The sequence below is a fragment of the Mytilus edulis genome, chromosome 10, assembly GCF_963676685.1.
Source record: "Mytilus edulis chromosome 10, xbMytEdul2.2, whole genome shotgun sequence".
NCBI classification, from domain to species: Eukaryota; Metazoa; Mollusca; class Bivalvia; order Mytilida; family Mytilidae; genus Mytilus; species Mytilus edulis.
The window spans coordinates 36899215-36971303 of NC_092353.1; the positions used below are offsets into that span (position 1 = coordinate 36899215).

The 72089-nt window shown below is 33.4% G+C and overlaps 1 protein-coding gene across 1 annotated transcript; it reads left to right on the plus strand.

Annotated features, from left to right (window-relative positions):
- Nucleotides 1-11425: 11425 nt before the first annotated feature.
- Nucleotides 11426-14494, plus strand: LOC139492745 (uncharacterized). The gene is made up of 2 exons (XM_071280898.1): nucleotides 11426-11479; nucleotides 13403-14494. Exons 1-2 carry the CDS (start codon nucleotides 11477-11479, stop codon nucleotides 14492-14494), a joined length of 1095 nt encoding a protein of 364 aa, XP_071136999.1. The 5' UTR covers nucleotides 11426-11476.
- The last annotated feature ends 57595 nt before the right edge of the window (nucleotides 14495-72089 follow it).

Here is a 72089-nt window from a genome sequence, read left to right on the forward strand (position 1 = left end):
ATGTCTATTTTGAAAATTCCAACAACAGCTCAAACATTGACTAATACCATTGCATGTTATATATTCATAAAGTTCCATTGATCTCAATTGTAAATTTGTATAGAAAATGCAACATTTATGTGTTTTCCCTGACGATTAATGTTAAACTTTCGCCCTGTTTCAATGAAAATGATAGCCATTGTGGTACTTCTAAATACTGTCAGCACATCAAGACATACCAGGTAACATTATCATTAGATTGGGTCTTAGAATGAAGGCTTTAGAAATTATTTTTTTTTCACATTTTTTTACTTTCCATGGTAACTGTGGCCATCTTGCACATTCTAAAGTCAGGTGCACAACTTCACATACTGGTCTACATTATAGCATAGTTCCATCAACATTGGTCCATTCAATTCCGAGAACTTGCTTGGACAAAATGTGTGTTAGAAGATTAAAAATAAGGAAAAAAAGAAACGTAGAATAACAATACGTCAATCCGTTGAGGGTGCCATAATAAATTGAACATTAACATATTTTTTTTTATTACAATGAAATGTCAGTCTTTGAAATATTATTTAGAACAATACAAAAATATAAACCCCCACACAAAGGCAGACAATATCATCACGTGCTTAAATTGCTGTAACCTAATATAGGTAAATACAAATTGTACTGACAATGTTTTTTTTTCTCTCCAAATTTACATAGTGTTGACATTCCTCGTATCATTGGATGTCCTTCAAATGACGTAATGACATTATATGTGTTACAATCACATTGACACTTTTAAATTTTCATACAAAGGATTTTAGGTTTTGTATTTTATCTTATAAAGATATAGATAATATCATATCGTCGCTGGGCTTCTGAAATGTCGTCTATGACTTTTTTGGCTAAAAATACTTTTTGACACCAATGGTCTGGGCGGGAGGAAATCTTTGGTATTACAAAATAGCATACACTTAGACCAATCAAAATGTGTGAAATAAGACATATTACAAAGTTGCAAATGTCAGTTGTTTGTAAAGTTTGCTTCCAAAATGTTGTATGAAAACTTGAAAATCGTTGTAGAATAGCTTTGGGAAAAAAATTTAAGTTCTTGGATAATCCAGAAATGTCAACTTTTTTATTTCACTGCTATTTACAAAAATGTTCAAGTTCACATACGATATTTTGGAAGCATGCATTTTGCCAAAATTTTCAAAGCCTGTTTATCAGATATTTTTTTCTTGAAAAAATTTGTAATTTACAACATTTTAGAAGCCCAGCGACGATATGGCTTTCTCAAAATCAATATTGAGGATAGCATAGGTTGGTTCACTACGTTAATATATCCAGTATTCCTTCGGAATATACAAATATTGTCAAGAATTTCAAAAACAGCCGGTACCAGTCTAATGATAGAATGAACGTAAAGTGTTACTATATGTGCCGCTGTCACTATGGTAATAGCGTGTGGAATATTTTAACTATGATATGTTGATGTTTGAATTGAGTATTGTACCGTTTAGAATTATTTTCTTTAGAACAAATATAACTTCATTACAACGTGAGCTACACAACTCAAAACATAGCAAAAATGCCGTGACTGATAGAGAAAATGAACATTAGCCGACTGAAATCGTTAAGAGTAAGGGGCATAGCATCAGTGACAAATATGTTGAACAAACTAGCGGACGCAATTAGCGTAGAGATTTTCCAAACGGAAGAAACATTGCTGGAAACAGATTAAAAGACTAAGAACACGGTAGCCAATATTTATAAACAGGTACTAAACACAGTGGATTAAAAAGGAACAACGGATTAGATTCAGATGAGTATCATAAACAACCAGAGGCAAAGTTTGAAAAATTCAAAAACATTCTTTAAACTCCTCGACACCGCTACACCTTCAATACTACTAGGTGTAATGCCACCAAATTATAGAACGTCACACCCGGTTGCGTACGGAAGAGTGTGGGAAAAAAATAGTCCCTTGAATTTAACTGCAGTAGGAAATAAATCCTACATTTTGCAGTCAAAAATTGCTGGGTCATAATATATACTTTGGCTGTTTCTGAGCACCATTATTTCTGTATTTGGTGTGTCTATAGAATATTTTGGAAATCTGAGATTACTCGTTACCTTCCAGTGATGGTTAGTATTTTCTTATGTGCAATGAAGTGTAATATGAAATATTTCTATAGTACTGGACAGAATAAAAACTTTACCCATTCCAAGTATTTCTTAATTTGAAACAATTTAAGATAAATTTTGCACAATTTTTTGAAAAGTGCAAATTTAGCAAAGACAAATAGGGGGAAATCAATGGTGGTATTACACCTACTATAGATAGCAACGCCCCAGAGTTAATACCGCATTCAAATCCATTTACAAATTGCTGTCGGGATTTATCTGCTCAATTTCACGGAGACGATTCATTTGGAGACCAAAAAGATAGTTAAATACCACATGTAGAGCAGGATCTGCTTACCCTTCCGGGGCACCTGAAATCACCACCGGTTTTGGGTGGGGCTCGTGTTGCTTAGTCTGTAGTTTTCTATGTTGTGTATTGTGGTCTATTATTTGTCGGGTTTATTTTTATTTTTTTATCATGGCGTTGTCAGTTTGTTTTCGATCATTGAGGTTGACTTGTCCCTCTTGTATCTTTCGTCCCTCTATTTTAAATCCATCTATGGTCAAACTTGCATTAGAAACACAAATTTCTTACTTATCGACGGAAAAGGAGATGGCCCTAACTCATGATATGTTCTTCGTAAGAATATCCATCGGTTTCAGGTAAAGACGATTTTGACTGATTGCGTCAATGTGATGCATGTGTGACATCATAAATGTGAGTTTCGTTAAATCATTATTTTTTGCATAATTTGGCAAATGTATGACGCCTCGCATCGCCTTCGCATATTTTTTTCTTCATATATAATATTCTTTATTTTTCAACCAAAATTCCAATGAAGGTAGGCGCTTCATATGAAATTTTGAAAATAAGTCGAAAAAAGTGATACATTTCCAGGAAAAATGAACTAAAATGATTTCAAAAATATTGAACGCTTATATGTTTATACAGGAGTAGACCCAGTAAGACCCCTTTTTGGACCCAAAATATAGCATTTTCACGTTAAATATATATTTTTTAGCTATTTATTGGAAAGAAGATTATCCTTTTGTTTGATAAATATTGACTGATTCTAACAATTATACAATGCACATTCATCAAGAAATAGCATCATACATTCATGCAATACTAATGAAATTTTCACAATGTTACCAACTGTAAGGTGTTTTTTGTCGAAAATGGAAGTGGTCGCAATTATTTTTAAAAATATAATAAGAATAATTGTAAAGCTGCATCAAAGGAGTAGGTCCGGTAAGGGCTAGTTTTGGCCTAATAATCGAAGTACATGTAATAATAGGTGTTTGACATTTTATAAACTCTACCTCTATTTCAGTCGATTCAATTGGTGTATATAACTACAGATTGGAACTGATTTGGTCAATAAAGACGCTTAAAATGGAAAAAGAATATATCAATAATGTCACAAAACGTCACTTTTAAGCATCTGCTTACCCTTTCGGAGCATCAGATATCACCCCCACCCCCTTCCCCAAGTTTTTGGTGGGGTTCGTGTTGCTTAGTCTTTAGTTTTCTATGTTTTGTCCAATCTAATTAAAAACCGATCTCTCATCGCTCCTGTTTCTGATATGTCGCGTGGGAGATCTAACGAAACCCGCTTTGAGGTCACATGCGAGTGACCTCGTAGGTGTGTCTTTTTCGACCAATGAAATTGAGTCTTCCACGATCTTGGAAGTTTAACGTAAGGCAAAGGGATGTAACTCATTTTATTTACGACGAAATCGTCAGTCATAATAATTCATAAACTTTTTTGATTGGCTTATTAATAGGTCGTCAACTCATTTGCATATCTTTATAAATTCATGACTTTTAGTTCACTCACATGTGACCTCAAAGCGGGTTTCGTTAGATCTCCCACGCGACATATCAGAAACAGGAGCGATGAGAGATCGGTTTTTAATTAGATTGTGTTTTGTCTTGTGTACTATTATTTGTCTGTTTGTCTTTTTCTCTTTTAGCAATGGTGTTGTCAGTTTTTTCGTTTTTTTTTTTTATCTATGAGCTTGACTGTCTATTTGATATCTGTCGCCCCTCTTTCAGATGTTTTTTGCTGCAGCTTTACAATTATTCTTATTATATTTTAAAAAATAATATACATTTAACAACATAAACGCTTAAGAATTATTCAAGCAATAGAAGAACATCTTTACAGGGTCGTTAGTGGGTCTATTGGCTCTGTTCTTTAAATAAATAATTACATTAGATGTATGTTTCGTTGTAATACTTTATTCTGATTGGCTTACTGCACATTACGTGTTATTCCGTAAGCAGTTGCATTGCTCAATACAACTTTTCATTCATGATAACACGTGGTCCAACAATAAAGTGCACAGGTGAACTAAATAAAAAAATATGTAAAATTCGTGTTTTCATGATCATAGCTAAAAAATGTAATTATAAGTATTGAATGCTTCTTTTTGTAACTTTATAGGGTTGTAAAAGCGTTGACCGTGCGCACATTTTTAGAATGAAGCGCTTCCGCGCTTCATACAAAATGTACTTCGGTCAACGCTTTTACACCCCAATAAAGTTACAAAAAGAAGCATTCAATTCTTAAATAAAAAAATCTCAGAGCCAAAGATGCAACAAATGCATCAAATATTCCTGACGTGGAATATCACTCTTTCTCAATGTATATGCTAAGTTTTAGTCTTCTATTTCCTACGGAAACATGCTTTCAAGAGATGGAATCGTAGTATAGCACTGCAGTTACATAAAGAAATTCATTTAAAATTACAGAAATTCATTTTAAAAAGTAATCGCTGATTTTAAACTGCAATTTTCGTGGAAATATTTTTTTTTTAAATCGTTTTTTCTGCAATGTACGAAAAAATTTAAACATTCATTTGCAATGTTTATTATTATATGAAAACATTTTTTATTTACATATGAAAACATTTTTTATTTACATATGAAAGCAGTTTATAATAACCTATAAAAACATTATTAATTATCATATTAACTTTATGAAATCAATTTTTATTATTATTTCATTATTCATTTTAAGTATTTCATCATTTTATATATTTTTATTTTGGAAAAGTATAGTGTCTTATATGTCTTATTGGCAGGTATCTTGAATGATTTTTTTATAATTTTATATAGTTTATTTCAGTGTAATTTAGATACTTTCAAACAGAAGAACGTGTCAGGGTAGGGTGATAGGGTGACATATATTTGTTGGGATTAATATCTTATAAACTAGCACGTTAAAAATCCGGCTCATTGTATCCGGAAAAGTTAAAAACAAGGTTTATACTAATATGTTGTCATTTTCATATGGGTTTGTCATACTTGCCACTGGACGTTAAACATAACTATATCGTCGTCAACTTATTATAGAACAAGCTAACTTCAAATTCAGAATTCCAAAACATTTGTGCTCTGCTTCATAAGAAACCTTATTACTTTCCTTTTTTGTTTATACTTCAACCCAGTGGTAAAACCGATGTCAATATGTATTTATAAAAAGAAAAACACTGTAAATGGTCAATTTATTGTTAATTTTTGCAGTCTTCATTCACAATCTACAAGACGAAGATACGCTAGGAACCAAAGGGAGCAATTAAATTAGATTAGAACATTTTTGTTTGATATGATGCGAGGAAGTGTAGTTTAAAGAGTTGAAAAGTAAGAATTGCTAGCCGATATAAAATGACATTCCAAAGCCCTAAAATTATCTAAAGCATAAAAAAAATCTGTACACTCCGAAAAAGTTGTTTCCACTGTTTTTTTTATGTTTTATTACAAAAGTTAAATCAATGATAAGTTATTGCTGTACATTATGATAGTATCTGCATGCCTGCATTGTAGACTACTACCCTTTGCAATTGTCAAAACACTAGAATTACCTGCATACAAGATTTCAATACTGCCCTTAATGTAGTCCCTAGTGTGGACAGTGTGTTACTTGCCAATTTTTTGTATACCCCTTCCAAATGTATTTCTCCATGTTTTATGCCTCAAATAGCAAGTCAAGGGATGAAATGACACTGTCAAATAATTTGGTTCATGAATTTTAAAGTAAAGTAGTGATTTTGGTCCAGTTGAAAAAGGTTAAAAATTAGCATTCGGAAGCTGTCAAAATATTTCAAGACCCCCTTAACATGAAACTGTCCATATTTTGAGTTAGAGCCGATGACATTTTCTATAATTTTGATATAATTTGTCCCAAAAGTAGTACAACACACTGTAAAAATTTTATTGAGAAAGCGCAGATGGGATTGTTTTAATTTGAATTTATTGTCCTAAAGAAATGCACTACGAAATAATTGTGGTCTCGGACCAGTATCTAATTGATACTGGCCATTGACTATAAAGTGAACATTAAGAAACAAATTTTAAGGCTACTAGAAACAGTTTACCCGAAAGGGTGAATCCTTAGCCTCTAATTGTTTACAATACTCTTATGTAAACTGCCTTCTGTACATTTTTGTTTGTTTGTTAAAATCGTATTGCTTTTACCTGATATTAAAATATTACTAACTGTATATATTGACTTATGATTTGTCTAGACTATGTAATATTTGTATATTTTTTCGAGTAATATCTGCGTGCCCACCTTTCTTTATCTCTGTTTGATAGTTGCTCATTGCCAATCTGCTATCTCCCTAGTTACATGATATATGTTGGATGTGGGTATACATGTAATATGTTAATATATACATTTCTATTTATAAAGAAATCTGTAGAGCTTGCATTTATCTGTTGTGTTATTCGACTCATTACAGAACTGCGAACCTTTAACGACATGACACGACGATCTACACCGTACGATTAACCTTGAACCACACAACACGTAGGTTTACACCGAACAATGATCCTTGAAACACACTACACGTAGTTCTACACCGAACAATGATCCTTGAACACACAACACGTAGGTCTACACCGAACAATGATCCTTGAACCACACAACACGTAGGTCTACACCGAACAATGATCCTTGAACAACAGCACGTAGGTCTACACCGAATAATGATCTTTGAACCACACAACACGTAGGTCTACACCGAACAATGTTCCTTGAAACACACAACACGTAGGTCTAAACCGAACAATGAAACTTGAACACACAGCACGTAGGTCTACAACAACGTACAATGAAACTTGAACACACAGCACGTAGGTCTACAACAACGTACAATGAAACTTGAACACACAGCACGTAGGTCTACAACAACGTACAATGAAACTTGAACACACAGCACGTAGGTCTACAACGTACAATGAAACTTGAACACACAGCACGTAGGTCTACAACGTACAATGAAACTTGAACAACACAACACGTAGGTCTACACTGTATAGTGATCCTTGAACCGCACGACATATAGTCTACACCGTATCTAATACCCTATTACAGGGTTTGTACTAACATGAGCAACACGACGGATGCCACACATAGAGTTGGGTCTCCTAAACTTTCCGGACCACTTGAGTTCACCCCCAGTTTTTGATGATGTTCGTGTTACTCAATCTTTAGTTTTCTGTGTTGTGTTTTGTGTACTATTGTTTATCTGTTTGTCCTATTTTTAAGCCATGGCGTTGGGAGTTTATTTTCGACTTAATGTCGTTTTTGTATCTTTTGTCTCTCTTTTATCATCATAACCTGAAAATATACATCGTCTATATATAGAACATAAATAAATCTTTTAGGAAAAGTACATTTTGTAGACTCTTGAAACAAAACAAAAAAAGAAATTCGACATGTTTTAACATAAAATCCTAAGTACAAATGTATAGTACACTGTAGGTACATGATGTTGAAAACAAACACACCTTTTTAATAATTTTGATAAACACTTTTAATTATTCCTATGTTAGTAGGGAGTTTACATTTTAATTTGTCTCCTGTGAGCTCAGAGACCGACCAATGAAAGCTATCGTAACAACTGATTACTTTTTTGTACCAATTTAAACAAAAAATATTTTTATCAAACTGTTTATTAATTCAAATAATAATAAAAGTGTATTTTTAACCTGCATATGAAATCCCATATATTCATATTGCATATCATTTATTAGTGTTATCAACATGCAGGACAGATCGATTTTTGATCAGTTATGTTACTTCCGGGTTAGAGGATAATGAATCCGGAGTTAAAACACTTGAAATAGGTAGTTTGACATCCGAATTCAACCATTAAATATTAGACTTGAGCCTAGATTTAATTTAATACATTTGATGACGCAAATGCGTATTCTTATCCAGAGTATCAGTGTGTATGTTTTCTATTTACTTTTTCTTTGGAAAGAAACCCAGTGCATATGTAAATATCATTTCACTCGCGAATGTGAATTTTCGTATTTTTTTTTTATCTAAATTCAGGACACGACAGTAAGAGCTTGACATGTGACTTTTAAGCATGGTCATCATGATTTAAAGTATACTTACCTTTATATCTGTTTCTGTATTCTTTTCTTTTTTTTTAATGATTGTCTATTTTTTTTAATGATTGTCTATTTTTTTAATGATTGTCTATTTTAACTTGACATTTTCGAAATGCAAGAACTTTCTATCCGAGTAATAGATTACCTTAAATATATTCGACAAAACCTCTTTTAGAGATTTTGGGTACTCAATGCTTTTCAACTTCGTACTTTTTTTTTATTATTATTTTTATTCAAGCGTTACTGATGAGGCGTCTGAAGATAAATTCATGTATGGTTTAAGTTTTAATCCGGGTATCTTTATATATCTACATATTTTTTTACATAAATTTGTTGCTTTTGAGAGAATGTGCTTGTATTCATAAAACTTCTGAAAATAAGATATTCTTCAAAACCAAAGGTTCTTGTAGAATATTTGGATAGATTCAAGTTACTTCAGAAAGCTTAAACTTTGAGATGTTTTATGAGACCACAGTACAAGAGGTTCCAATGAAGCTGGTGTGTTACTCTCACGAAAATTATACGAAACCTTCTTATAAGAATTTATCTATACAACATCTACCATGAGTAAAGACTGCTTCAATAACTGGTATAATAATAACTGATGGCATCCAGGGATACCGTAGATAAAAAAAAAGCCTGATAAAATTTGAACTTAACAATAGAAAAGCAAAGTTCTGTGGAAGTACCCGTTAAAAATCAAATCAAAACAAAAAAACAAACAAACAATCAAAAAAACTTCAACAACAACAAAAAACAAAAAAAAACCACTGACATGAAAGAATATCTGTACATTAAAATCAGGCGGAGGGAATAGGTTACCGCATAGTAAACGGTTCTCGGGATTAAACTAAAATGGATTAAAAACAAGCTTAATTATCAGCTAAAAACTATTTCCACATTTTGAAATCGTTTCCATATCTATTTAATTTATAAACTGCTATATCCGTATGAACATCTTTGAACTGCGGTTCGTGGGACATGTAGATAGGAATGAAACAAGTGATATCCTAGCTGATAGCAAACTAACTACATCCTCAAAATCCTGATTAGAAGTAATATCATGCATAATATAGATTTGACCGTTGTTTTTCCTGTTTGAATGGTTCTACACTAGTCATTTTTGGGGCCCTTTATAGCTTGCTGTTCGGTGTGAACCAAGGCTCCGTGTTGAAGACCTTACTTTGATCTATAATGTCTATAATGGTTTACTTTTACAAATTGTTACTTGGATGGAGAGTTGTCTTATTGGCACTCATATCACATCTTATAATTATAATTTAATTTGCAACGACTAAAAAATCAAACTTAATGTTGTGTCAAATCAGCTCATTCTAAAGGAGCATTTCTAGATATAATAGAAACTGTGTATAATCGTCACCGAAAATCGGGTACTTACATTAATTGAAACCATTTACATGCACCTTTTTGATGAAGTTACCGCTCATGAAACGATTTTCTGATATATAATGCTTTAACTCTTTATGCTGACAAGTAGCAAACAAAGACACGATTTTGTGTTATACTTCAACAATGTGCACTTGGTACCAAAAATTACGAAGTGGATCGACCTCCGACGTTGCGGTGTCCAGATATTGAACTGTTTTTATTCTTTTTCCAAACGAAGTTTTAAATAAAACAAATATATATTTTCTAAAATACGCTACTAAAATCATGTTTTCTCAAGTCTATTGCTAAACACTAATCAAGCTGTGGGTACGACAACTTGCCCTTGTTAACAGTACGGCAAATTGTGTTTTTTTTTCAACAGTATGGCAACTTGCTATTTTTTTTTTATATTGATGCTGTCCTTTTCAAGAAATAGTGCAAAAATGTTAATAAAATCAACAATGTATTTGACACAGTAGTAGGCTGTGATTTTAGATTTAAACACAATATATTTGTAGTAGGTTACAATATATGTACATAGTCCTATAAGCAGCATACAAAAAAATACATGTTTTCCAGATGTATTTATTTTGTCAACATTTACACTTTTCATAAGGTGTCCCTCAATAGAACCATTTGAACTATTTCAAGTTAAAATTGATAGTTAACTTAAAAATTTCTATAGTATTCGATTTATATAGCAACTGATTATCTATCTAATAAATTTATTGTTTGTACTGATCTTTATATTCTTTCGCTCAGGTCGACAACTGTATAGCTGACTATGCGGTATGGGCTTTGCTCATTGTTGAAGGCCGTACGGTGACCTATAGTTGTTAATGTCTGTGTCATTTTGGTCTCTTGTGGACAGTTATCTCATTGGCAATCATACCACATCTTCTTTTTCATAACATCAGGACTTCTAATTCTGTATTTTTTTCTTTTTAAAAAGAACATTTTGTCATTTGTTATAATTTAGTTTACATCAGATTTGGATGCAATTGTAATGTAGTCAATTTACATTGAACAAATGAAAATTCAGTTTATTGGTTGAATAAGCCGTATAAGAACCAGATTTTGTTGTGTATTGAAAACCCGGCTCGGTTTTTTTTTCTTAAATGGTTTTCAAATATTTCAGATCCTTTTAACAACCAAAGCATCATGTATTTTCAAAATCTTACTGACACACTCCTAGCTGACACATGTACACTTATAGGTATCAGGTTAGCGACACTGGCAAAACATTTTATTTTTGATTGGATATAAGACTTAGGTTTTTAACTCAGTTTTTGGTCCAGCATGTTTAAAAAAAAAATTGAGCACCACTACCCCTCCCCCTCCCCTTTTCGTAATCCTCTTTTATTAATTGTCTCTTTTTCCGTGTATATGGATGTTTATTTATGTACTTATATATATGACAATCAAGAAGTCCGGTTTATAAATTCGAAGTTTTTCTAATCCCTCGTAAAGCTTACAAATTATCCATAACGGACATATAAACATCATATATCTAGTCGTCTCATTGTATTCATCTGTATATCCGTCAGGAGCATTTTACACTCCAAACACAGTGAAAAAATGGTAGGCGATATTGTTTTCTTTCATTTTTGTTTTTTTCTATCTTGTTTTTTTTCTCTCTCTTTTTTTTTCTCTCCTTTAAAATACGATCTTAGATAGTCGGTTTACGAAATGAGTAAATTAGTCCAAAGACTATAATATTTGTTTATTCAGGCCAAAATACTACAAATGTAATATTTGAGATATTACTATTAGATTGACCAGGGTTATAAATTTAATTGTAAAACTACCATTTTTTTTTTTAGAGTTTAAACTATGCTGCTAACCTAAGCTTAATAAAAAAAATGTGAGTTAATGAGCTTTTTCAAGCTTCAGGTTGTGCAAAATCATCAGATTTTGTATAGATATCCTTTTTTTTTTTGATAAAAAAAGAAAACTAAACGATAAAATATGAGATAGTACATGTATATGAGAAGAAAATTCTGTCCATTTTTTTCCTTAATTTATGACAGTATTTTTAAATAAAATTTACTTTAACCGCCATTCCTGATAAAAAAAGATTAAGGGTCTAAGGATTCAATATCATTTTTGGAACATTATGGTGGCAGCACAATTTTTTTTATTGTAGGTTATCGCCAATGCTTAAGCTTTTGTGAATAAAAAGTGCACAAAATTATCGTACTTTGATAATATCTACAAAATGTGTTGATTTTGGATCATATTATGTACAATTATGAAAATCTGCTTACTCAGCATTTTTTTATAATTGATCCATTAAAGAATCCATTTGTGGCCTTTTTGATATTTTATGATAATATTCTTATTTAGGGTCATGTGGGCCAAAAGTGAACCTTGTCGAAATTAGCCCTAACTTTTCTAGACTCCAGGGACAATTATCATATCTAGACGGTTGTATGTCGTTGAAGACCGCATACATTGATATAACATATATATATAGGTGTTTTGTTTGTTTCTAGTCGTTGGATTTTTTTCTCTATGATGAATACCTGAAATATCCCTTTTTCACAATTGAATCCTAATTGTATTAAGGATTCCAAATGGAAAAGCTGAAGTCACCCTCCAGCTTTTCACTAGGACATAGTGTAACATGATGAGCATGACGCCATGTATCATGGCCAATGTTCAAGTTTATTTTCATATTAAAAAGACCTTAATAATGTATACAATGTATAGATTACTAATTTTTTTCTCACCAAACTTGGTACATAAGCTTATGATTATTATTTGTTATCAAAGTCTAAGGGTCAAGATAACTTTAAAGCATTGAACATTGTGACAATATAAAAAAAAAGACGTGGTATAATTGCAAAGGAGACAACTCTACACAAGAGACAAAATGACACAGAAATTAACAACTATAGGTCACCATACGACCTTCAACAATGAGCAAAGCCCATACCGTATAGTCAGCTATAAAAGGCCCGAAATGACAAATGTAAAAATATTGAAACGAGAAAACTAATGGCCTTATTCATGTACAAAAAAATGAACGAATTATAAATATGTAACACATCAACAAACGACAACCACTGAATTACAGGCTCCTTACTTGGGACTTGCACATACATACATAATGTGGCGGGGTTAAACGTGATAGCGGAACCCCCTAACCTGGGACAGTAGTGTAACAGTAAAACATAAGAACGAACTATGATTTTCATAAAAAAAAAACTCAATTGAAGTCGGCATTGTCATATGAGGCGGGTGGGTTTGTTTTTAGTTTTTGCTATTATATGTTCTGATATTATTTCTTATATTTGTATTTTGAAGTAAGGCTTGATAACAAAATATTTTGTGTACAATACATATTCTGTATTCTTTACTGACAGAAAACAATCTGTGTTGATTAAAGATTGCTAAGTAGATGAATTATTTAAAGAATTTAATTTCGGCTATATTTTGATATTTATTTTATAACTTGAAATTTCCAAGTGATCTGTACTTTCACACATTCTTTATTTTTAGGTACTTTTAAAGGAAGACTGTGGTGACGATTTCATTAATAAATTCGATATGTCTCGACGGACATTTAAACGAATTCAAATATTTGCAATAATCATCATATGCTTGATTGCGTGGACATATTTCAACAATTCCAGCGATGTTGTGTCTGAGAAGAATTATTTCTTCGACAGAAAAAGCAGAGATTTAGTTGAAACTTCATTTGGACTTTTTAATATTACACCGCTAGAAAAGATACGTCGCGATTGCGGCGAACTTTGCGATACTAGTCGACTTGGGACACCCGGTCCATTTTTCGACCATATCACGGCCAAAATAAAATGTCAAGCTTTATTTAAAAATTCATTAATTGATCGAGAACATGGACAGGTGGAAGCACCTAACGAAATACCAAAAGTCCTTTGGAATGAGTATACGATGAACGGCAGAGTTGAAATCTTTAACTATTATTTCGACGAACATTCATTGGGAAAAAGAAAACATATAGCTATTCCAGTATGGACACAGTCTGGAATCGATGAGTTAATACAACTTGCAAGTCAAGGAAAACTCTCTGGAAATTATGGAATTAATAATACAAATGCTCTTCGTGATGCACTTAAACATTCACCAGGCGTTAAAGATGGAAGAGTTCTAGTCATTGGATCTGTCAAACCTTGGGCAGAAGCATGTGTGCTTGAAGCAGGAGCAAGAGAAATTGTTACTCTTGAATATGGTAAAATTGTTTCCGAGATCCCCAATGTGAAAACTATGGTTCCATATGAATTTCGAATGGCATATTTGAATAACACCTTGGGAGAATTTGATGCTGTTGTGACATACAGTTCTATTGAACACTCTGGACTTGGCCGATACGGGGATGCTTTAAATCCCTGGGGTGATATAATAGCAATTGCAAGGGGATGGTGCGTTACTAAAGATGGTGGTTCTCTTACAATAGGAGTAGAATATAACAACAATCTGGATTATATCCGATTCAATGCCGACCGTTGTTATGGTAAAATCAGATACCCCTACCTAACTACTAACTGGAAACAATTTTATAGGGGCTTTTCTGGGAAAGGAATTCAACGGGTACACGTATTCACAAAATAAAAATCATTATATATTCTTTACAGGGGACTGGCAATTGCAACCAGTTCTGAAATAGAAGAATAAACTAAAAACATTATCGTTTTGGTATCTTTTCCTTCATGAATATGCACACTTTCCAATCGCCTTGTAATAACAGTGGTATCACCAGCCCAGTAGACAACACTTCGGTGTTGACATAAATATCAATAATGTGGTCATTTTAATAAATTTCCTGTTACAAAACTTTGAATTTTACGAAAATCAAGGATTTTCTTATCCCAGGCATAGATTACCTTAGCCGTATTTGGCACAACTTTTTGGAATTTAGGATCCTCAATGCTCTTCAACTTTGTACTTGTTTGGCTTTATAAATATTTTGATATGAGCGTCACTGATGAGTCTTATGTAGACGAAACGCGCGTCTGGCGTACTAAACTATAATCCTTGTACCTTTGATAACTACTTATACATCAACTGCTAGTAATTGTTCATATTTTCTATGGTTCCCAGGTTTTGGTTTTTTATTTGGGAGCTGTTCAGTAATTTCTGAAAAAAATAAATTGATAAAATGGTTTATTCCTAGCAACTAATATAGATACCGGACGATTTATAACTTGATATGGTATAAATGAAACAAGTTGAGAGGTATATGTCAATGAGTCAGCAAAACAACGAACGAAACAACCGAAAGACATTTATTATGGTGAACAGCATACAGTAGACAGGTCTATAAAATTGTTCAAGCTTTAATTCTCGCCGACTCTTTAGAAGTTGTGAAGAATGTTACAAAGAAAAAAAAGAATTGGCCAACAACATTTACACTAAATTCGTCAACTTACAGAAAACATTATACAGACACAAACGTACATATCTTGAAAAAGGCATCAATTTAAACATGAAGAACTCAAGACAACTATCAACCAGTTAACAAAGGACGATGGTCTTAAAAAATCTATTGGGCAGAGTGTAACCTTTAAACTGACAAGTGTTTTATTCATTTAACTAGTTTAATTTTTAAGATCTTGATCCTTACCCTTCAAATGTCGAAAATAAGACTAACAAAAAGGACATACAAATACATAACATAAAAATCATTACAGTAAATTTTCTACCGCAAAATATCGTCCTAATAATAGGTGACAAACCCAAACAAACAAAATTGTCTTTCATTGCAAACCGTATAAAAGAGGGACGAAAGATACCAAAGGGACAGTCAAACTCATAAATCTAAAACAAACTGACAACGCCATGGCTAAAAATAAAAAAGACAAACAGAAAAACAATAGTACACACGACACAACATAGAAAACTGAAGAATAAACAACACGAACCCCACCAAAAACTAGGGGTGATCTCAGGTGCTCCGGAAGGGTAAGCAGATCCTGCTCCACATGTGGCACCCGTCGTGTTGCTTAAGTGATTACAAATCCGGTAAATAGTCTAATTCGGTAGGTCATATTCATGAAAGGGAAGGGGATTGTAGTTACGACGTAAGGAACATATCCGATATCATTTGTGAAACGGTTATTCCATAACGGTCAACCAACTCGTGATGGCGTCCGTAAAATTTACGAAGGGATGATTTCAACTTCACCATTTGGAACTCTTGGTTTAATAGCTTCCTTGTGAGCAGCAAACCTCTATCAAGAAAATCATGATAGGAAATGCAAGCACGGGAATATCGTATCAATTGGGAGATATATACCCCGTATGCAGGTGCTGCTGGAATGTTGCTACTTAGAAATGGAAAGTTCACAATTGGAAAGCTGAAATCATCTCTTTTGTCGTAAAGTTTTGTTTTCAACCGACCCTCATTGTCAATTTCTAGATGTAAGTCAAGATATGAAGCCGACTTAACTGTATCTGTAGTATCCTTTATCTCTAGTTCGATTGGATAGATGCGTTCCACATAGTCACCAAATTTTGAATTGTTTAGTGAAAGAACATTATCTATATAGCGGAAAGTAGAGTTAAAGGATATTGCTAACTTCTTATCTTATGCTTTACATGTCTTCAAGACTTACATGGTATAACATCTTCTATATGTATGTGTGCCTAAATGTTGCTGTCATTGGATATAGTCTCGTTTGAATTTACACATCAAAGTTTTATGAACATCGTTTGAAAGGTTAGTTATGGCGTATATAAAGACATGGAAAAATAATACATCAAAGTAGGTATTATTGTTCCTGATCTTGATTGTTGCTGCTTGGTCACCTCTCTTTCAAATTGCATGCCTTCCATCTCTATAGACCCAGTGAGTAGAGCGTAAACATATTATATTAGATTTATAAGTATTTCGTTCTTGTCTAATTATCCATTTAATAACACATCAATAGATAAATCGTTCATGGTGACTTATAAAATAACTAAGGATGTACTACCCCAAGAATAGATTACCTTAGCTGTATTTGACAAAACATTTTGAAACTTTTATTTTGACCTGTTAAGGGGGTACCAAACACCTTGACTAAAATTAATTTGGCTCTTTTAATTTTCATAAAATTTGAAAAAAATATTTACTTTGAAACTTTGACAAAAATATATATATATTTTTTTTTAAACTTGAACTTTTTGGGGAAATAGAGAAATTATATTAGCCAAACACTAATTAACAATAGACCTGATTTTACGGAGTTATCTCCCTGTAATGTTTATTTTGTATACACCTTATACAGCATATCTTATTTCAGAAACGTGTGGATTACTATAGCTATGAATTAACACAATCTAAAAAAAACATCTCGATACCTAATTATCGTTTGACAGGGGCGAAGTTGTATTGTTATCACACTTTGAATAATTATTTGTACTGATATACGTTCACGGTCGAGACCAAAATATGGTGTATATGTTACAGGGAATTTGTAAAACCAGGGATTTTGTAAAATCACTGGACTATTCAGTGATTTTGTAAACTCACTAACAGTTTCAGTGATTTTGTAAAATCCCTGGAATTGTTAGGGATTTTACAAAATCACTGAAAATAAGGCTAGGGATTTTGTAAAATCCCTGATTACAAGTAAATATAACTTGCTTTTAGAAATGTGTTTTTCTTAATATAAAAATAGACTAATGATCACTAATGATTTTGAAATATATTTGTTTAATAATGACTGTGAGCTAGAACTAGTGTATAATGATAATGACTAAAAGGCATATAAGCAGATATTTAGACCACTGTTAATTTAATTATTAATGCATGGCAAGTTTGGATGACATCTACTGTTACATCATTGCCCTGCTTTTTTATGCATGTCTGTATCAAATCAACCTGTCCTTCGGAAAATTGAACTCTTTGCTTATTATAGACTTAACGACAATAACTTTACTGTAGCAGCTCTACATTTTTTTTTAGTTGATATTCCTCTTAAAATTTTGAAAAGTTCTAAAGCTTTGTTTGAAACATTTGCACACTTTCTATTTGCGTACTTTTAATAACATTTTGTCCCTACCACCATGACCTATTGATTTGTGAATTTTCTGAACTATGCTTTACATGTCTTCAAGACTTACATGATATTTTTAAGACATCTTTCTGTAATGAATTGTACAGTTTTTAACGATTTTTCAAATTTCCACATTGAAGAACTTCATACCTACATAAGCCAAATTATCTACTTTCATTTGGATAAAAAGAGTTGAGAAAGTTTAGAAACTTATTAACAGATATTTCACTTTGTGGTAGAATACATGTAACTGATATATGACCAAAGTAAATAAAACTTTTTTTCATTTTTACTTGGTTAGAACCTATTCATAAACTTGCAAGTACAAAACAAAAAGTATTCTTACCTATATTTTCTATTGTCTTTTTCTATTAATATTTTGTGAATGTATTTGTTATTTTGTAGACAGCAAAGTTTAATAAAACAACACTTATTTGCTTTTCATATATCAATTTTCATGCAACAACAAGATGCTCTTGCTCTGATATGTATGTTTTTTACAGAAATTCTTATAAAAGTGAATGAATTTATTTTACAAATTCCCTGAATTAAATCAGTGAATCTGTAAAAAAGATCTTAATTATTTCAGGGATTTTGTAAAATCACTAGTCCAAATCAGGGATTTTATAAAATCACTAATCAGTTCATTGATTTTACAAATTCCCTGAAATTCCAGTGATTTTACAAAATCCCTGATTTCACAAATTCCCTGTAACATATATATGTCGTGTACAAGTTGCAATTTTGTACAGGTTATAACATGGAAGCTGAATACCATTCTCATTTCTGATGGTTAATCATCCATTTAAAGATTGTGACGTTCCCTTGTCACCACATTATAAGGTTTATATATCTCAACTTGCTTGATTCGCTCGTGTATGTAACAACGTATTAGATTTTCGCGAAAGAAATCTATGTATTATTGAAAAATTATTACAACAGGGTTTTCGATATCACAAACTTTTCAAAACACTTACTAAATGTTATCATCGGTACAAGAACACCATTCGTAAATACAAACCAACATTGAGACAGCTTATACGTTCCGGTAGTTCACATCCAAACTTTTATGGTAATATTCTTTAGAAAGCACTAAAATGTCGGCAATCACCTCAAAAGCTGACAAACAATTAAACAGACTTGCATAGTTCTTAAATTACAATTATTGATGACAAACCATCAAATGTAGAACTTTTTACATTACATTACAAGTTTTGTTTCACTGAATCATTTATGAACTATTCGTATTGGAAAATCAAAATTTACCTCTCGTTCCGACAAATCAACATGTTGATGGTTTAAGCAAACCGTACACATACGAAAGTTTCAAATGACATGTTTCGTACACAGACACAAAAGACGATTCGAATAGACATGCTGTCGTACACATACATGAAATAAAGCACAGATGTACATGTTACCGTACACACAAAAGAAAGAAGGTTCATGATCAGATGAACATATTGTCGTACAAATACACGAAAGAAGGTTCATAGTAACATGATGTCGAACACATATATAGGAAAGAAAGTTGAGATGTACATGTTTGCAAACACATACATGAAACAAGGCTCTGATAGATATGGTGTCATACACATCAGATTATTCAGATGAACGTGTAAGAATACACATTCATGGAATAAGCCTCAGATTGACATATTATCATACATGTACACAAAAGGAGATTAAAATACACTTGTGTCGTACACACTCATGATATAGGGATCAGATAGACATGTTGCTGTATACATACATGAACTAACGCCTTTCGTTTTTTTTTCTGCAGATCTTAAAAAGAACATTATGTTTCTAAATGTATTGTTATATAAAATTTATATAACAATACAAGTATGGACACAGACGCAAATTGTCAGTGGGGTTAAAGGTCGTTACAAATGTATTGGAAGCTAGACTGGAAATGTGTATTAACAAATTGAGTTGATGTGTACATGTCTTCATTCAAATGCATTGACTGATAAAAAAAAGGGGGGCTTCAACTTCCACCCCTCTCTGTGAATTAGTTGTTTGAGTGTTTGAATATGGAGTTTGTTAATAAATAGCTGCACTGTAAGCGCATGATATGTCTTGATTCCTTTTAAGCTTGCTTAAAGGTTGAACTATTTTGTTTTGTACAATTATTAGTCTATTTGTTTTCTCATTTCAGTTGTTTTATATTTGTCATTTTAAGGTCTTTTATAACTGACTGTGCTGTATGAGCTTTTGTCATTGTTGAAGGCTATTTGGGGACCTGTAGTTGTTAATCTTGTTTTAAATTTTGGAATGTAGCTGAAGTCAACAGACATAGACAATTCACCCAAGTTTTATAAAATGATGTGGAAGTGTTTATGTGAATAATTGAGATGGGAAATGAGGAAAGTGTCAAAGTGACAACAACCCAACCATAGAGTAGACAACAGCTGAAGGCCTCCAATGGGTTTTCAATGTAGCCAGAAACTCCTGCACTTAAAGGTGTCCAAAAACTATAAAATCCCTTCTTTTTTTTAGCATATATAAAAATTCATAACACAGAAATGTATAATCTGAAATTTATTACAATCAAAAGGGACCTTAGGTCAATGGTGTAAACAATTCACCAAAGTTTAATTAAAGGTGATGGATGCATTTTTGTGTTATTGTTCAAAATTGGAAAATTCTCTCTTTTTTAAGGATAAAATCTCTCTTCATAACATGATAATGAAAATTCTAAAATTTATAAAATCGATGTGGAGCTTATGTCAATAGATATAAACATTTCAACAAATTTTCTTGAAAGTAGGGGGAAGTGTTTTCTAGTTATTGTCTGAAGTGTGGATGATGGACTAATAGACAACAGTATACTATATTATGTTGTGTGTGAGACATTGGTATAATAAAATGGTTTCGAATGAATAATGATTAGAAACTGTTTAATGCAGTTATTGAGGGAACGACAGTGAAGAAATTCCTGAGATCAATGCGTTTGAATCCTAAGAATTCAATTTTTGTTGAAATGAAACAAAGTTCAATTTTTGACCCTTTGGATCTTAATGTAAACCAATTTGAAAAAGGGACAATCCTGTGCAATTGAATATTTCTTGCTATTGTGCAATACTGTGCAATTAAAAATTTCTTGCTATTGCACAATACTGTGCAATTGGAGATTTCTTGCTATTGTGCAATACTGTGCAATTGAAAATTTCTTGGTATTGAACAATACTGTGCAATTGAAGATTTCTTGCTATTGCAGAATACTGCGCAATTGAAAATTTCTTGCTATTGCACAATACTCAGTTAGTATAATAATTTTTGACCCCGATTTGGACCAACATGAAAACTGGGCCCATAATCAAAAATCTAAGTACATGTTAAGACTCACCATATCAAAGAACCCCAAGAATTCAATTTTTATTAAAATCAAGCTTATTTTAATTTTGGACCCTTTGGACTTTAATGTAGACCAATTAGAAAACAGGACCTAAAATTAAGAATTTGGACATGGTTAGATTTGGCATATCAAAGAAGCACAATACCGTATTTCATTTTTTTGATGAAATCAAACAAAGTTTAATTTTGGCCCCTTATTCCTTGGAACCAAAATTAATCCAAACCTACCTTTTGTGGTCATAAACCTTTATAGATTTCAATTAACTTATACTAAAGTTATTGTTCAAAAACCAAGAAAAATGCTTATTTGGGGCCTGTTTTTTGGCCCCTAAATCCTACACTGTTGGAACTAAAATTACCAAAATCTATCCCAACCCTCCTTATGTGGCCATAGACCTTATGTTAAAATATCATAGATTTCTGTTAACCAACTTAAGTTATAGAGCAAAAACCAAGAACAATGCTAATTTGGCCCCTTATTCCTAAACTGTTGAGACCAAAATACCCCAAATCAATCCCACCCTTCCTTTCATGGTCATAAATCTTGTGTCTAAATTTCATATATTTCCATTTTACTTTTACTGAAGTTAGAGTGCGAAAACCGAATGTCTTTGGATGAAGACGATGATGCCAACGTGATACCAATGTACAACCAAAAAGTTTTCAATTTTTGCGGTTGTATAAAAATGATGTCAAATCAAATTTTTAATGGAGTTTTTAACAGTAATTATTCAACTACTCATTTTAATACATCATAAAGTATTAAAGTGTAAATGTCATACAGTCATGGTGATGATGCCTCCGCTAGCATATAACGTTATAAAGGTACATAAATCAAGAACTGTAAAAGTGAAGCTGCTAAAAATTGAACTTAAACCAAGTTTAGAGGTACCGGTAATAAGCATTTGTATACACATTTCACTAAATTTAGTTGAGACAAACTTGAGAAATTTTTCCATTTGTGAAAGGGGATAACCCTAGAATGATAATCAAAGTGCTTGTAATCACTGAATGGCTATTAAAGACTGCTTAAATTTATCAGTTGGTAGTAAAGTGAATTTTGCATTGTATATTGTATACATAGCATTATTTTAAGTCTATTCAACTACTTTTCTGGACAGAGACAGATAACTCCAATTTTCAAAGAAGATTTCATAAAGCAATGGTTTTAGGTAATATTAATTCAACAACCATTCTGGACAAAGAAAGATAACTCCAATTTATTGCCTTGAATCTACAAAAATGTTTGTTTTTGGCCCTCAATTCCTCTACTGTTTGCCCCATAACCGACAAAATAGACCCCAAACTTCTACTTATGGTATTAAATATTATGGTACAGTTTCAAAACAATTGAAATACTTATACACAACTTTTTGTACTGACACAAGATTAATGCTTGTTTTGGGCACCTTTGGAACCCTTATTCATAAACCTTAGGGACTATATATATATAACCGCCCCAAAACAATCCCAAGCTTCCTTTTATGATTATAAATATTATGTTATAATTTAATGGCTTCCTTTTTACTTATACTGAAGTTATTATCTGGAAACCATCCGTCTTGGGAAGACGACGACAGGATACCTACATGTATTTCAACTGCAAAAATGTCTGTGGTTGTATAAAAATTTCAAATATGTACAATGAAATATAGTTTCAAAATTGATAAGCCTAGATAGGCCTTATAATTTTTTCCCCACATAGTTGAAGGACCATTTACACTCAGGACTGAGTCATAAGTAGGCAGTAAAGTCTACAGATGTATTAAAACAACCTAGCATCATATTGCTAGTAGTGGGAGTAGCATTCTTGGGTAAATTTGTTCTTTTTTAATATAATATGTTTGGTTCAAATCAAAATAGAATGCTTTTATCTCCCTAATACTTACATTGTAAATAGAGGTGGTACTACTTTGACAAATCCTTGTACATGAGAGTCTTCTGTCAAATCTTTATTTCACAAAGAATGAATTGCATAACAATGAACTGAGCTCAAAGCAAAGTACTTTAATAATACACTTAGACAAAGAGCTAAATCCAGTGATATACTTTGTACTACTGGTCCTTCATTAACATCCATTGACCAAAACCACATCTCAACGACATTCCATACTACATGGTTGGATTCGGAAGTCCTGAAAAAGACATGATTTTTTTTAACATATTTTAAGTATATATATACACAGGTTAAAACTTTCTTGTTGTATAATCATTCCGTATCTAGCAACTATCAATTTGCTTAATGCACATATTGATATATGTTGAGTGTACCTCTGTTGGAAATAAGAACACACAAACCTCCACCTAGTTTTAGTCAATGGACAAAACATTCAAAACTATAAAATATTATAGATCTAAGACTTGTCAGTGTCTATTTACCATTGCCACTGAATCAGTGATATATGTATTGTACACATAATTATATACATGCAAGACTAAAATTATAAAGTACATACATGTTTGTATATAAGACTAAAACTGACATTCAGTCTTTACAACATCTTCATTCCCAAAGTCATTTTCAAATCTGACTTCATGGTAAAATAAGATTCCATATCTACAACCAATTAAAAGGAAAAATCCCTCTGATAGACTAGCATTTAAATCCGATTTCTAAAATGGAAGCTAGGTCACCTTGGAACTTAGAACTAAAAAAAATCAAACAATATATCTGATATATTTCAAATGCATGTACATGAAATAATATAAATCTCTAAAATTCACCATATTGTTCCCTTTTTCATCTTCTGTTAGATACTGTATATCCAGTGGCGGATCCAGAAATTTTTTTAAGTGGGGGCCCACTGACTGACCTAAGAGGGGGCTCGCTCAAGTCATGATTCAGTGATTCCCTATATAAGCAACCAAATTTTGTCTCAAAAAGCAGGCCCCCCCCCTAAATCTGCCTCTGATATCAACCTCTAGATGTCTTTCAATTACATTCAGTTTAGTGTGGGTTGATCTTTGATTGTTGTACATGTTACAACCAGATTCCCGGCAGGGGGCAACTTTGTAAGACCGCAGAGGTTCAAGCTTAGATTTTGAAATAAGGGGGAAAATGTAACCTTTTCAATTTATAAAACAGGTTCAACATCATTTCTGTACATATATAAACATATTCTAAATTGTGGACACACCTTCATTAAATATTCTACTTCAATTAGTGGAGGAGATCAAATTAAAAAGTTGCAATGGTTAAATACTCCAATCACAGTCTTTCCTGCTAAAATCTCATGTGTAGAATGTGATAAACGGTTTTTGGGTCTATATATTGTCCTTGATATTGAGGTTATCTTGACACAGCAAAATATAAAGAAAATGTAAACTATGATCTGGAAATTGACTTCGTTTTCCCAAAATAAGCCCACTTAAACTGAACTTTAAATGCAAAAGACCTCTAAATGGCTAACAGATATTGCTATATAAAAGAATAGTCCATGATTATACATGTATAATGATATTAAAGAATTCATGAAATTTACACTGATTCTGTCAGTTGAATGGACTAGAATGAGATAAGTTATATACATGATACAATGTAGACATAAAGGTTTTTTTCCAACAGTTGTGGTGTAAATTAATTCAGTTGTATTTTATGGTTGATATATTTATGTATATACATGTATGTAAATCATTGGCTCTTCAACCAATGATATTTTACAATATCAATTATTTGTTTATTTTTCTAATGTTGGTATTTTTCAGCATACTAAAAATGTTTTAGCACAACACGAGCACAAGCTTTATAGGGTGTCCTCACACAGGGTTTCCGCTGGCCGTCGCCATTTTTCCCAATTTGCGAAAAAATAATACTTGTGGCGATGAAAATTCGTCATTTGCTTAAGAATTTGGCGAAAGAAATATATAGAAAGATTTATTTTCCTCCTTCTTGTTTATTTACTTTTTTCGAGTTTCTCAGACTTTAACTTATCAGACAATACTCGGAATTCACCTTGACCTCATTAAGATTTTGACAGAAATCAATTATCAGCTGATTGCAATTTACAGCTATCGACAACAAAGGACTAATTAATAAAGGTGTTGATTGAATTGTTTGTCAAAATGATATGGTTGAATGACTTCCACTAAATGTCACATACAGGAGTTATTTACCACTTTTCGACTCATGTGTTTGAAGAACTCTTTTGACGTCTCCTCTCCATGTAAAGATAGTTTAGAAAAGAAAGTTGTTGTTGTGACAATAAATGTTAAAGGGCAAGAAAAATCTCCGATTTAAAATTTGAATTATCCTTTGACTTTGTTGTAAGTAATTGATCAGGGAGACTACTTTAAAGTCGTTTGAGTGACACACGTGTTTCAAGCATAGTTTACCGTCTAAACTTTTTCATTTAAGATGGTCAAGATGGTGGTTATGAAGAAGGGGGGGGGGGAATGCATTCTGGCATCACAATTTCAAATGACAGAGGATAACATATGATCTGTCCATATACATGTATGGGGGTATCTTATTGAAGTATTCTTGCCAAATGAAGATTAAACAGTAATTCTTAGACATGACAATAAAAGAGGGGGGATAGGACCTTTATCGGGACTCCGGGATCGGGTGTTTTTAAGCTCGGGATTATCCCCCCTCATAAAATGTACACTTTTTTCAAGACGATTAAAAAATCAGCTGAATTTGACAAATCACACTATTTGTTTTCCAAAAATAACTGTAATTGGATGGGGGTACTGTGTATTCACATTATTTTAACAACTCTCCTTGGGCCGAGAAACAAAAATCTGTGTTTCAGGTAACCTGACCGACCCTGTTTTTTAGCCCCGACCCTAACTTTTTTATTGGATCTTTCAAAAAAAAAAAAACAATAATAATTATCAACCGACCCTGTTTTTGACACAGGCTTCTGATAAATGACATAATATTTTTTCTCTCTTGCTTCCTCTTGCATAGAAAGCCAGTAAAACATTTTATTAATGTCAAAAGGTATTCCAAATAGATTAAAATCCAAGAAATTTGCACAGCAGGTGCTTCAAAAACATTGCAAATGGCCCAAGACCACAATTAATGACCCCGCTTTTCGTTGTTCACGAATGTAGTTCCTTTTAATTAGAGTGTATTTTTCCTTAATTTTTTTTCTTTCCCTTCCCCACTCATTTCTTAGATTTTATTGGGTGGAAATGAAAGATGAGAGGTAAAATAATTTTTTGGATGTTGTATTTAAACTCATTTTGATATGGAATGAGTGATTAGGCCAAGTGCAAAAAGGTCATATTTACAGTTTTCAGAACATCTCTTGACTTGTCCATAGGGGTATGGATGTATATTGGCTAAATTTGTAAAAGTGATTGCTTCAATCTTTCTGAATTTTGGATATATTTTTGGACTAGTGCTATACATAAGACACACAAAAAATTTGACAAAAGTGCATGGTGCAATTTTTTTAATGATACAAAATGTTCTAAAGAAATGATAGAGAAATTAATTGTGGTCTGTGGCCAAATGGCACACTTCCGGTTTTTGAAACTAATTATGGATCCGGACTTGGAAAAAACATGATAAATACTTAATAACTCAAATATGAAATTTTGAATCATCACCAAAAAGTATACAGATATTTAGATTAATGTAACTAAGAAGTGTTTAAAGTTTTAAGCCATGATCAAGAATTGTTTTTGAGATACGGTGTGACATGTGAAAAAAACACCCCCCTGTTTAAGTTACAATGTGCCGTAACTCAAAAAGTTTTAATCTTATTTTCACCAAAAAGTATACAGATCATGTGACCATCATAAGAAACAACTATATCAAGTTTCATGAAATTTGGATAAGTCGTTCTCAAGTTACGGTGCCACATGTTTACGCTGGACAGACAGACGGACACCTGACATTTGTATACCATAATAGGTCCCGTCTTTGACGGACGTATAAAAAGCAGTACTAAGCGTGCATGTTACGCTAGAAACATATTCAAAGAATACAGTTTTATAACTTCTTAATGTCATATCCAATATTTATCAAAACCTAAAGGGGAGTTACATGTATCTTACTTCCTATATTTTTTCGTGGATGTCAATACACCTAATCGCTATTTATTCCATACCGGATGAATTCTAAAATTACACAACTTTTTCATCCAGTTGAAGCTATCTGGGGGCCGTTGAAACAATTCACCATGCACAATACTTTTTAATGAGACCCGTTTTAACTTATTGTAAATACTTAAAACAAAATAATTTTTTACTTCAATTTTCAATTTCGAAAAATAGTGGATTATTAACTATTAAAGTTTCTTGATGATCGCTTTCTAAAGTTTTTCCTCCCTCAGCTCTCTAGTAAAAAACCTTTATTTTCAGTCGCATGACCCAAACAGAAAGTTGTACATACAGTGTATTACTGTTTTTCCCAGATTGGACTAAATAGCGATAATTAAATAAAGTGTAATTTCTGGGATTGTTGAAAACTTGCATATTCATCACTATCTGATTTTGTGGTTTTAACAATCCAGACAGACAAATAGCAATAAGGTGTTTAGAAAAAGATGACCTAAAACCTCCTTCAAAAAAACATGGGAACTCAAACTGAATGGTCAAATGTGTTCAATATGAAAATTTGGTAAAATCACAAATCAGCCGTTAATGTAAATGGACTATAAGTATGACTTTTGAGCAAATTTAAAGGGAAATGACGGGGAAGGGGCAAATTAGCTTTCAAGGGGAGCAAATGCTGTTTAAATTGGTAAGCGGGTTTTAAATATAGAGGGAAAGTGGAGTCATCTTTTTAGACTTTAGTTACATGTAAATATAACTTATGTAGACGGGGAAGGGGCAAATTAGCTTTCAAGGGGAGCAAATGCTGTTTAAATTGGTAAGCGGGTTTTAAATATAGAGGGAAAGTGGAGTCATCTTTTTAGACTTTAGTTACATGTAAATATAACTTATGTAGACTTACCTTCTAATTCTATAGACTATTAAAAAAACAAAAACACACACACAACTCGGAACTATTTCTAATTCACTTGGACTACTGATATGCAAACCTAAAAACAAAAAGAAAAATATCATAAAATAGTGATTGAAAGATTCATAACACTTTAAAAGGATAATTCAGACACGTGTTACACGGGGAGCATGTTTGTTTACATATAATAATGTCACGTGATCGCGCACTGACCTCGCATGCTGCATCGCCCTTACAATTCACTAATACATGTACATAACCATTTTCATGCAAACATGCAACGTGAATGTGATTGGTTATCAAATAATACAAAAATAATGCATGAACCGTTGAAGAAGAAATTATTTCATCAAATAGAGTGGATTTTCACTTTCGACACGAATAGGTCGAGTTGACATTCCTGTCATCGGAGATAGTATTGAGATAAAAGGGATAAAACGGACCGTCAAAAAGGTCTAGAGAATCACATCAGTAGAACCTTAACATAAATAAGTAATACTTGCCAACATTTCTCTAATTGATAACCTATAGAACTGAAATTTCACAAAAATACCGGTAAATAATTTTGTTGTGATGCTGGTTAAATTGGCGCTAAATAAATATTCTTACTCCTATTGCTTCATGTAAAAAAAAATGTATAGAATTGAATTCGACTACAGTTCAGAATAAAAAATAGTGAATATGCAAAAGCCAGGTAATATGTTAATGATAAAGTGTGTATAAATTTTCGTAAACAAAGTTACCCGTATACTTCCCCAAGAATTACATTTGAGCGCAAAGTTCTGTAATTGTGTGATATGGTTTTGGGTTTATGTAACATAATTTAGACTGGGATCCTGGCTAATCTTGACCTTACGACGCGCAGCTAGATTGGGCCGGATCCCAGTCTAATCGTAGAACCCAGGGTAACGGATTTTTTTGCGTTGCTATTAGATCATTGAGGCCATCTATTTTTATTGCGGGTTCCACATATTTAAATCGGAATTATAGAAAAAATGGAATGTTGTGAGCAGAATCAAAACAGAAATGATGAACACTGCAACATTTCCAGAAAAATATAAATAGGATGGAGGATCTGTGTATTCACATTATTTGTAAAACTCTCCTCATTCATGTGAAGCGTGTGCTTTACATCGAGGCTTATTCTTTACATCGAGGCTTATTATGCTAATCATTGACGCCACAGTACTTCAACCAATCAGACAATGTTTATTTGGGGCATTCGATCGATTTTAACTCAGATTTTGGAATATTTCAATCGAAATTATAGAAAAATGGAATGTTGCTGGTACATATAAAATAGAAAATGATGAATACTTTTAGCTAAAGATAATTTGGATGGGGGTTCTGTGTATTCACATTATTTGCACAACTCAGGACTTACTGATGCCATATTTTGGAATTTCCGTGACCTAAATGGTTCGCGAAAATTAATATTTTTATATATAGTATAGTAACAATAAAACGATTCTATTTCATTATTTTTCATTGCAGATATGTTTGTAAGACATGTATGCTGCAGCGGTCTTAGTGTGCTGACAAAGGGATTTGAGGACAGTTGTATTGATTAGACTGCCCTCTAAAATATAATTTTATATTGGGAATGGTAGTGTACAGGATTGAATAATCAAAAGTTTTGTCAGAACTAATTTCAGAAAAAGGCCCAAGACCACAATTAATTACCCCACTTTACGTTGTTCAGGAAGATAGTTCCCTTTAAAATCATAAAATAAGTCTTTAACATTGGGTTTTCCTACAAATAAACACAAATTTTGCAATATTTCCGTTTATCATACCCTTTTAAGATCTTTTAATCAAATAGTTATTAAATGTAGTCCTGGTATCTATGATGAATTTATTTACAACCACTGAGTCGATGCTACTGCTGGTGGAGATTTATTTCCCCGAGGGTATCACAAGCCCAGTAGTCAGCACCTTTTGTGCTGACATGAATTGTCATTGATATGGTTATAGTTATAAATTTACTGTTTACAAAATATTGAATTTTTTGAAATACTAAGGCTTTTCTACCTCGGGCATAGATTACCTTAGCTGTATTTGGCAAAACTTTTAGGAATTTGGTCCTCAAAGCTCTTCAACTTCGTATTCTATTTGGCCTTTTTAACTTTTTTGGATTCGAACGTCACTGATGAGTCTTTTGTAGACGAAACGCGCGTCTGGCGTATATATTAAATTTAGTCCTGGTTTTTAACAAATAAATTTGCAAAACAGTAATAGTCATCTAACCGCAGTCTAGTTCATTGTAAAATGACAGTCTAGGTCTGTTTGTGATGTAGCCCATAGGCACTATGTATAACAGGTGCAGTTTATGGGCCGACAGTATTTCTCTACCCTCCTTCTCTATTTTTGTTACGCTGTATAGTAAAAGGGGGTGGTTTTGTTTAAATTTTAGTCAACTTACGCTTAACCCAGTAACATGTCATGTTCCTGAACGTGAGTGTGTTCCGCAGTAGTGAGGAACGACAGCCGTTAGTTTTTGTATGTTATATCGTAATGCCCCCAACCCCATCACCCTTTTCTCTTTTAGAGAATCGCGTGTTAATAGCAGGTTTTAAATGGTTTCTGTTAATTTAATATATATCTATCTTTCATGAAATCGAGACAATTGAGAGCGAGACATGTTTTGTATGTGTGGTCATCTGTCTGTCAAAGGATGTATGTATGTATGCATCAAGATGTTAATTTGTTTTCTATCATTGGGCTACAACTGTGCCTGATTCTCTTTCTATTTCTCAATTTATTTTCCACGCATACTGCTGGCTGTTTAAATAATACAAATATTTTTCAATCAGTTTAATTGAAGTCTGGTGCTGGCATGTTAGTTAACTGCTAGTAGACTGACGTTATTTATATATTATTGTCATTTTGTTTATTTTCTTTTGTTACATCTTCTGACATCAGACTCGGACTTCTCTTGAACTGAATTGTTATGTGCGAATTTTTATGCGTTTACTTTTCTGCATTGGCTAGAGGTATAGGGGGAGGGTTGAGATCTCACAAACATGTTTAACCCCGCCGCAATTTTGCGCCTGTCCCAAGTCAGGAGCCTCTGGCCTTTGTTAGTCTTGTATTATTTTAACTTTTAGTTTCTTGTGTTCAATATCGAGTTTAGTAGGCGTTCATTATCACTAAACTAGTATATATTTGTTTAGTGGCCAGGTGAAGGACGCCTCCCGGTGCGTGAATTTCTCGTTGCATTGAAGACCTGTTGGTGACCTTCTGCTGTTTTCTGCTCTATGGTCGGGTTGTTGTCTCTTTAGCACATTCCCCATTTCCATTCTCAATTTTATGATAACACTTATTAAACATAATGTTAGGACACCTGTCTCCAGTTGAAGATTTTACACGTCTCCCTCTAGATGATCTGCAGTTATTTCTGTAGTAGGGTTGCTGCCTCATTGACGTATCTACTAAATATTGAATAGAACTATCTCATTTTGTAGCTTATTAACATTTAAAAAGTCTATACCACGGCACCCCCCTTTTTTTCTAAAAGCAGTAGAAAACACAAAACAAAAGATGCATCTAGATCAAAACACCAAAAAACTATTTACCATACCTAATACGAGACAAAACAAGCTTCTACTTCAGAGGTTATCATACTCTGTAAAAGGTTTGAAATCCTTATATAGTACACAATTTGCACAATTTCCTCAGAGAAGGTATTGAAAAAATCTGGATCGTTTACAAAAAATGTATTTACGTATTGTATACGTTTGTACGGCTTTTTTTGGCCTTTTCCGTATTTTTTGAAATTGTAATTTGCACAGATTAAAATTAAAAAGTTTCAATAAAGTTAAAACAACGACTTAATCATAAATTTAGTCCTTAACATGGGGTTTTCCTACAAATAAACACAAATTTTGCAATATTTCCGTTTATCATACCCTTTTAAGCAAATAGTTTTTACAAATAAATCTGCAAAACAGTTCTAGTAAACTCACCGCAGTCTAGTTCATTATAAAATAATTACATTAGATGTATGTTTCATTATAATACGTTATTCTGATTGGCTAACTAGCAATCTCGTGATATTCCTTAATCAATTGCATTACACAATGCAACTTTTCATTCAAGATGACACGAGGTCCCACAATAAAGTGCACAGGTAAATGAAATAAAAACTTGACGAAAGGCGTGTTTTCATGATCCTATAGGTAAAAATGTAATTATAAGTATTGAATGCTTATTTTTGTAACTTTATAGGGATGTAAAAGCGTTGACCGTGCTCACATTTTTAGTATGAAGCGCTTCCGCGCTTCATACAAAATGTAATTCGGTCAACGCTTTTACATCCCAATAAATTTACAAAAAAGAGCATTCAATTCTTAAATGACAGTCTAGATCTGTTGATAATTTAGCCAACAACGGCACTAAGTAAAATTGGTGCTGTTTACGGGCCAATAGTAATTCTCTACCCTTCTCTCGTCTTGTCACGCTGTATAGAGAAAGTGTGACGGTTCTGTTCTAATTTCAGCCAACCGACGCTTAACCCAATATCATGTCATGTTCCTGAACGTGAGTATGTTCCGCAGCAGTGAAGAACGTCACCCCTTAGTTTTTGTACGTTATATCGTAATCCTCCCCCTTTTCTCGTTTAGAAAATTGCGTGTTAATAGCAGGTCTTAGATTGTTTGTGTTAATTTTATATATACCTTTCATGAAATCGAGACAATTGAGAGCAACACATGTTTCTCCTTCTAGATGTCTTTTGTGTATTTCTATAGTAAGGTTGCTGTCTCATTAACACATACCTAACATCTCCTTTTTGCGTGCATCACTTATATTCCATGCGCATTGGTGGCTGAAAAAAAATCTTTTCATATAAATCTGATAACACTGCATGTTTTGTTTTGCATCAACAATAGTGGATTGATTTGGATTTGAAGCAGCCATTTTTTCTCTATTCTTTATAAATTTAGCCCATTATTCTCTATTCTGTATAAGTCAACACTCTAGTATTCATTTGTACTAGTACTCAATTGTTTGGTCTATTTTTCTCTATTCTGTCATGTTTGTCCTATTCGTATGTTCTCTTTATATTGTTAGCCAGTTATTATACACGATTCGCCCATTATTCTCTATTCAGTATACCCCATCCAGATCCTCATATGTGCAGTGCAATGCAAAAAAAACAGTTGTTGGCATGACACGGGTTATGTTCTTCTCATATATTTTATGATAGTATGATACTAAACCCCTAACGGGAGGGATTGTACCTGATATTCATATGATGAAGACATAATCTTTCAATCAGTTTAATTGAGGTCTGGAGCTGGCATGTCAGTTAACTGCTAGTAGTCTGTTGTTATTTATGTATTATTGTCATTTTATTTATTTTCTTTTGTTACATCTTTTGACATCAGACTCGGACTTCTCTTGAACTGAATTTTAATGTGCGTATTGTTATTCTTTTACTTTTCTACATTGGCTAGAGGTATAGGGGGAGGGTTGAGATCTCATAAACATGTTTAACCCCGCCGCAATTTTGCGCCTGTCCCAAGTCAGGAGCCTCTGGCCTTTGTTAGTCTTGTATGATTTTAAATTTTGGTTTCTTGTGTATATTTCGGAGTTTAGTATGGCGTCCATTGTCACTGTACTATTATGCATATTTTAGGGGCCGGCTGAGGGACACCTACGGGTGCGGGAATTCTCGCTGCATTGAAGACCCATTGGTTGCCTTCGGCTGTTGTTTGCTCTATGGTCGGGTGGTTGTCGCTTTGACATATTCACCATTTCCTTTCTCAATTTTATTGCAATATTAAAACTACATATTAACCTATTCCTACCGCGTCAAAGAGTTTTATGAAACATTGGCGGAAGTAGTTTCATGATAAAGAAATGTATACATAATAATAAGAAGATGTGGTCTGATTGCCAATGAGACAACTCTCCACTAGAAACCAACTGACACAGAAGCTTACAACTATAGGTCGCCGTAAAAGCTTCAACAATGAGCAAAACCCTTACCGCATATATATAGTCAGCTATGAAAGGCTCCATAATGACATATGAAAACAATTCAAACGAGAAATCTAACGGCCGGGCTTATGTACCAAAAAAAAAAATGAATGAAATACAAATATGATATACAGCAACAAACGACAACCACTGAGTTACAGGTTCCTGACTTGGGATATGCACTCCATCTTTTCTTGACCCTCCTTCCTATCCAGTTTTTCTTTTTTTTTCATTTTACTTCCAAACATTTTGTGGGGGAGGGATCAATATACCGTTATTCAAACATTTAATTCAAACCGTACTGGTTACCGAAACTTTAGATACACCAAAACCAGGTACTTCATATCTGAGACACAGGCACAATATGCACTTAATTTAAGAATTCATTCATACTTTTTAGGTTTAATCCGAATTGTCAGTCAATATGTGTTCTACAAAGATCACCAGTCCGTCACCTTTTATTTAAAACCTTAATAACTCAAATATATTCTACAAATTTAGAAATAAAGCCATTATGTCAGTAAATCCAATCGTATTTAGCTAAGGCACATGTGACGAAAATTCAAGCCACAGATTACAAATTGCGGTTTCATGGTGTTTTGTTTACTTTAGTTTAGTAAAGAATAATATTCTATCCTATACTCTAATATCAGTCACTGTACTTCTGAGAAAATACATAACAGCAACGCCATCAACAGTATAGAAGGCCATATCGGAGTGTCTGCATGGGGAGTCTTTCAATTCTGTATTTTTTTTAAAATAATTTCAAGCAGCCATTTTTCTCTATTCTTTATAAATTTAGCCCATTATTCTCTATTCTGTATAAGTCAACACTCTAGTATTCATTTGTACTAGTACTCAATTGTTTGGTCTATTTTTCTCTATTCTGTCATGTTTGTCCTATTCGTATGTTCTCTTTATATTGTTAGCCAGTTATTATACACGATTCGCCCATTATTCTCTATTCAGTATACCCCATCCAGATCCTCATATGTGCAGTGCAATGCAAAAAAACAGTTGTTGGCATGACACGGGTTATGTTCTTCTCATATATTTTATGATAGTATGATACTAAACCCCTAACGGGAGGGATTGTACCTGATATTCATATGATGAAGACATAATCTTTCAATCAGTTTAATTGAGGTCTGGAGCTGGCATGTCAGTTAACTGCTAGTAGTCTGTTGTTATTTATGTATTATTGTCATTTTATTTATTTTCTTTTGTTACATCTTTTGACATCAGACTCGGACTTCTCTTGAACTGAATTTTAATGTGCGTATTGTTATTCTTTTACTTTTCTACATTGGCTAGAGGTATAGGGGGAGGGTTGAGATCTCATAAACATGTTTAACCCCGCCGCAATTTTGCGCCTGTCCCAAGTCAGGAGCCTCTGGCCTTTGTTAGTCTTGTATGATTTTAAATTTTGGTTTCTTGTGTATAATTCGGAGTTTAGTATGGCGTCCATTGTCACTGTACTATTATGCATATTTTAGGGGCCGGCTGAGGGACACCTACGGGTGCGGGAATTCTCGCTGCATTGAAGACCCATTGGTTGCCTTCGGCTGTTGTTTGCTCTATGGTCGGGTGGTTGTCGCTTTGACATATTCACCATTTCCTTTCTCAATTTTATTGCAATATTAAAACTACATATTAACCTATTCCTACCGCGTCAAAGAGTTTTATGAAACATTGGCGGAAGTAGTTTCATGATAAAGAAATGTATACATAATAATAAGAAGATGTGGTCTGATTGCCAATGAGACAACTCTCCACTAGAAACCAACTGACACAGAAGCTTACAACTATAGGTCGCCGTAAAAGCTTCAACAATGAGCAAAACCCTTACCGCATATATATAGTCAGCTATGAAAGGCTCCATAATGACATATGAAAACAATTCAAACGAGAAATCTAACGGCCGGGCTTATGTACCAAAAAAAAATGAATGAAATACAAATATGATATACAGCAACAAACGACAACCACTGAGTTACAGGTTCCTGACTTGGGATATGCACTCCATCTTTTCTTGACCCTCCTTCCTATCCAGTTTTTCTTTTTTTTTTTCATTTTACTTCCAAACATTTTGTGGGGGAGGGATCAATATACCGTTATTCAAACATTTAATTCAAACCGTACTGGTTACCGAAACTTTAGATACACCAAAACCAGGTACTTCATATCTGAGACACAGGCACAATATGCACTTAATTTAAGAATTCATTCATACTTTTTAGGTTTAATCCGAATTGTCAGTCAATATGTGTTCTACAAATATCACCAGTCCGTCACCTTTTATTTAAAACCTTAATAACTCAAATATATTCTACAAATTTTTATATTGATCCCGATCCGTAGGAAATATTTTGTTTTAAATATGTACTACTTTCTCGTACGTTCTTTTGTCACCGGGTCCCAATTCTGAGTGCATGGTTCTATACTTTCTGGTAGTCCAGTAAAACGCAGAATAAAACGATTTACCTAAAACCCATTTTGGCAAATTAACACAGACATCCTTGCAAGCTTGCACGCTCTGCGTAAGTCTTGCTATTCTTTTGGAGACCAATTTAAATTAAACGAAAACTGAATGATAAAAATAATCTGTTAACATACTTCATTATAAAGCCGTCATAATCAAAACTCCATCCCTTGCACGTGGAAAGTGGTGTATATTTTAAACTGAAAATCAAAGAAAGTTAGAACAGCGAATCTCATGCTGTTCAATTGTGTGTTGTTGGATTGCTGTTTTATTGACGAATAATACCCTGCATCTTTTTTTTTTAATTCATATTCTATGTTATATGTTTAAAAAAAATGCTACCGTTCTACTAAATATTGAATATAACTATCTCATTTTGTAGCTGATTATCATTTAAAAAGTCTATGCCACGGCACCCCCCTTTTTTTTCTAAAAGCAGTAGAAAACACAAAATAATAGATGCATCTAGATCAAAACACCAAAAAACTATTTAACATACCTAATACGAGACAAAACAAGCTTCTACTTCAGAGGTTATCATACTCTGTAAAAGGTTTGGAATCCTTATATAGTACACAATTTGCACAATTTCCTCAGAGAAGGTATTGAAAAAATCTGGATCGTTTACAAAAAATGTATATACGTATTGTATACGTTTGTACGGCTTTTTGGCCTTTTCCGTATTTTTTGAAGTTGTGATCTGCACAGATTAAAATTAAAAAGTTTCAATAAGGTTTAAACAACAACTTAATCATAAATTTAGTCTTGAACATGGGGTTTTCCTACAAATAAACACAAATTTTGCAATATTTCCGTTTATCATACCCTTTTAAGCAAATAGTTTTTACAAATAAATTTGCAAAACAGTTCTGGTAAACTCACCGCAGTCTAGTTCATTATAAAATGACAGTCTAGGTCTGTTGGTGATTTAGCCCACAACGGCACTAAGTAAAATCGGTGCTGTTTACGGGACAATAGTAATTCTCTACCCTTCTCTCGTCTTGTCACGCTTCTCACGCTGTATAGAGAAAGTGTGATGGTTTTGTTCTAATTTCAGTCAACCGACGCTTAACCCAATATCATGTCATGTTCCTGAACGTGAGTATGTTCCGCAGCAGTGAGGAACGTCACCCCTTAGTTTTTGTACGTTATATCGTAATCCTCCCCCTTTTCTCGTTTAGAAAATTGCGTGTTAATAGCAGGTCTTAGATTGTTTGTGTTAATTTTATATATACTTGTCATGAAATCGAGACAATTGAGAGCAACAAGATTTTCTCCTTCTAGATGTCTTTTGTGTATTTCTATAGTAAGGTTGCTGTCTCATTAACACATACCTAACATCTCCTTTTTGCGTGCATCACTTATATTCCATGCGCACTGGTGGATGAAAACAAATCTTTTCATATCAATCTGATAACACTGCATGTTTTGTTTTACATCAACAATAGTGGATTGATTTGGATTTGAATGTTTTCTACGTAACGTCTAGTAGCAAATATTTCATGCATATTAAAGCCATTATGTCAGTAAATCCAATCGTATTTAGCTAAGGCACATGTGACGAAAATTCAAGCCACAGATTACAAATTGCGGTTTCATGGTGTTTTGTTTACTTTAGTTTAGTAAAGAATAATATTCTATCCTATACTCTAATATCAGTCACTGTACTTCTGAGAAAATACATAACAGCAACGCCATCAACAGTATAGAAGGCCATATCGGAGTGTCTGCATGGGGAGTCTTTCAATTCTGTATTTTTTTTTAAATAATTTCAAGCAGCCATTTTTCTCTATTCTTTATAAATTTAGCCCATTATTCTCTATTCTGTATAAGTCAACACTCTAGTATTCATTTGTACTAGTACTCAATTGTTTGGTCTATTTTTCTCTATTCTTTCATGTTTGTCCTATTCGTATGTTCTCTTTATATTGTTAGCCAGTTATTATACACGATTCGCCCATTATTCTCTATTCAGTATACCCCATCCAGATCCTCATATGTGTGTGCAATGCATTGCAATATTAAAACTACATATTAACCTATTCCTACCGCGTCAAAGAGTTTTATGAAACATTGGCGGAAGTAGTTTCATGATAAAGAAATGTATACATAATAATAAGAAGATGTGGTCTGATTGCCAATGAGACAACTCTCCACTAGAAACCAACTGACACAGAAGCTTACAACTATAGGTCGCCGTAAAAGCTTTAACAATGAGCAAAACCCTTACCGCATATATATAGTCAGCTATGAAAGGCTCCATAATGACATATGAAAACAATTCAAACGAGAAATCTAACGGCCGGGCTTATGTACCAAAAAAATGAATGAAATACAAATATGATATACAGCAACAAACGACAACCACTGAGTTACAGGTTCCTGACTTGGGATATGCACTCCATCTTTTCTTGACCCTCCTTCCTATCCAGTTTTTTTTTTTTTTTTCATTTTACTTCCAAACATTTTGTGGGGGAGGGATCAATATACCGTTATTCAAACATTTAATTCAAACCGTACTGGTTACCGAAACTTTAGATACACCAAAACCAGGTACTTCATATCTGAGACACAGGCACAATATGCACTTAATTTAAGAATTCATTCATACTTTTTAGGTTTAATCCGAATTGTCAGTCAATATGTGTTCTACAAAGATCACCAGTCCGTCACCTTTTATTTAAAACCTTAATAACTCAAATATATTCTACAAATTTTTATATTGATCCCGATCCGTAGGAACTATTTTGTTTTAAATATGTACTACTTTCTCGTACGTTCTTTTGTCACCGGGTCCCAATTCTGAGTGCATGGTTCTATACTTTCTGGTAGTCCAGTAAAACGCAGAATAAAACGATTTACCTAAAACCCATTTTGGCAAATTAGCACAGACATCCTTGCAAGCTTGCACGCTCTGCGTAAGTCTTGCTATTCTTTTGGAGACCAATTTAAATTAAAGGAAAACTGAATGATAAAAATAATCTGTTAACATACTTCATTATAAAGCCGTCATAATCAAAACTCCATCCCTTGCACGTGGAAAGTGGTGTATATTTTAAACTGAAAATCAAAGAAAGTTAGAACAGCGAATCTCATGCTGTTCAATTGTGTGTTGTTGGATTGCTGTTTTATTGACGAATAATACCCTGCATCTTTTTTTTTAATTCATATTCTATGTTATATGTTTAAAAAAAATGCTACCGTTCTACTAAATATTGAATATAACTATCTCATTTTGTAGCTGATTATCATTTAAAAAGTCTATGCCACGGCACCCCCCTTTTTTTTCTAAAAGCAGTAGAAAACACAAAATAATAGATGCATCTAGATCAAAACACCAAAAAACTATTTAACATACCTAATACGAGACAAAACAAGCTTCTACTTCAGAGGTTATCATACTCTGTAAAAGGTTTGGAATCCTTATATAGTACACAATTTGCACAATTTCCTCAGAGAAGGTATTGAAAAAATCTGGATCGTTTACAAAAAATGTATATACGTATTGTATACGTTTGTACGGCTTTTTGGCCTTTTCCGTATTTTTTGAAGTTGTGATCTGCACAGATTAAAATTAAAAAGTTTCAATAAGGTTTAAACAACAACTTAATCATAAATTTAGTCTTGAACATGGGGTTTTCCTACAAATAAACACAAATTTTGCAATATTTCCGTTTATCATACCCTTTTAAGCAAATAGTTTTTACAAATAAATTTGCAAAACAGTTCTGGTAAACTCACCGCAGTCTAGTTCATTATAAAATGACAGTCTAGGTCTGTTGGTGATTTAGCCCACAACGGCACTAAGTAAAATCGGTGCTGTTTACGGGACAATAGTAATTCTCTACCCTTCTCTCGTCTTGTCACGCTTCTCACGCTGTATAGAGAAAGTGTGATGGTTTTGTTCTAATTTCAGTCAACCGACGCTTAACCCAATATCATGTCATGTTCCTGAACGTGAGTATGTTCCGCAGCAGTGAGGAACGTCACCCCTTAGTTTTTGTACGTTATATCGTAATCCTCCCCCTTTTCTCGTTTAGAAAATTGCGTGTTAATAGCAGGTCTTAGATTGTTTGTGTTAATTTTATATATACTTGTCATGAAATCGAGACAATTGAGAGCAACAAGATTTTCTCCTTCTAGATGTCTTTTGTGTATTTCTATAGTAAGGTTGCTGTCTCATTAACACATACCTAACATCTCCTTTTTGCGTGCATCACTTATATTCCATGCGCACTGGTGGATGAAAACAAATCTTTTCATATCAATCTGATAACACTGCATGTTTTGTTTTACATCAACAATAGTGGATTGATTTGGATTTGAATGTTTTCTACGTAACGTCTAGTAGCAAATATTTCATGCATATTAAAGCCATTATGTCAGTAAATCCAATCGTATTTAGCTAAGGCACATGTGACGAAAATTCAAGCCACAGATTACAAATTGCGGTTTCATGGTGTTTTGTTTACTTTAGTTTAGTAAAGAATAATATTCTATCCTATACTCTAATATCAGTCACTGTACTTCTGAGAAAATACATAACAGCAACGCCATCAACAGTATAGAAGGCCATATCGGAGTGTCTGCATGGGGAGTCTTTCAATTCTGTATTTTTTTTTAAATAATTTCAAGCAGCCATTTTTCTCTATTCTTTATAAATTTAGCCCATTATTCTCTATTCTGTATAAGTCAACACTCTAGTATTCATTTGTACTAGTACTCAATTGTTTGGTCTATTTTTCTCTATTCTTTCATGTTTGTCCTATTCGTATGTTCTCTTTATATTGTTAGCCAGTTATTATACACGATTCGCCCATTATTCTCTATTCAGTATACCCCATCCAGATCCTCATATGTGTGTGCAATGCATTGCAATATTAAAACTACATATTAACCTATTCCTACCGCGTCAAAGAGTTTTATGAAACATTGGCGGAAGTAGTTTCATGATAAAGAAATGTATACATAATAATAAGAAGATGTGGTCTGATTGCCAATGAGACAACTCTCCACTAGAAACCAACTGACACAGAAGCTTACAACTATAGGTCGCCGTAAAAGCTTTAACAATGAGCAAAACCCTTACCGCATATATATAGTCAGCTATGAAAGGCTCCATAATGACATATGAAAACAATTCAAACGAGAAATCTAACGGCCGGGCTTATGTACCAAAAAAATGAATGAAATACAAATATGATATACAGCAACAAACGACAACCACTGAGTTACAGGTTCCTGACTTGGGATATGCACTCCATCTTTTCTTGACCCTCCTTCCTATCCAGTTTTTTTTTTTTTTTTCATTTTACTTCCAAACATTTTGTGGGGGAGGGATCAATATACCGTTATTCAAACATTTAATTCAAACCGTACTGGTTACCGAAACTTTAGATACACCAAAACCAGGTACTTCATATCTGAGACACAGGCACAATATGCACTTAATTTAAGAATTCATTCATACTTTTTAGGTTTAATCCGAATTGTCAGTCAATATGTGTTCTACAAAGATCACCAGTCCGTCACCTTTTATTTAAAACCTTAATAACTCAAATATATTCTACAAATTTTTATATTGATCCCGATCCGTAGGAACTATTTTGTTTTAAATATGTACTACTTTCTCGTACGTTCTTTTGTCACCGGGTCCCAATTCTGAGTGCATGGTTCTATACTTTCTGGTAGTCCAGTAAAACGCAGAATAAAACGATTTACCTAAAACCCATTTTGGCAAATTAGCACAGACATCCTTGCAAGCTTGCACGCTCTGCGTAAGTCTTGCTATTCTTTTGGAGACCAATTTAAATTAAAGGAAAACTGAATGATAAAAATAATCTGTTAACATACTTCATTATAAAGCCGTCATAATCAAAACTCCATCCCTTGCACGTGGAAAGTGGTGTATATTTTAAACTGAAAATCAAAGAAAGTTAGAACAGCGAATCTCATGCTGTTCAATTGTGTGTTGTTGGATTGCTGTTTTATTGACGAATAATACCCTGCATCTTTTTTTTTAATTCATATTCTATGTTATATGTTTAAAAAAAATGCTACCGTTCTACTAAATATTGAATATAACTATCTCATTTTGTAGCTGATTATCATTTAAAAAGTCTATGCCACGGCACCCCCCTTTTTTTTCTAAAAGCAGTAGAAAACACAAAATAATAGATGCATCTAGATCAAAACACCAAAAAACTATTTAACATACCTAATACGAGACAAAACAAGCTTCTACTTCAGAGGTTATCATACTCTGTAAAAGGTTTGGAATCCTTATATAGTACACAATTTGCACAATTTCCTCAGAGAAGGTATTGAAAAAATCTGGATCGTTTACAAAAAATGTATATACGTATTGTATACGTTTGTACGGCTTTTTGGCCTTTTCCGTATTTTTTGAAGTTGTGATCTGCACAGATTAAAATTAAAAAGTTTCAATAAGGTTTAAACAACAACTTAATCATAAATTTAGTCTTGAACATGGGGTTTTCCTACAAATAAACACAAATTTTGCAATATTTCCGTTTATCATACCCTTTTAAGCAAATAGTTTTTACAAATAAATTTGCAAAACAGTTCTGGTAAACTCACCGCAGTCTAGTTCATTATAAAATGACAGTCTAGGTCTGTTGGTGATTTAGCCCACAACGGCACTAAGTAAAATCGGTGCTGTTTACGGGACAATAGTAATTCTCTACCCTTCTCTCGTCTTGTCACGCTTCTCACGCTGTATAGAGAAAGTGTGATGGTTTTGTTCTAATTTCAGTCAACCGACGCTTAACCCAATATCATGTCATGTTCCTGAACGTGAGTATGTTCCGCAGCAGTGAGGAACGTCACCCCTTAGTTTTTGTACGTTATATCGTAATCCTCCCCCTTTTCTCGTTTAGAAAATTGCGTGTTAATAGCAGGTCTTAGATTGTTTGTGTTAATTTTATATATACCTGTCATGAAATCGAGACAATTGAGAGCAACAAGATTTTCTCCTTCTAGATGTCTTTTGTGTATTTCTATAGTAAGGTTGCTGTCTCATTAACACATACCTAACATCTCCTTTTTGCGTGCATCACTTATATTCCATGCGCACTGGTGGATGAAAACAAATCTTTTCATATCAATCTGATAACACTGCATGTTTTGTTTTACATCAACAATAGTGGATTGATTTGGATTTGAATGTTTTCTACGTAACGTCTAGTAGCAAATATTTCATGCATATTAAAGCCATTATGTCAGTAAATCCAATCGTATTTAGCTAAGGCACATGTGACGAAAATTCAAGCCACAGATTACAAATTGCGGTTTCATGGTGTTTTGTTTACTTTAGTTTAGTAAAGAATAATATTCTATCCTATACTCTAATATCAGTCACTGTACTTCTGAGAAAATACATAACAGCAACGCCATCAACAGTATAGAAGGCCATATCGGAGTGTCTGCATGGGGAGTCTTTCAATTCTGTATTTTTTTTTAAATAATTTCAAGCAGCCATTTTTCTCTATTCTTTATAAATTTAGCCCATTATTCTCTATTCTGTATAAGTCAACACTCTAGTATTCATTTGTACTAGTACTCAATTGTTTGGTCTATTTTTCTCTATTCTTTCATGTTTGTCCTATTCGTATGTTCTCTTTATATTGTTAGCCAGTTATTATACACGATTCGCCCATTATTCTCTATTCAGTATACCCCATCCAGATCCTCATATGTGTGTGCAATGCATTGCAATATTAAAACTACATATTAACCTATTCCTACCGCGTCAAAGAGTTTTATGAAACATTGGCGGAAGTAGTTTCATGATAAAGAAATGTATACATAATAATAAGAAGATGTGGTCTGATTGCCAATGAGACAACTCTCCACTAGAAACCAACTGACACAGAAGCTTACAACTATAGGTCGCCGTAAAAGCTTTAACAATGAGCAAAACCCTTACCGCATATATATAGTCAGCTATGAAAGGCTCCATAATGACATATGAAAACAATTCAAACGAGAAATCTAACGGCCGGGCTTATGTACCAAAAAAATGAATGAAATACAAATATGATATACAGCAACAAACGACAACCACTGAGTTACAGGTTCCTGACTTGGGATATGCACTCCATCTTTTCTTGACCCTCCTTCCTATCCAGTTTTTTTTTTTTTTTTCATTTTACTTCCAAACATTTTGTGGGGGAGGGATCAATATACCGTTATTCAAACATTTAATTCAAACCGTACTGGTTACCGAAACTTTAGATACACCAAAACCAGGTACTTCATATCTGAGACACAGGCACAATATGCACTTAATTTAAGAATTCATTCATACTTTTTAGGTTTAATCCGAATTGTCAGTCAATATGTGTTCTACAAAGATCACCAGTCCGTCACCTTTTATTTAAAACCTTAATAACTCAAATATATTCTACAAATTTTTATATTGATCCCGATCCGTAGGAACTATTTTGTTTTAAATATGTACTACTTTCTCGTACGTTCTTTTGTCACCGGGTCCCAATTCTGAGTGCATGGTTCTATACTTTCTGGTAGTCCAGTAAAACGCAGAATAAAACGATTTACCTAAAACCCATTTTGGCAAATTAGCACAGACATCCTTGCAAGCTTGCACGCTCTGCGTAAGTCTTGCTATTCTTTTGGAGACCAATTTAAATTAAAGGAAAACTGAATGATAAAAATAATCTGTTAACATACTTCATTATAAAGCCGTCATAATCAAAACTCCATCCCTTGCACGTGGAAAGTGGTGTATATTTTAAACTGAAAATCAAAGAAAGTTAGAACAGCGAATCTCATGCTGTTCAATTGTGTGTTGTTGGATTGCTGTTTTATTGACGAATAATACCCTGCATCTTTTTTTTTAATTCATATTCTATGTTATATGTTTAAAAAAAATGCTACCGTTCTACTAAATATTGAATATAACTATCTCATTTTGTAGCTGATTATCATTTAAAAAGTCTATGCCACGGCACCCCCCTTTTTTTTCTAAAAGCAGTAGAAAACACAAAATAATAGATGCATCTAGATCAAAACACCAAAAAACTATTTAACATACCTAATACGAGACAAAACAAGCTTCTACTTCAGAGGTTATCATACTCTGTAAAAGGTTTGGAATCCTTATATAGTACACAATTTGCACAATTTCCTCAGAGAAGGTATTGAAAAAATCTGGATCGTTTACAAAAAATGTATATACGTATTGTATACGTTTGTACGGCTTTTTGGCCTTTTCCGTATTTTTTGAAGTTGTGATCTGCACAGATTAAAATTAAAAAGTTTCAATAAGGTTTAAACAACAACTTAATCATAAATTTAGTCTTGAACATGGGGTTTTCCTACAAATAAACACAAATTTTGCAATATTTCCGTTTATCATACCCTTTTAAGCAAATAGTTTTTACAAATAAATTTGCAAAACAGTTCTGGTAAACTCACCGCAGTCTAGTTCATTATAAAATGACAGTCTAGGTCTGTTGGTGATTTAGCCCACAACGGCACTAAGTAAAATCGGTGCTGTTTACGGGACAATAGTAATTCTCTACCCTTCTCTCGTCTTGTCACGCTTCTCACGCTGTATAGAGAAAGTGTGATGGTTTTGTTCTAATTTCAGTCAACCGACGCTTAACCCAATATCATGTCATGTTCCTGAACGTGAGTATGTTCCGCAGCAGTGAGGAACGTCACCCCTTAGTTTTTGTACGTTATATCGTAATCCTCCCCCTTTTCTCGTTTAGAAAATTGCGTGTTAATAGCAGGTCTTAGATTGTTTGTGTTAATTTTATATATACTTGTCATGAAATCGAGACAATTGAGAGCAACAAGATTTTCTCCTTCTAGATGTCTTTTGTGTATTTCTATAGTAAGGTTGCTGTCTCATTAACACATACCTAACATCTCCTTTTTGCGTGCATCACTTATATTCCATGCGCACTGGTGGATGAAAACAAATCTTTTCATATCAATCTGATAACACTGCATGTTTTGTTTTACATCAACAATAGTGGATTGATTTGGATTTGAATGTTTTCTACGTAACGTCTAGTAGCAAATATTTCATGCATATTAAAGCCATTATGTCAGTAAATCCAATCGTATTTAGCTAAGGCACATGTGACGAAAATTCAAGCCACAGATTACAAATTGCGGTTTCATGGTGTTTTGTTTACTTTAGTTTAGTAAAGAATAATATTCTATCCTATACTCTAATATCAGTCACTGTACTTCTGAGAAAATACATAACAGCAACGCCATCAACAGTATAGAAGGCCATATCGGAGTGTCTGCATGGGGAGTCTTTCAATTCTGTATTTTTTTTTAAATAATTTCAAGCAGCCATTTTTCTCTATTCTTTATAAATTTAGCCCATTATTCTCTATTCTGTATAAGTCAACACTCTAGTATTCATTTGTACTAGTACTCAATTGTTTGGTCTATTTTTCTCTATTCTTTCATGTTTGTCCTATTCGTATGTTCTCTTTATATTGTTAGCCAGTTATTATACACGATTCGCCCATTATTCTCTATTCAGTATACCCCATCCAGATCCTCATATGTGTGTGCAATGCATTGCAATATTAAAACTACATATTAACCTATTCCTACCGCGTCAAAGAGTTTTATGAAACATTGGCGGAAGTAGTTTCATGATAAAGAAATGTATACATAATAATAAGAAGATGTGGTCTGATTGCCAATGAGACAACTCTCCACTAGAAACCAACTGACACAGAAGCTTACAACTATAGGTCGCCGTAAAAGCTTTAACAATGAGCAAAACCCTTACCGCATATATATAGTCAGCTATGAAAGGCTCCATAATGACATATGAAAACAATTCAAACGAGAAATCTAACGGCCGGGCTTATGTACCAAAAAAATGAATGAAATACAAATATGATATACAGCAACAAACGACAACCACTGAGTTACAGGTTCCTGACTTGGGATATGCACTCCATCTTTTCTTGACCCTCCTTCCTATCCAGTTTTTTTTTTTTTTTTCATTTTACTTCCAAACATTTTGTGGGGGAGGGATCAATATACCGTTATTCAAACATTTAATTCAAACCGTACTGGTTACCGAAACTTTAGATACACCAAAACCAGGTACTTCATATCTGAGACACAGGCACAATATGCACTTAATTTAAGAATTCATTCATACTTTTTAGGTTTAATCCGAATTGTCAGTCAATATGTGTTCTACAAAGATCACCAGTCCGTCACCTTTTATTTAAAACCTTAATAACTCAAATATATTCTACAAATTTTTATATTGATCCCGATCCGTAGGAACTATTTTGTTTTAAATATGTACTACTTTCTCGTACGTTCTTTTGTCACCGGGTCCCAATTCTGAGTGCATGGTTCTATACTTTCTGGTAGTCCAGTAAAACGCAGAATAAAACGATTTACCTAAAACCCATTTTGGCAAATTAGCACAGACATCCTTGCAAGCTTGCACGCTCTGCGTAAGTCTTGCTATTCTTTTGGAGACCAATTTAAATTAAAGGAAAACTGAATGATAAAAATAATCTATTAACATACTTCATTATAAAGCCGTCATAATCAAAACTCCATCCCTTGCACGTGGAAAGTGGTGTATATTTTAAACTGAAAATCAAAGAAAGTTAGAACAGCGAATCTCATGCTGTTCAATTGTGTGTTGTTGGATTGCTGTTTTATTGACGAATAATACCCTGCATCTTTTTTTTTAATTCATATTCTATGTTATATGTTTAAAAAAAATGCTACCGTTCTACTAAATATTGAATATAACTATCTCATTTTGTAGCTGATTATCATTTAAAAAGTCTATGCCACGGCACCCCCCTTTTTTTTCTAAAAGCAGTAGAAAACACAAAATAATAGATGCATCTAGATCAAAACACCAAAAAACTATTTAACATACCTAATACGAGACAAAACAAGCTTCTACTTCAGAGGTTATCATACTCTGTAAAAGGTTTGGAATCCTTATATAGTACACAATTTGCACAATTTCCTCAGAGAAGGTATTGAAAAAATCTGGATCGTTTACAAAAAATGTATATACGTATTGTATACGTTTGTACGGCTTTTTGGCCTTTTCCGTATTTTTTGAAGTTGTGATCTGCACAGATTAAAATTAAAAAGTTTCAATAAGGTTTAAACAACAACTTAATCATAAATTTAGTCTTGAACATGGGGTTTTCCTACAAATAAACACAAATTTTGCAATATTTCCGTTTATCATACCCTTTTAAGCAAATAGTTTTTACAAATAAATTTGCAAAACAGTTCTGGTAAACTCACCGCAGTCTAGTTCATTATAAAATGACAGTCTAGGTCTGTTGGTGATTTAGCCCACAACGGCACTAAGTAAAATCGGTGCTGTTTACGGGACAATAGTAATTCTCTACCCTTCTCTCGTCTTGTCACGCTTCTCACGCTGTATAGAGAAAGTGTGATGGTTTTGTTCTAATTTCAGTCAACCGACGCTTAACCCAATATCATGTCATGTTCCTGAACGTGAGTATGTTCCGCAGCAGTGAGGAACGTCACCCCTTAGTTTTTGTACGTTATATCGTAATCCTCCCCCTTTTCTCGTTTAGAAAATTGCGTGTTAATAGCAGGTCTTAGATTGTTTGTGTTAATTTTATATATACCTGTCATGAAATCGAGACAATTGAGAGCAACAAGATTTTCTCCTTCTAGATGTCTTTTGTGTATTTCTATAGTAAGGTTGCTGTCTCATTAACACATACCTAACATCTCCTTTTTGCGTGCATCACTTATATTCCATGCGCACTGGTGGATGAAAACAAATCTTTTCATATCAATCTGATAACACTGCATGTTTTGTTTTACATCAACAATAGTGGATTGATTTGGATTTGAATGTTTTCTACGTAACGTCTAGTAGCAAATATTTCATGCATATTAAAGCCATTATGTCAGTAAATCCAATCGTATTTAGCTAAGGCACATGTGACGAAAATTCAAGCCACAGATTACAAATTGCGGTTTCATGGTGTTTTGTTTACTTTAGTTTAGTAAAGAATAATATTCTATCCTATACTCTAATATCAGTCACTGTACTTCTGAGAAAATACATAACAGCAACGCCATCAACAGTATAGAAGGCCATATCGGAGTGTCTGCATGGGGAGTCTTTCAATTCTGTATTTTTTTTTAAATAATTTCAAGCAGCCATTTTTCTCTATTCTTTATAAATTTAGCCCATTATTCTCTATTCTGTATAAGTCAACACTCTAGTATTCATTTGTACTAGTACTCAATTGTTTGGTCTATTTTTCTCTATTCTTTCATGTTTGTCCTATTCGTATGTTCTCTTTATATTGTTAGCCAGTTATTATACACGATTCGCCCATTATTCTCTATTCAGTATACCCCATCCAGATCCTCATATGTGTGTGCAATGCATTGCAATATTAAAACTACATATTAACCTATTCCTACCGCGTCAAAGAGTTTTATGAAACATTGGCGGAAGTAGTTTCATGATAAAGAAATGTATACATAATAATAAGAAGATGTGGTCTGATTGCCAATGAGACAACTCTCCACTAGAAACCAACTGACACAGAAGCTTACAACTATAGGTCGCCGTAAAAGCTTTAACAATGAGCAAAACCCTTACCGCATATATATAGTCAGCTATGAAAGGCTCCATAATGACATATGAAAACAATTCAAACGAGAAATCTAACGGCCGGGCTTATGTACCAAAAAAATGAATGAAATACAAATATGATATACAGCAACAAACGACAACCACTGAGTTACAGGTTCCTGACTTGGGATATGCACTCCATCTTTTCTTGACCCTCCTTCCTATCCAGTTTTTTTTTTTTTTTTCATTTTACTTCCAAACATTTTGTGGGGGAGGGATCAATATACCGTTATTCAAACATTTAATTCAAACCGTACTGGTTACCGAAACTTTAGATACACCAAAACCAGGTACTTCATATCTGAGACACAGGCACAATATGCACTTAATTTAAGAATTCATTCATACTTTTTAGGTTTAATCCGAATTGTCAGTCAATATGTGTTCTACAAAGATCACCAGTCCGTCACCTTTTATTTAAAACCTTAATAACTCAAATATATTCTACAAATTTTTATATTGATCCCGATCCGTAGGAACTATTTTGTTTTAAATATGTACTACTTTCTCGTACGTTCTTTTGTCACCGGGTCCCAATTCTGAGTGCATGGTTCTATACTTTCTGGTAGTCCAGTAAAACGCAGAATAAAACGATTTACCTAAAACCCATTTTGGCAAATTAGCACAGACATCCTTGCAAGCTTGCACGCTCTGCGTAAGTCTTGCTATTCTTTTGGAGACCAATTTAAATTAAAGGAAAACTGAATGATAAAAATAATCTGTTAACATACTTCATTATAAAGCCGTCATAATCAAAACTCCATCCCTTGCACGTGGAAAGTGGTGTATATTTTAAACTGAAAATCAAAGAAAGTTAGAACAGCGAATCTCATGCTGTTCAATTGTGTGTTGTTGGATTGCTGTTTTATTGACGAATAATACCCTGCATCTTTTTTTTTAATTCATATTCTATGTTATATGTTTAAAAAAAATGCTACCGTTCTACTAAATATTGAATATAACTATCTCATTTTGTAGCTGATTATCATTTAAAAAGTCTATGCCACGGCACCCCCCTTTTTTTTCTAAAAGCAGTAGAAAACACAAAATAATAGATGCATCTAGATCAAAACACCAAAAAACTATTTAACATACCTAATACGAGACAAAACAAGCTTCTACTTCAGAGGTTATCATACTCTGTAAAAGGTTTGGAATCCTTATATAGTACACAATTTGCACAATTTCCTCAGAGAAGGTATTGAAAAAATCTGGATCGTTTACAAAAAATGTATATACGTATTGTATACGTTTGTACGGCTTTTTGGCCTTTTCCGTATTTTTTGAAGTTGTGATCTGCACAGATTAAAATTAAAAAGTTTCAATAAGGTTTAAACAACAACTTAATCATAAATTTAGTCTTGAACATGGGGTTTTCCTACAAATAAACACAAATTTTGCAATATTTCCGTTTATCATACCCTTTTAAGCAAATAGTTTTTACAAATAAATTTGCAAAACAGTTCTGGTAAACTCACCGCAGTCTAGTTCATTATAAAATGACAGTCTAGGTCTGTTGGTGATTTAGCCCACAACGGCACTAAGTAAAATCGGTGCTGTTTACGGGACAATAGTAATTCTCTACCCTTCTCTCGTCTTGTCACGCTTCTCACGCTGTATAGAGAAAGTGTGATGGTTTTGTTCTAATTTCAGTCAACCGACGCTTAACCCAATATCATGTCATGTTCCTGAACGTGAGTATGTTCCGCAGCAGTGAGGAACGTCACCCCTTAGTTTTTGTACGTTATATCGTAATCCTCCCCCTTTTCTCGTTTAGAAAATTGCGTGTTAATAGCAGGTCTTAGATTGTTTGTGTTAATTTTATATATACCTGTCATGAAATCGAGACAATTGAGAGCAACAAGATTTTCTCCTTCTAGATGTCTTTTGTGTATTTCTATAGTAAGGTTGCTGTCTCATTAACACATACCTAACATCTCCTTTTTGCGTGCATCACTTATATTCCATGCGCACTGGTGGATGAAAACAAATCTTTTCATATCAATCTGATAACACTGCATGTTTTGTTTTACATCAACAATAGTGGATTGATTTGGATTTGAATGTTTTCTACGTAACGTCTAGTAGCAAATATTTCATGCATATTAAAGCCATTATGTCAGTAAATCCAATCGTATTTAGCTAAGGCACATGTGACGGAAATTCAAGCCACAGATTACAAATTGCGGTTTCATGGTGTTTTGTTTACTTTAGTTTAGTAAAGAATAATATTCTATCCTATACTCTAATATCAGTCACTGTACTTCTGAGAAAATACATAACAGCAACGCCATCAACAGTATAGAAGGCCATATCGGAGTGTCTGCATGGGGAGTCTTTCAATTCTGTATTTTTTTTAAAATAATTTCAAGCAGCCATTTTTCTCTATTCTTTATAAATTTAGCCCATTATTCTCTATTCTGTATAAGTCAACACTCTAGTATTCATTTGTACTAGTACTCAATTGTTTGGTCTATTTTTCTCTATTCTTTCATGTTTGTCCTATTCGTATGTTCTCTTTATATTGTTAGCCAGTTATTATACACGATTCGCCCATTATTCTCTATTCAGTATACCCCATCCAGATCCTCATATGTGTGTGCAATGCATTGCAATATTAAAACTACATATTAACCTATTCCTACCGCGTCAAAGAGTTTTATGAAACATTGGCGGAAGTAGTTTCATGATAAAGAAATGTATACATAATAATAAGAAGATGTGGTCTGATTGCCAATGAGACAACTCTCCACTAGAAACCAACTGACACAGAAGCTTACAACTATAGGTCGCCGTAAAAGCTTCAACAATGAGCAAAACCCTTACCGCATATATATAGTCAGCTATGAAAGGCTCCATAATGACATATGAAAACAATTCAAACGAGAAATCTAACGGCCGGGCTTATGTACCAAAAAAAAAATGAATGAAATACAAATATGATATACAGCAACAAACGACAACCACTGAGTTACAGGTTCCTGACTTGGGATATGCACTCCATCTTTTCTTGACCCTCCACCTATCCATTTTTTTTTTTTTTTTCATTTTACTTCCAAACATTTTGTGGGGGAGGGATCAATATACCGTTATTCAAACATTTAATTCAAACCGTACTGGTTACCGAAACTTTAGATACACCAAAACCAGGTACTTCATATCTGAGACACAGGCACAATATGCACTTAATTTAAGAATTCATTCATACTTTTTAGGTTTAATCCGAATTGTCAGTCAATATGTGTTCTACAAAGATCACCAGTCCGTCACCTTTTATTTAAAACCTTAATAACTCAAATATATTCTACAAATTTTTATATTGATCCCGATCCGTAGGAACTATTTTGTTTTAAATATGTACTACTTTCTCCTACGTTCTTTTGTCACCGGGTCCCAATTCTGAGTGCATGGTTCTATACTTTCTGGTAGTCCAGTAAAACGCAGAATAAAACGATTTACCTAAAACCCATTTTGGCAAATTAGCACAGACATCCTTGCAAGCTTGCACGCTCTGCGTAAGTCTTGCTATTCTTTTGGAGACCAATTTAAATTAAACGAAAACTGAATGATAAAAATAATCTGTTAACATACTTCATTATAAAGCCGTCATAATCAAAACTCCATCCCTTGCACGTGGAAAGTGGTTTATATTTTAAACTGAAAATCAAAGAAAGTTAGAACAGCGAATCTCATGCTGTTCAATTGTGTGTTGTTGGGTTGCTGTTTTATTGACGAATAATACCCTGCATCTTTTTTTTTAATTCATATTCTATGTTATATGTTTAAAAAAATGCTACCGTTCTACTAAATATTGAATATAACTATCTCATTTTGTAGCTGATTATCATTTAAAAAGTCTATACCACGGCACCCCCCTTTTTTTCTAAAAGCAGTAGAAAACACAAAATAATAGATGCATCTAGATCAAAACACCAAAAAACTATTTAACATACCTAATACGAGACAAAACAAGCTTCTACTTCAGAGGTTATCATACTCTGTAAAAGGTTTGGAATCCTTATATAGTACACAATTTGCACAATTTCCTCAGAGAAGGTATTGAAAAAATCTGGATCGTTTACAAAAAATGTATATACGTATTGTATACGTTTGTACGGCTTTTTGGCCTTTTCTGTATTTTTTTGAAGTTGTGATCTGCACAGATTAAAATTAAAAAGTTTCAATAAGGTTTAAACAACAACTTAATCATAAATTTAGTCTTGAACATGGGGTTTTCCTACAAATAAACACAAATTTTGCAATATTTCCGTTTATCATACCCTTTTAAGCAAATAGTTTTTACAAATAAATTTGCAAAACAGTTCTAGTAAACTCACCGCAGTCTAGTTCATTATAAAATGACAGTCTAGGTTTGTTGGTGATTTAGCCCACAACGGCACTAAGTAAAATGGTGCTGTTTACGGGCCAATAATAATTCTCTACCCTTCTCTCGTCTTGTCACGCTTCTCATGCTGTATAGAGAAAGTGTGATGGTTCTGTTCTAATTTCAGTCAACCGACGCTTAACCCAATATCATGTCATGTTCCTGAACGTGAGTATATTCCGCAGCAGTGAGGAACGTCACCCCTTAGTTTTTGTACGTTATATCGTAATCCTCCCCCTTTTCTCGTTTAGAAAATTGCGTGTTAATAGCAGGTCTTAGATTGTTTGTGTTAATTTTATATATACCTGTCATGAAATCGAGACAATTGAGAGCAACAAGATTTTCTCCTTCTAGATGTCTTTTGTGTATTTCTATAGTAAGGTTGCTGTCTCATTAACACATACCTAACATCTCCTTTTTGCGTGCATCACTTATATTCCATGCGCACTGGTGGATGAAAACAAATCTTTTCATATCAATCTGATAACACTGCATGTTTTGTTTTACATCAACAATAGTGGATTGATTTGGATTTGAATGTTTTCTACGTAACGTCTAGTAGCAAATATTTCATGCATATTAAAGCCATTATGTCAGTAAATCCAATCGTATTTAGCTAAGGCACATGTGACGAAAATTCAAGCCACAGATTACAAATTGCGGTTTCATGGTGTTTTGTTTACTTTAGTTTAGTAAAGAATAATATTCTATCCTATACTCTAATATCAGTCACTGTACTTCTGAGAAAATACATAACAGCAACGCCATCAACAGTATAGAAGGCCATATCGGAGTGTCTGCATGGGGAGTCTTTCAATTCTGTATTTTTTTTAAAATAATTTCAAGCAGCCATTTTTCTCTATTCTTTATAAATTTAGCCCATTATTCTCTATTCTCTATAAGTCAACACTCTAGTATTCATTTGTACTAGTACTCAATTGTTTGGTCTATTTTTTTCTATTCTTTCATGTTTGTCCTATTCGTATGTTCTCTTTATATTGTTAGCCAGTTATTATACACGATTCGCCCATTATTCTCTATTCAGTATACCCCATCCAGATCCTCATATGTGTGTGCAATGCATTGCAATATTAAAACTACATATTAACCTATTCCTACCGCGTCAAAGAGTTTTATGAAACATTGGCGGAAGTAGTTTCATGATAAAGAAATGTATACATAATAATAAGAAGATGTGGTCTGATTGCCAATGAGACAACTCTCCACAAGAAACCAACTGACACAGAAGCTTACAACTATAGGTCGCCGTAAAAGCTTCAACAATGAGCAAAACCCTTACCGCATATATATAGTCAGCTATGAAAGGCTCCATAATGACATATGAAAACAATTCAAACGAGAAATCTAACGGCCGGGCTTATGTACCAAAAAAAAATGAATGAAATACAAATATGATATACAGCAACAAACGACAACCACTGAGTTACAGGTTCCTGACTTGGGATATGCACTCCATCTTTTCTTGACCCTCCTTCCTATCCAGTTTTTTTTTTTTTTTCATTTTACTTCCAAACATTTTGTGGGGGCGGGATCAATATACCGTTATTCAAACATTTAATTCAAACCGTACTGGTTACCGAAACTTTAGATACACCAAAACCAGGTACTTCATATCTGAGACACAGGCACAATATGCACTTAATTTAAGAATTCATTCATACTTTTTAGGTTTAATCCGAATTGTCAGTCAATATGTGTTCTACAAAGATCACCAGTCCGTCACCTTTTATTTAAAACCTTAATAACTCAAATATATTCTACAAATTTTTATATTGATCCCGATCCGTAGGAACTATTTTGTTTTAAATATGTACTACTTTCTCGTACGTTCTTTTGTCACCGGGTCCCAATTCTGAGTGCATGGTTCTATACTTTCTGGTAGTCCAGTAAAACGCAGAATAAAACGATTTACCTAAAACCCATTTTGGCAAATTAGCACAGACATCCTTGCAAGCTTGCACGCTCTGCGTAAGTCTTGCTATTCTTTTGGAGACCAATTTAAATTAAACGAAAACTGAATGATAAAAATAATCTATTAACATACTTCATTATAAAGCCGTCATAATCAAAACTCCATCCCTTGCACGTGGAAAGTGGTTTATATTTTAAACTGAAAATCAAAGAAAGTTAGAACAGCGAATCTCATGCTGTTCAATTGTGTGTTGTTGGGTTGCTGTTTTATTGACGAATAATACCCTGCATCTTTTTTTTTAATTCATATTCTATGTTATATGTTTAAAAAAATGCTACCGTTCTACTAAATATTGAATATAACTATCTCATTTTGTAGCTGATTATCATTTAAAAAGTCTATACCACGGCACCCCCCTTTTTTTCTAAAAGCAGTAGAAAACACAAAATAATAGATGCATCTAGATCAAAACACCAAAAAACTATTTAACATACCTAATACGAGACAAAACAAGCTTCTACTTCAGAGGTTATCATACTCTGTAAAAGGTTTGGAATCCTTATATAGTACACAATTTGCACAATTTCCTCAGAGAAGGTATTGAAAAAATCTGGATCGTTTACAAAAAATGTATATACGTATTGTATACGTTTGTACGGCTTTTTGGCCTTTTCCGTATTTTTTTGAAGTTGTGATCTGCACAGATTAAAATTAAAAAGTTTCAATAAGGTTTAAACAACGACTTAATCATCAATTTAGTCTTGAACATGGGGTTTTCCTACAAATAAACACAAATTTTGCAATATTTCCGTTTATCATACCCTTTTAAGCAAATAGTTTTTACAAATAAATTTGCAAAACAGTTCTAGTAAACTCACCGCAGTCTAGTTCATTTTAAAATGACAGTCTAGGTCTGTTGGTAATTTAGCCAAGAACGGCACTAAGTAAAATCGGTGCTGTTTACGGGCCAATAGTAATTCTCTACCCTTCTCTCGTCTTTTCACGCTTCTCACGCTATATAGAGAAAGTGTGATGGTTCTGTTCTAATTTCAGCCAACCGACGCTTAACCCAATATCATGTCATGTTCCTGAACGTGAGTATGTTCCGCAGCAGTGAGGAACGTCACCCCTTAGTTTTTGTACGTTATATCGTAATCCTCCCCCTTTTCTCGTTTAGAAAATTGCGTGTTAATAGCAGGTCTTAGATTGTTTGTGTTAATTTTATATATACCTTTCATGAAATCGAGACAATTGAGAGCAACAAGATTTTCTCCTTCTAGATGTCTTTTGTGTATTTCTTTAGTAAGGTTGCTGTCTCATTGACGCATACCTAACATCTCCTTTTTGCGTGCATCACTTATATTCCATGCGCACTGGTGGCTGAAAAAAAATCTTTTCATATAAATCTGATAACACTGCATGTTTTGTTTTACATCAACAATAGTGGATTGATTTGGATTTGAATGTTTTCTACGTAACGTCTAGTAGCAAATATTTCATGCATATTAAAGCCATTATGTCAGTAAATCCAATCGTATTTAGCTAAGGCACATGTGACGAAAATTCAAGCCACAGATTACAAATTGCGGTTTCATGGTGTTTTGTTTACTTTAGTTTAGTAAAGAATAATATTCTATCCTATACTCTAATATCAGTCACTGTACTTCTGAGAAAATACATAACAGCAACGCCATAAACAGTATAGAAGGCCATATCGGAGTGTCTTTCAATTCTGTATTTTTTTTAAAATAATTTCAAGCAGCCATTTTTCTCTATTCTTTATAAATTTAGCCCATTATTCTCTATTCTGTATAATTCAACACTCTAGTATTCATTTGTACTAGTACTCAATTGTTTGGCCTATTTTTCTCTATTCTGTCATGTTTGTCCTATTCGTGTGTTCTCTTTATATTGTTTGCCAGTTATTATACACGATTCGCCCATTATTCTCTATTCAGTATACCCCATCCAGATCCTCATATGTGTGTGCAATGCATTGCAATATTTAAACTACATATTAACCTATTCCTACCGCGTCAAAGAGTTTTATGAAACATTGGCGGAAGTTGTTTCATGATAAAGAAAGGTATACATAATAATAAGAAGATGCGGTCTGATTGCCAATGAGACAACTCTCCACTAGAAACCAACTGACACAGCAGCTTACAACTATAGGTCGCCGTACAAGCTTCAACAATGAGCAAAACCCTTACCGCATATATATAGTCAGCTATGAAAGGCTCCATAATGACATATGAAAACAATTCAAACGAGAAATCTAACGGCCGGGCTTATGTACCAAAAAAAATGAATGAAATACAAATATGATATACAGCAACAAACGACAACCACTGAGTTACAGATTCCTGACTTGGGATATGCAATCCATCTTTTCTTGACCCTCCTTCCTATCCAGTTTTTCTTTTTTTTTTCATTTTACTTCCAAACATTTTATGAGGGCGGGATCAATATACCGTTATTCAAACATTTAATTCAAACCGTACTGGTTACCGAAACTTTAGATACACCAAAACCAGGTACTTCATATCTGAGACATAGGCACAATATGCACTTAATTTAAGAATTCATTCATACTTTTTAGGTTTAATCCGAATTGTCAGTCAATATGTGTTCTACAAAGATCACCAGTCCGTCACCTTTTATTTAAAACCTGAATAACTCAAATATATTCTACAAATTTTTATATTGATCCCGATCCGTAGGAACTATTTTGTTTTAAATATGTACTACTTTCTCGTACGTTCTTTTGTCACCGGGTCCCAATTCTGAGTGCATGGTTCTATACTTTCTGGTAGTCCAGTAAAACGCAGAATAAAAAGATTTACATAAAACCCATTTTGGCAAATTAGCACAGACATCCTTGCAAGCTTGCACGCTCTGCGTAAGTCTTGCTATTCTTTTGGAGACCAATTCAAATGAAACGAAAACTGAATGATAAAATAATCTGTTAACCTACTTCACTATAAAACCGTCATAATCAAAACTCCATCCCTTGCACGTGGAAAGTGGTGTATATTTTAAACTGAAAATCAAAGAAAGTTAGAACAGCGAATCTCATGCTGTTCAATTGTGTGTTGTTGGATTGCTGTTTTATTGACGAATAATACCCTGCATCTTTTTTTTTTATTCATATTCTATGTTATATGTTTAAAACAAAATGCTACCGTTCTACTAAATATTGAATATAACTATCTCATTTTGTAGCTGATTATCATTTAAAAAGTCTATACCACGGCACCCCCCTTTTTTCTAAAAGCAGTAGAAAACACAAAATAATAGATGCATCTAGATCAAAACACCAAAAAACTATTTACCATACCTAATACGAGACAAAACAAGCTTCTACTTCAGTGGTTATCATACTCTGTAAAAGGTTTGAAATCCTTATATAGTACACAATTTGCACAATTTCCTCAGAGAAGGTATTGGAAAAATCTGGATCGTTTACAAAAAATGTATATACGTATTGTATACGTTTGTACGGCTTTTTGGCCTTTTCCGTATTTTTTGAAGTTGTGATCTGCACAGATTAAAATTAAAAAGTTTCATTAAGGTTTAAACAACAACTTAATCATAAATTTAGTCCTGAACATGAGGTTTTCCTACAAATAAACACAAATTTTGCAATATTTCCGTTTATCATACCCTTTTAAGGTAGCACAATACAAAGATTTTATAACTCCAACTCCCAAGTTTTAAAATGCTGTAACTTTCTTAATAATGCTTGACAATTTATAAAAGATGTAGTTTTGGATAGCTAACAGATTGATCTTTCAAATTAATGCAATGGTAGTATAATGCAACAATTATGTAACCAATTATAATGTAAACTGTGTCTGAAATATTTTTCTCCAAATTTCCACTTTCAAATGAAATTAGCTTCTGCATAGGTATCCCTAGAGGGTAGATTTTATTATATGTTGTTCCTATCTCCATTATCTACAAAAGGGTGTCTCAGATTTCAGATAGAATGTATAGAACAAATTTTACACCTATTCAAACATTATCTTCTTTTATGTGGTTAGGATGTTTACACTAATTAGAGATTTTTGAGAGAATGAAATACCATAGAGACAATCTGAGACACCCTTTTGAAGCCCATGATGTGTTGATTAAGATTTCGTTAAATTTTTCTGTATAGTTAAAGAGATGATAGAGCTAAATTCATTCAAGTGAACTTACCCAGATTTTGCCACTAATTACATAATAATTGATTACATAATGATTGCATAATAAAAAATATTGCATTCATTTACAAGATTAATCTTTTATCTATCTATATTTACCTCTTTTATTATTTTCTATGCATTAATAAGAAAGTTACAGCATTTCAAAGGTTAGTAATTGGAAGTAAAAAAATCTTTGTATTGTGCTACCTTAAGCAAATAGTTTTTACAAATAAATTTGCAAAACAGTCCTAGTAAACTCACCGCAGCCTAGTTCATTATAAAATGACAGTCTAGGTCTGTTGGTGATTTAGCCCACAACGGCACTGAGTAAAATCGGTGCTGTTTACGGGACAATAGTAATTCTCTACCCTTCTCTCGTCTTGTCACGCTTCTCACGCTGTATAGAGAAAGTGTGATGGTTCTGTTCTACTTTCAGTCAACCGACGCTTAACCCAATATCATGTCATGTTCCTGAACGTGAGTATGTTCCGCAGCAGTGAGGAAGGTCACCCCCTTAGTTTGTGTACGTTATATCGTAATCCTCCCCCTTTTCTCGTTTAGAAACTTGCGTGTTAATAGCAGGTCTTAGAGATTGTTTGTGTTAATTTTATACATACCTTTCATGAAATCGAGACAATTGAGAGCAACACATGTTTCTCCTTCTACATGTCTTTTGTGTATTTCTTTAGTAAGGTTGCTGTCTCATTGACGCATACCTAACATCTCCTTTTTGCGTGCATCACTTATATTCCATGCGCACTGGTGGCTGAAAAAAAAAATCTTTTCATATAAATCTGATAACACTGCATGTTTTGTTTTACATCAACAATAGTGGATTGATTTGGATTTGAATGTTTTCTACGTAACGTCTAGTAGCAAATATTTCATGCATATTAAAGCCATTATGTCAGTAAATCCAATCGTATTTAGCTAAGGCACATGTGACGAAAATTCAAGCCACAGATTACAAATTGCGGTTTCACGGTGTTTTGTTTACTTTAGTTTAGTAAAGAATAATATGCTATCCTATACTCTAATATCAGTCACTGTACTTCTGAGAAAATACATAAGAGCAACGCCATAAACAGTACAGAAGGCCATATCGGAGTGTCTGCATGGGGAGACTTTCAATTCTGTATTTTTTTTAAAAATAATTTCAAGCAGCCATTTTTCTCTATTCTTTATAAATTTAGCCCATTATTCTCTATTCTGTATAATTCAACACTCTAGTATTCATTTTTACTAGTACTCAATTGTTTGGCCTATTTTTCTCCATTCTTTCATGTTTGTCCTATTCGTATGTTCTCTTTATATTGTTACATGTAGCCAGTTATTATACACGATTCGCCCATTATTCTCTATTCAGTATACCCCATCCAGATCCTCATATGTGTGTGCAATGCATTGAAATATTTAAACTACATATTAACCTATTCCTACCGCGTCAAAGAGTTTTATGAAACATTGGCGGAAGTTGTTTCATGATAAAGAAAGGTATACATAATAATAAGAAGATGTGGTCTGATTGCCAATGAGACAACTCTCCACTAGAAACCAACTGACACAGAAGCTTACAACTATAGGTCGCCGTACAAGCTTCAACAATGAGCAAAACCCTTACCGCATATATATAGTCAGCTATGAAAGGCTCCATAATGACATATGAAAACAATTGAAACGAGAAATCTAACGACCGGGCTTATGTACCAAAAAAATGAATGAAATACAAATATGATATACAGCAACAAACGACAACCACTGAGTTACAGGTTCCTGACTTGGGATATGCACTCCATCTTTTCTTGACCCTTCTTCCTATCCAGTTTGTCTTTTTTTTTTTTCATTTTACTTCCAAACATTTTGTGGGGGCGGGATCAATATACCGTTATTCAAACATTTAATTCAAACCGTACTGGTTACCGAAACTTTAGATACACCAAAACCAGGTAATTCATATCTGAGACACAGGCACAATATGCACTTAATTTAAGAATTCATTCATACTTTTTAGGTTTAATCCGAATTGTCAGTCAATATGTGTTCTACAAAGATCACCAGTCCGTCACCTTTTATTTAAAACCTGAGTAACTCAAATATATTCTACAAATTTTTATATTGATCCCGATCCGTAGGAACTATTTTGTTTTAAATATGTACTACTTTCTCGTATGTTCTTTTGTCACCGGGTCCCAATTCTGAGTGCATGGTTCTATACTTTCTGGTAGTCCAGTAAAACGCAGAATAAAAAGATTTACATAAAACCCATGTATTTTTGGCAAATTAGCACAGACATCTTTGCAAGCTTGCACGCTCTGCGTAAGTCTTGCTATTCTTTTGGAGACCAATTCAAAATTTAAACGAAAACTGAATGATAAAATAATCTGTTAACATACTTCACTATAAAACCGTCATAATCAAAACTCCATCCCTTGCACGTGGAAAGTGGTGTATATTTTAAACTGAAAATCAAAGAAAATTAGAACAGCGAATCTCATGCTATTCAATTGTGTGTTGTTGGATTGCTGTTTTATTGACGAATTATACCCTGCATCTTTTTTTTTATTCATATTCTATGTTATATGTTTAAAAAAAAAATGCTACCGTTCTACTAAATATTGAATATAACTATCTCATTTTGTAGCTGATTATCATTTAAAAAGTCTATACCACGGCACCCCCCTTTTTTTCTAAAAGCAGTAGAAAACACAAAATAATAGATGCATCTAGATCAAAACACCAAAAAACATTTTACCATACCTAATACGAGACAAAACAAGCTTCTACCTCAGAGGTTATCATACTCTGTAAAAGGTTTGAAATCCTTATATAGTACACAATTTGCATAATTTCCTCAGAGAAGGTATTGAAAAAATCTGGATCGTTTACAAAAAAATGTATATACGTATTGTATACGTTTGTACGGCTTTTTGGCCTTTTCCGTATTTTTTGAAGTTGTGATCTGCACAGATTAAAATTAAAAAGTTTCAATAAGGTTTAAACAACGACTTAATCATACATTTAGTCTTGAACATGGGGTTTTCCTTCAAATAAACACAAATTTTGCAATATTTCCGTTTATCATACCCTTTTAAGCAAATAGTTTTTACAAATAAATTTGCAAAACAGTTTTGGTAAACTCACCGCAGTCTAGTTCATTATAAAATGACAGTCTAGGTCTGTTGGTGATTTAGCCCACAACGGCACTAAGTAAAATCAGTGCTGTTTACGGGACAATAGTAATTCTCTACCCTTCTCTCGTCTTGTCACGCTTCTCACTCTGTATAGAGAAAGTGTGATGGTTCTGTTCTAATTTCAGTCAACCGACGCTTAACCCAATATCATGTCAAGTTCCTGAACGTGAGTATGTTCCGCAGCAGTGAGGAACGTCATCCCTTAGTTTTTGTACGTTATATCGTAATCCTCCCCCTTTTCTCGTTTAGAAAATTGCGTGTTAATAGCAGGTCTTAGAGATTGTTTGTGTTAATTTTATATATACCTTTCATGAAACCGAGACAATTGAGAGCAACACATGTTTCTCCTTCTAGATGTCTTTTGTGTCTTTCTTTAGTAAGGTTGCTGTCTCATTGACGCATACCTAACATCTCCTTTTTGTGTGCATCACTTATATTCCATGCGCACTGGTGGCTGAAAAAAAATCATTTCATATAAATCTGATAACACTGCATGTTTTGTTTTACATCAACAATAGTGGATTGATTTGGATTTGAATGTTTTCTACGTAACGTCTAGTAGCAAATATTTCATGCATATTAAAGCCATTATGTCAGTAAATCCAATCGTATTTAGCTAAGGCACATGTGACGAAAATTCAAGCCACAGATTACAAATTGCGGTTTCACGGTGTTTAGTTTACTTTAGTTTAGTAAAGAATAATATGCTATCCTATACTCTAATATCAGTCACTGTACTTCTGAGAAAACACACAAGAGCAACGCCAAAAACAGTACATCGGAGTGTCTGCATGGGGAGACTTTCAATTCTGTGGGTTTTTTTTAAAATAATTTCAAGCAGCCATTTTTCTCTATTCTTTATAAATTTAGCCCATTATTCTCTATTCTGTATAATTCAACACTCTAGTATTCATTTTTACTAGTACTCAATTGTTTGTTCTATTTTTCTCTATTCTTTCATGTTTTCCTATTCGTATGTTCTCTTTATATTGTTAGCCAGTTATTATACACGATTCGCCCATTATTCTGTATTCAGTATACCCCATCCAGATCCTCATATGTGTGTGCAATGCATTGCAATATTTAAACTACATATTAACCTATTCCTACCGCGTCAAAGAGTTTTATGAAACATTGGCGGAAGTTGTTTCATGATAAAGACAGGTATACATAATAATAAGAAGATGTGGTCTGATTGCCAATGAGACAACTCTCCACTAGAAACCAACTGACACAGAAGCTTACAACTATAGGTCGCCGTACAAGCTTCAACAATGAGCAAAACCCTTACCGCATATATATAGTCAGCTATGAAAGGCTCCATAATGACATATGAAAACAATTGAAACGAGAAATCTAACGGCCGGGCTTATGTACCAAAAAAATGAATGAAATACAAATATGATATACAGCAACAAACGACAACCACTGAGTTACAGGTTCCTGACTTGGGATATGCACTCCATCTTTTCTTGACCCTTCTTCCTATCCAGTTTGTCTCTTTTTTTTTTTTTCATTTTACTTCCAAACATTTTGTGGGGGCGGGATCAATATACCGTTATTCAAACATTTAATTCAAACCGTACTGGTTACCGAAACTTTAGATACACCAAAACCAGGTAATTCATATCTGAGACACAGGCACAATATGCACTTAATTTAAGAATTCATTCATACTTTTTAGGTTTAATCCGAATTGTCAGTCAATATGTGTTCTACAAAGATCACCAGTCCGTCACCTTTTATTTAAAACCTGAGTAACTCAAATATATTCTACAAATTTTTATATTGATCCCGATCCGTAGGAACTATTTTGTTTTAAATTTGTACTACTTTCTCGTATGTTCTTTTGTCACCGGGTCCCAATTCTGAGTGCATGGTTCTATACTTTCTGGTAGTCCAGTAAAACGCAGAATAAAAAGATTTACATAAAACCCATGTATTTTTGGCAAATTAGCACAGACATCTTTGCAAGCTTGCACGCTCTGCGTAAGTCTTGCTATTCTTTTGGAGACCAATTCAAAATTTAAACGAAAACTGAATGATAAAATAATCTGTTAACATACTTCACTATAAAACCGTCATAATCAAAACTCCATCCCTTGCACGTGGAAAGTGGTGTATATTTTAAACTGAAAATCAAAGAAAATTAGAACAGCGAATCTCATGCTGTTCAATTGTGTGTTGTTGGATTGCTGTTTTATTGACGAATTATACCCTGCATCTTTTTTTTTATTCATATTCTATGTTATATGTTTAAAAAAAAATGCTACCGTTCTACTAAATATTGAATATAACTATCTCATTTTGTAGCTGATTATCATTTAAAAAGTCTATACCACGGCACCCCCCTTTTTTTTCTAAAAGCAGTAGAAAACACAAAATAATAGATGCATCTAGATCAAAACACCAAAACATTTTACCATACCTAATACGAGACAAAACAAGCTTCTACCTCAGAGGTTATCATACTCTGTAAAAGATTTGAAATCCTTATATAGTACACAATTTGCACAATTTCCTCAGAGAAGGTATTGAAAAAATCTGGATCGTTTACAAAAAATGTATATACGTATTGTATACGTTTGTACGGCTTTTTGGCCTTTTCCGTATTTTTTGAAGTTGTGATCTGCACAGATTAAAATTAAAAAGTTTCAATAAGGTTTAAACAACGACTTAATCATAAATTTAGTCTTGAACATGGGGTTTTCCTTCAAATAAACACAAATTTTGCAATATTTCCGTTTATCATACCCTTTTAAGCAAATAGTTTTTACAAATAAATTTGCAAAACAGTTTTGGTAAACTCACCGCAGTCTAGTTCATTATAAAATGACAGTCTAGGTCTGTTGGTGATTTAGCCCACAACGGCACTAAGTAAAATCAGTGCTGTTTACGGGACAATAGTAATTCTCTACCCTTCTCTCGTCTTGTCACGCTTCTCACTTTGTATAGAGAGAGTGTGATGGTTCTGTTCTAATTTCAGTCAACCGACGCTTAACCCAATATCATGTCATGTTCCTGAACGTGAGTATGTTCCGCAGCAGTGAGGAACGTCATCCCTTAGTTTTTGTACGTTATATCGTAATCCTCCCCCTTTTCTCGTTTAGAAAATTGCGTGTTAATAGCAGGTCTTAGAGATTGTTTGTGTTAATTTTATATATACCTTTCATGAAACCGAGACAATTGAGAGCAACACATGTTTCTCCTTCTAGATGTCTTTTGTGTCTTTCTTTAGTAAGGTTGCTGTCTCATTGACGCATACCTAACATCTCCTTTTTGTGTGCATCACTTATATTCCATGCGCACTGGTGGCTGAAAAAAAAATCATTTCATATAAATCTGATAACACTGCATGTTTTGTTTTACATCAACAATAGTGGATTGATTTGGATTTGAATGTTTTCTACGTAACGTCTAGTAGCAAATATTTCATGCATATTAAAGCCATTATGTCAGTAAATCCAATCGTATTTAGCTAAGGCACATGTGACGAAAATTCAAGCCACAGATTACAAATTGCGGTTTCACGGTGTTTTGTTTACTTTAGTTTAGTAAAGAATAATATGCTATCCTATACTCTAATATCAGTCACTGTACTTCTGAGAAAACACACAAGAGCAACGCCAAAAACAGTACATCGGAGTGTCTGCATGGGGAGACTTTCAATTCTGTGGGTTTTTTTTTAAATAATTTCAAGCAGCCATTTTTCTCTATTCTTTATAAATTTAGCCCATTATTCTCTATTCTGTATAATTCAACACTCTAGTATTCATTTTTACTAGTACTCAATTGTTTGTTCTATTTTTCTCTATTCTTTCATGTTTTCCTATTCGTATGTTCTCTTTATATTGTTAGCCAGTTATTATACACGATTCGCCCATTATTCTGTAATCAGTATACCTCATCCAGATCCTCATATGTGTGTGCAATGCATTGCAATATTTAAACTACATATTAACCTATTCCTACCGCGTCAAAGAGTTTTATGAAACATTGGCGGAAGTTGTTTCATGATAAAGAAAGGTATACATAATAATAAGAAGATGTGGTCTGATTGCCAATGAGACAACTCTCCACTAGAAACCAACTGACACAGAAGCTTACAACTATAGGTCGCCGTACAAGCTTCAACAATGAGCAAAACCCTTACCGCATATATATAGTCAGCTATGAAAGGCTCCATAATGACATATGAAAACAATTGAAACGAGAAATCTAACGGCCGGGCTTATGTACCAAAAAAATGAATGAAATACAAATATGATATACAGCAACAAACGACAACCACTGAGTTACAGGTTCCTGACTTGGGATATGCACTCCATCTTTTCTTGACCCTTCTTCCTATCCAGTTTGTCTTTTTTTTTTTTTCATTTTACTTCCAAACATTTTGTGGGGGCGGGATCAATATACCGTTATTCAAACATTTAATTCAAACCGTACTGGTTACCGAAACTTTAGATACACCAAAACCAGGTAATTCATATCTGAGACACAGGCACAATATGCACTTAATTTAAGAATTCATTCATACTTTTTAGGTTTAATCCGAATTGTCAGTCAATATGTGTTCTACAAAGATCACCAGTCCGTCACCTTTTATTTAAAACCTGAGTAACTCAAATATATTCTACAAATTTTTATATTGATCCCGATCCGTAGGAACTATTTTGTTTTAAATATGTACTACTTTCTCGTATGTTCTTTTGTCACCGGGTCCCAATTCTGAGTGCATGGTTCTATACTTTCTGGTAGTCCAGTAAAACGCAGAATAAAAAGATTTACATAAAACCCATGTATTTTTGGCAAATTAGCACAGACATCTTTGCAAGCTTGCACGCTCTGCGTAAGTCTTGCTATTCTTTTGGAGACCAATTCAAAATTTAAACGAAAACTGAATGATAAAATAATCTGTTAACATACTTCACTATAAAACCGTCATAATCAAAACTCCATCCCTTGCACGTGGAAAGTGGTGTATATTTTAAACTGAAAATCAAAGAAAATTAGAACAGCGAATCTCATGCTGTTCAATTGTGTGTTGTTGGATTGCTTTTTTATTGACGAATTATACCCTGCATCTTTTTTTTTTATTCATATTCTATGTTATATGTTTAAAAAAAAATGCTACCGTTCTACTAAATATTGAATATAACTATCTCATTTTGTAGCTGATTATCATTTAAAAAGTCTATACCACGGCACCCCCCTTTTTTTTCTAAAAGCAGTAGAAAACACAAAATAATAGATGCATCTAGATCAAAACACCAAAACATTTTACCATACCTAATACGAGACAAAACAAGCTTCTACCTCAGAGGTTATCATACTCTGTAAAAGATTTGAAATCCTTATATAGTACACAATTTGCACAATTTCCTCAGAGAAGGTATTGAAAAAATCTGGATCGTTTACAAAAAATGTATATACGTATTGTATACGTTTGTACGGCTTTTTGGCCTTTTCCGTATTTTTTGAAGTTGTGATCTGCACAGATTAAAATTAAAAAGTTTCAATAAGGTTTAAACAACGACTTAATCATAAATTTAGTCTTGAACATGGGGTTTTCCTTCAAATAAACACAAATTTTGCAATATTTCCGTTTATCATACCCTTTTAAGCAAATAGTTTTTACAAATAAATTTGCAAAACAGTTTTGGTAAACTCACCGCAGTCTAGTTCATTATAAAATGACAGTCTAGGTCTGTTAGTGATTTAGCCCACAACGGCACTAAGTAAAATCAGTGCTGTTTACGGGACAATAGTAATTCTCTACCCTTCTCTCGTCTTGTCACGCTTCTCACTCTGTATAGAGAAAGTGTGATGGTTCTGTTCTAATTTCAGTCAACCGACGCTTAACCCAATATCATGTCAAGTTCCTGAACGTGAGTATGTTCCGCAGCAGTGAGGAACGTCATCCCTTAGTTTTTGTACGTTATATCGTAATCCTCCCCCTTTTCTCGTTTAGAAAATTGCGTGTTAATAGCAGGTCTTAGAGATTGTTTGTGTTAATTTTATATATACCTTTCATGAAACCGAGACAATTGAGAGCAACACATGTTTCTCCTTCTAGATGTCTTTTGTGTCTTTCTTTAGTAAGGTTGCTGTCTCATTGACGCATACCTAACATCTCCTTTTTGTGTGCATCACTTATATTCCATGCGCACTGGTGGCTGAAAAAAAATCATTTCATATAAATCTGATAACACTGCATGTTTTGTTTTACATCAACAATAGTGGATTGATTTGGATTTGAATGTTTTCTACGTAACGTCTAGTAGCAAATATTTCATGCATATTAAAGCCATTATGTCAGTAAATCCAATCGTATTTAGCTAAGGCACATGTGACGAAAATTCAAGCCACAGATTACAAATTGCGGTTTCACGGTGTTTTGTTTACTTTAGTTTAGTAAAGAATAATATGCTATCCTATACTCTAATATCAGTCACTGTACTTCTGAGAAAACACACAAGAGCAACGCCAAAAACAGTACATCGGAGTGTCTGCATGGGGAGACTTTCAATTCTGTGGGTTTTTTTTTAAATAATTTCAAGCAGCCATTTTTCTCTATTCTTTATAAATTTAGCCCATTATTCTCTATTCTGTATAATTCAACACTCTAGTATTCATTTTTACTAGTACTCAATTGTTTGTTCTATTTTTCTCTATTCTTTCATGTTTTCCTATTCGTATGTTCTCTTTATATTGTTAGCCAGTTATTATACACGATTCGCCCATTATTCTGTAATCAGTATACCTCATCCAGATCCTCATATGTGTGTGCAATGCATTGCAATATTTAAACTACATATTAACCTTGTCCTACCGCGTCAAAGAGTTTTATGAAACATTGGCGGAAGTTGTTTCATGATAAAGAAAGGTATACATAATAATAAGAAGATGTGGTCTGATTGCCAATGAGACAACTCTCCACTAGAAACCAACTGACACAGAAGCTTACAACTATAGGTCGCCGTACAAGCTTCAACAATGAGCAAAACCCTTACCGCATATATATAGTCAGCTATGAAAGGCTCCATAATGACATATGAAAACAATTGAAACGAGAAATCTAACGGCCGGGCTTATGTACCAAAAAAATGAATGAAATACAAATATGATATACAGCAACAAACGACAACCACTGAGTTACAGGTTCCTGACTTGGGATATGCACTCCATCTTTTCTTGACCCTTCTTCCTATCCAGTTTGTCTTTTTTTTTTTTTCATTTTACTTCCAAACATTTTGTGGGGGCGGGATCAATATACCGTTATTCAAACATTTAATTCAAACCGTACTGGTTACCGAAACTTTAGATACACCAAAACCAGGTAATTCATATCTGAGACACAGGCACAATATGCACTTAATTTAAGAATTCATTCATACTTTTTAGGTTTAATCCGAATTGTCAGTCAATATGTGTTCTACAAAGATCACCAGTCCGTCACCTTTTATTTAAAACCTGAGTAACTCAAATATATTCTACAAATTTTTATATTGATCCCGATCCGTAGGAACTATTTTGTTTTAAATATGTACTACTTTCTCGTATGTTCTTTTGTCACCGGGTCCCAATTCTGAGTGCATGGTTCTATACTTTCTGGTAGTCCAGTAAAACGCAGAATAAAAAGATTTACATAAAACCCATGTATTTTTGGCAAATTAGCACAGACATCTTTGCAAGCTTGCACGCTCTGCGTAAGTCTTGCTATTCTTTTGGAGACCAATTCAAAATTTAAACGAAAACTGAATGATAAAATAATCTGTTAACATACTTCACTATAAAACCGTCATAATCAAAACTCCATCCCTTGCACGTGGAAAGTGGTGTATATTTTAAACTGAAAATCAAAGAAAATTAGAACAGCGAATCTCATGCTGTTCAATTGTGTGTTGTTGGATTGCTGTTTTATTGACGAATTATACCCTGCATCTTTTTTTTTTATTCATATTCTATGTTATATGTTTAAAAAAAAATGCTACCGTTCTACTAAATATTGAATATAACTATCT